The sequence below is a fragment of the Homarus americanus genome, unplaced genomic scaffold (assembly GCF_018991925.1).
Source record: "Homarus americanus isolate GMGI-L3 unplaced genomic scaffold, GMGI_Hamer_2.0 scaffold40416, whole genome shotgun sequence".
NCBI classification, from domain to species: domain Eukaryota; kingdom Metazoa; phylum Arthropoda; class Malacostraca; order Decapoda; family Nephropidae; genus Homarus; species Homarus americanus.
This window is the reverse complement of record NW_024722914.1, coordinates 22,620-94,708: the sequence shown is the minus strand read 5'-3', so window position 1 is coordinate 94,708 and position 72,089 is coordinate 22,620.

Below are 72,089 nucleotides of genomic sequence, written 5' to 3'. Positions count from 1 at the left end.
TGTTAGGCAGTGTTAGTGTGTTAGTGTGTTAGTGTGTTAGGCAGTGTGTTAGTGTGTTAGGCAGTGTGTTAGTGTGTTAGGCAGTGTGTTAGTGTTAGGCAGTGTGTTAATGTGTTATGCAGTGTGTTAGTGTGTTAGGGAGTGTGTTAGTGTGCTAGGCAGTGTGTTAGTGTGTTAGGCAGTGTGTTATGCAGTGTGTTAATGTGTTATGCTTTCGTTTGTGAAAGATTATCTATAATATAATACTAATCATATAGTTTTTCCTAAACAGTTTCCACCTCAAACTCGATGCCAATTTTATATTTTTTTCTGCCATATCCCATAATTTCATTGCCCATTTCATTGTTTTCTTCTCACTGTGTTCCGTTATGATTCACTACACATTTACTCATTGTTTACCTCTGAATGTTGATACCAATTTGAATGTTTTTCGTACCCTGTATTCCTTTCAAATTCGTCACTAAATTATGTGAATAGTAAAAAAAAGCAGCAGTAATAATAATAACAACAACAACAACAACAACAACAACAACAACTACAACTACTACTACTACTACTACTACTACTACTACTACTACTTTTTTTTTTTTTTTTTTTTTTTTTTAACGTGGCCTCCAGCCTCCCCCAATAGCCACACCTTCGCCACCATTTATTTACCTTAATATTAACTATCCTAATACATAAGCAACTATCCTATCTGTGTTAAATTAGTTGAGCCGCAGATCGATGCGGCATTCGGTGACTGTAGCCTCATAGTCGATATCTGCAGCAGTTGACGGAGTAGGGGCAGAAGCTCTCGTTCCCCTGAGGCAGAGCAAAGCCGACCGAAGGAGAGAGAAGGACAGTCGACATCTCATCCAGGCTGTGACATAACTTCTGGGCTGCTGCTTCTGTTCGGAGATCAGCTCCGCGAGTCTGGCGTAGAAACATCTTGCGCTTGGGCCCATCCCACCAGAGGTTGTGAACACTAGCGGAGTGAAGCTGCCTTGATCGACATTTTGAATTCTCTCCCCATATGCCCTTCTCTTGTCGTTCTCGTTCCTCCTATGTGCAGCATCGAGAGCTAGGTTACGGTGACAAACGGCCATGGGATCAAAAATCCTGATGTCGAAGAAGGCTCGCTGTCCCCGCGTCCAGAATCCTCGAGCACTGACGTCCACACGGGCTTCGTTAGATGTGTTTGAAGTCCTGTGTTGGAGGATCTCGCCATCCAGTGGAAGGAGGGTCGGTTCTACCATGACGTCCCGGCAGGTTTCCTTCAACATATTTGCTGTGAGATCCCTTACCTCGTCATGCCTCATGCATATGAAGCCCCCCTTCTTGCAAACCATGGCGTGATCGCCATCATAGGAATAGCCACACACGCATTGGGAGGGCAAACCATCTACTGGCCAACCGTACCTTAGAGCAATGGCATCTGTAAATTCTTGCTTGTTAAGGCTGAAACCATTTGCCCTTATCGGTAACGTAGTTAACCAGTTCGAGGCGCCCACCTCCTGCGCTATAGCTACTTTTTTTGTCAGATTTTCTGGAACCTGCAGCAATAATTGCTGCAACATGTCATTTTGGCAGTGCTGCCGATCTGTTGTAATGGATCTACGGATCTTATTAACTTCGCTGGTGTCCACTTCCCCTGTTGCATTCTGGGCTATTATGTGGTCAGTGAGGGCTGCCGTGAGCTTAAGTGAATTTTGATGTTCAGAGTCAGCAATCTCCTCTGGATTAGTTAGTCCCATCCCTCCCAGTCTTGGTGGAAGTGCAAGAAGTGTTCTTTCTACTGGGGTTAAGTCGTGGTGTTTCACTAGTTTGGGAATGAACTTGACACTGATTGCTTCTTCCAAAGGGTGGAGGAGGGGTCGGATCTCAGGGATGGTACGCATCAGGTAGTTCCAACGATGCTTGACTCCATGTGTGAATGCTGCAAAGGCCGCATGTGGCTCTGTGTTAGCAATCTCCGATAGAGCATGGATTTCGCTAACCCACTCGTTCACCTTTCCCCCTACGTACTGGGTCTTGAAGTCCGTAGTGCCAATTACTGCGCCTAGATGTCTTTGGCCGTCCTTAGTTATTTTGACCTCACTTTCGCCGAAAACCTCCACAGCCCGATCATAATGATCTGGCTTCACGATGAGGAAGGATTTGCTGGCGTTTGGGTGGTACCCTATTTGTGGACCTCGCGATGTTACCAGGTCCCACCACTTTTTGATGTCCTCCACTTTTCCTGCTCCTGTGAGGTCATCAGCATATGCCACTTGTTTGACCCCAGTTGTTTCATACTTTATTTCTTGTTGGAGCACTGATAGGCCTATTGCATACATTGCCATTGCAACGGGGTCTCCCTGTGTTGTTCCCTCGGTCGACTGTAGGATGGTATCACCTCGTAGAGCCTTGTTGTTTACTACGTAGAGGTCTGAAGGATTCCTATACGAATTTTCAACATACATCGCAAAGCTAGGACACTTGATCTTGATGTTGTGCAGTGCCGCCTTGCGGTTAAGTATGTTGAATGCGTTTGAAGCATCCACCAGGAGAACGGCCTCACAATCACGCTGCTCAAATATCAATCTCATGGCGTGAATGGCCGCCTCCCCACCAGCCTGGTGGCCAGCACACACTTGTAGGTTCCCTGCTGCTGCCCTGACATCATCCTTTACCACCTCCATTATACACTTTCCGATGATCCGCCTCAGCACTTCCCCCACCCCTATAGGTCTACATCCTGGTTTCTTTTCCAGAGGAATAAGGCGGCAGGCCGTCAGAGCCTGGAGGTGATGGCAGCAAGAGGATGCAAGCTTTCTTGCAAGGGTGGCAATGGCAGTGCAGAGATCGCTTGCTACAGGGCCAAACTTGTTTGTGCTGAGGATGACTCTCCAACCGTTTGCATCCAGACCTGAAGGGCCGGCTCCGCCTCGAGTCTTCAGTGCCTTTTTCCACACCATCTCTCCTGTTATTTTCTCGAACAGGACAGCGTTTGGTGGGATATAAGCACCCTGGAGCCTGATGCATACTACTACTACTACTACACGCCATCAAGTATTCCAGTATTTTGAATATTAAACATTTTCCCCTTCAACAAAAAAAGTCCCCGAATATCGTAACAAATTTGGGGTTCTTTCCCTGCAGGCTTATTTAAGTCCCGCTGTGGCTATCAGGCAGCTCACGCGGGGATAATGAGTCGGCCGAATTAATGTTATGGCCAAACTTGAACAAACTTGTGGCCGTCGGGCTCACGCTCACCAAAATGAACTGTATATTATCCTATTACGAGTTAGTAACGCACCTCTCACGTCTCCGATGTTTACATGACTCGGCAGACGAAGCTAGTCTTCATAAATCCACGAACGACCTGATGCTAGTATTGTTTACACGGAACTACGAATACTGCACTGTATTTCTAGGTAAGGTTATGTGGATATACTAACCATATGACTGTTAAAATTTATACATATCTACACGCTACTGACATTAGCAATCTCTAAACGAATTCCACATCATAGTGTTCGGTGAGTCCGTAGTCCGATCCTGACTATCAGAGACCTTTCAGCTGGGTCTAGGGTCAAGCACGTCAGGTCAGCCGGGTGTAAGGTGTCTGGGGGGGGGTGAGGTACTATTGTGGCCACAGTACAGACAGTATGGGGGGGGGGCGAGATAGATACCTACCAATGGTGTCTCTCTCTCTCTCTCTCTCTGGTTTCTGACGGTTTCTACTTATTTACTCATATTTGTGTCTTCGTCTTATCACTTCCTTTCACTCATTTCTATAAACATGTACATGATTCACACACACATTGATAAGTCATATCATGCAGTTCAGTATCCATGCTGGCGACTGTAAGCACAAAAAAATATACATGACAAAGCACAATATATAGTAAACCCTTATTGGGCATTACAGGTGGGAGGTGGTGGTGGCGCCTGGCTCACTCCATTCTTGTTTTCAATCGCCATTCACAACGTCACACCTTGGCCACACCCTTAAGGTAGTACTGGTATATTCCTGAGTCAAGCAGCATTGCACTCGGTGTTAAAGACGCAGTTAATATTTGGTTGGCCGGGAGACATAAGACAAATTTAGTATAAATCGTTATCTGCATTTTGTAGATTTTTCAAGAGTGGTGATAGGTGTTGTTATGGTGTGATTATATTGTTAATTAAGAGATAATCTTACACACACACACACACACATTCACCTTATTACTGTTCTGTGTATAGTCTCGTAATCCTCCTCAAAACTTAGTTGCCCAAACTGCTCCTATTCAGACTAGACTAACATAAAGCTAACTTGATATTTTCTTGATATTAATGCATACATAGATTAAGAAAATGCTCTTTGCCTGTCTTAACTTTGTACAATTAAGTACAAGTAAATACTGTAGTTTAGTGTCGTGGTGTGAACATTGTCTCATTTAGTCCAGTTATACAAATGATCACCAGGAGTACCAGGGGGGGGGGGGGCAGGACAAGCTGAGATGGTGACACCACAGTTACCTGCAGCTGCTCCTGCATCACGGCCAACAAGGACGAGTTTTTCACTTATGTATCATGACCAAGAAGTTGAAACATTTACTTACCACATAAACCTGTAATAATATGATCAGACTATTGGTAGATATAAACACACACACACACACACACACACACACACACACACACAGACCCAAACATCTAAGTGGAAATTCTGGGTTTCCAGCTACACGTTATTCTGTTGTGTGTTGACCTACATCTGTAGCCGCAGTCTTCACCTTTCCAGTCTCACATAACGTGACTAAACCTAACGCAACCTAATCTAGCCTAACAGTCTAGCTGATTAAACCCAACCCAACCTGTTATCGCCGCTGGCTTCAGCTACAGTGCTGGCGTGTGCTGCCATTAAATCTTTCGACCTGTAACCTCGCCAGATGAAGAAATGTTTACAGATAAGTCTTGGTTCTGCTGAGTGGACTGTCTTCGGCGGGTGGCGGTGCTGCCCGCCCCGTCATGAGGCAGATCGCCCTCTCTAGTGAAGCTGTGAAGGCCAGCCTTCTGCTCGCACTGGTGAACACCGACTCACAATCCTGTCCGAGAACTTGTGCTGGGGCAATTTATGCAGTACTGTTGTCTTTTGGAACACCATACTAATCTGCATTGACCCGCACTTGTAAGTACAGCCTAAGTGATGACATACCCCTTGGTACTGAAATATTGTTGATTAATTACGCCTACTCGTTTCTGCCTAACCTGGAGTAATAAGACAATGCAGAGTGAAGCAAAGCTAAGATTAATAGAGTTATGAACTTTGTGTTATGTCACTATGTTTAATAAATTGTAATTAAGATAAAATTGTGTGAGACTAACCAATTATGTATCAGATGGATCACCTTGTAATTTTATGAACATATCTTCTGCAGGTTTTGACCACATCAATAAATATTGAATGCATCAGAAGGCGGGTTCCAATCATTTTCTTCGACTTGCTCGTCACCTGAACGTCTTAACCAAGGTGTTTACACAACTCAACCCAACCTTAACGTTGTTCTACTTAATTTATTCAGCCCGGAGTTAATTAATGGTGGACCACTTGACCCTATACACTCTGGTATCCATCCATCTGTTACTGGGGGACCCCTTTTAGTTTAATGTATTAATTAGGAAGGGAAATGGAAAGAGATATCTTCCAAGTTGAATTTATTAAGCAAAGACGTGATATGAAGTTATATGTGTTCGTCCTATTTATAATTCGAGATACCCGGGGGACTCACTGTACACTCATACAACTACAAAAAAACCCACATTAAATACACGTTACCACTCCTCAGTACGATACGTCACGACCCATCCAGAAACTGCCACACTATATCACACCCAATGCTAAACTGCCTGTATTTCCAACACTGCTCACCAGCTGAGTGTCCAATCAGAGCCCATTTTTTTCAAAGATTCTCCTGGGGTCCTTTTCTTCTGATTGGTTAGTTCACGATATGGGAGTAGTCAGGTCGATTGCTGGAGTTATCCTCATGACACCTGATACAGGCCTACATCTGTTTTTCTTTGAGAGGGTGACGAATTGGGTCATCTGGTCTGAAGGAACTATCAACATCCCGATCAGTTCTCATGGGTGTAGGCATGTGTGGACATCCCTTTTATTACCTCTTCGTGGATGTAGGCGTGTGTGAGCGCCCCTTTTATTACAACACAACTGTCTTCTCTCTAGGATAACATTTGAAAGATTCGAATTAGTTGAGGTTCGTATATAGTTAAGATATGTGTTGTTAACTTAAACTTACTCGGTTGGGCAATTTGGCTCAATAAGTCTGATTCCGGCCTCAGTGTGAAAGGACCCGAACGCTACTTGAGTTCGCTTAGGTTAGGTGAGGTTAGGTTAGGTTTGGTTTGGTTAGGGTGGGATAAGTTATCCTAGTTTAGGTTAGGGTAGGGTAGGGTAGGTTAAGTTAGATTAATTTAGGGTAGGTTAAGTTAGTTCATGTTAGGATGGTTAATCTTCAGGTGTAATAAGCTGGGGCAGATCTTTAGGTGATCCTAAACCAACTCTCTTATACCTGTATTGAAGGAGCTGATGTCTGTCAGATCACTGGTCTTGGATACACAATTCTCGAAAGTTTATTTCGAGGAAGAAGAACTAACACCGAACATATAACCAAAACAAAGACGTCTGTGTACTTTTAACATAGTTTGCCTCTGGGGCTCCTTTGTTGTACAGTTTTATCGGTTTTCATCTAATTTTGTCATTGTGTCTATCAGGAATTATTACAGGCATCGGCAGCCATAATAATAATAATAATAATAATAATAATAATAATAATAATAATAATTTTTCGGACTCGCCATTGAAGTTCCCACAATGCAACTCCCGCCATTTGTGTTGTTCGCACTTCAATCTGATTTTTCTCATTTTAATCCATTTTTAGTTTGTGTGTGTGATCCTCTTGCCGCGCTCTGTGTGCTGGAGGTCATCGTGTTGCAGGATAAGCCTGTAAGCTGCGGCAATGAAGACTTTCTTTAGACTAATTCTCTCCCGTTCAAATTGTGCTCGCTGGAGGACACCATCAACATTTGTACTTTTTTGAAGATTTTTTTATGACTTGCGAGAAGACAAGAAAATAGAGCTTAGTTATTTGGAGTTAATCTAGACTTTCATAAAGGATTGTGGTATTAGTTTGAACACGAGTAAATTTGTTAGTTCGACCACTGCAAAAAAAAAAAATAAAGAGAAAAATTGATGAACACGTATTTTCAGGCCTTTACTTGGAGCAGTCCTGCTGGTCACGTTTGTTTACTCCGGCGTGTCAACACTGTGGACGTGATAACCTCAACAAATAGTGTTGGTCTCTACTGAAACTTGGTAACGGATATTTTCGGAATAAATTCGAACCAAACAATAATTTCCATGTATTTCTAATTTTCCTCCCAAATATCGAACTGATGTGTGCATAGGAGTAATGATACTCATGATACAAACTATGCAGTATTTGAGCAGTAGGCTATTGATCTTATTTAACAAAGAGCCTCTGAAATTAAATAGTTTCTTTTACCACATGTCTACTAATTTTCAAGAATCTTTTTTTTTTACGGGAATTAGCCCACCCGGGCACAGGTCAAACGACCCACAACGGGGCCCACATATAACAGATAATTAGAAAAAAAATTATGGTACTATAATATTGTCCCCTAATTTGTTCCAAGTTAATGTATGCTATTGGGTAGAATCTCACTTCTAATGGTAACTGTTCTTAGTCATCGTGCTTTAGGTGAAGGCAATCATTGAGGTACAATCTTAATCTACAGTTAGTAGGGAGACTCATCTGACGGTCCCTTGAGAAACTGGCCTCTCGGGTTGTAAGAGGCTAGGTGATCTACAACCAGGCCGAGGTCATACAAGGTTCTCGGGGAGTTATCTAGGTTTCTAGTTTATGTTGTGGTTGTAGTTTTAGTTTAGTTACATTTTACAACCGCTGAAGACCAAGGTTTATATTCCTCCATGTTGTGATACAATATACTCGAGAATAATTACTAATGGAGCAGATGTTGGTGCAGTATTTTTTGTAAGCCTTGAAGTTAATTGGATAATTTCATATGTGATCTTATTCCGAATTGTAGTCTAGTTGAGTTTATATTCTTGAAATATGTATATTTGGGAATCGTCCAAGATGGGATGTAACTAGGGATGGGCTGGCAATTTCTTAACAACCAGTTCTGATTAAGGTCGAAATTCAGATGGTGTAAATCGGTGAGCGCCAGAAGTGAGTCATGACGCTAGGAGTGTAGGACAAAAGACCCGCGGACAAATAATAATAAGAATTTTTATATAATTATTTATATATTTTATTATTATTTACAGTTTACAGTGTATTAACCTAACCTAACCCAACCTAACCTAACCTACCCTATTTTGCATTTTTCCTGAGGGGCTTATGTCCAGGGGGCTATTGTCTGGGGGCTTTTGCCCTAGGGGGCTTTTGTCCGGACCCCTTACGCCAGGGGGTCTGGGACGGAGCCCCGGAAGCCAACTGATTTTAGCCTTTCCGTAGAACATTTTGTACCATAGTGACAAGTTACTTTACATATCCTTTGTTCTCACTAATGACATAATTACATTTCCTTACAGTAAAAAAAAAATAATAAAAAACCCTAGATATTGCAACGACCACTACTTATGATACTACATTCATTTTGATTATAATTCATTAGGGAACAGTATTTCCATGCGCATTATATTAACGTATTTACTGTGTTTTAAATGCTAGAAATGGTGAACTGTACGAAATAATTACTGACCGTCTCAGCTGATCAGCAGAAGGTCACTATGCGTCAACAACACGACCAGTTCGACCTTGAGGTCAACACTAGTGACACTCACTGCATCCTGGACGACTACCGTCCAAGTGAGTCCATTGGCTATCTGAGCATATATGAAAAATATTAATTTAAACAACTTCGTTTTTAAGATTTTAATTTTCAAGTTTTCAACATTACATAAATTGGGTGGCAACAGTTTTTTTTTACTTGCCAGGTACTATGGTGGACAAAAGTCCCTTCCTTCAGCCCTCCCTCTCTTTCCCCTTTTGACCCCCATCCCCTTTTGGTCCCCATCCCCTTTTGGTCCCCATCATCCTTTTGGCCCCTATCCCCCATCCCTTTTGGCCCCTATCCTTTTGGTCCCTATATCCCCTTTGGCCCCTATCCTTTTGGTCCCCATCCCTTGGCTCCCATCCCTTGGCCCTTATCCCTTTTTGGTCCCTATCCTTTTCCCTTGGCCCCCATCCCCTTTTGGTCCCTATCCCCTTTTGGCCCCCATCCCGTTTTGGTCCCCATCCCCTTTTGGCCCCCATCCCCTTTTGGCCCCTATCCCCTTTTGGCCCTCATCCTCCGCCATGCGCACTACACAGTGCGCCATCTGTAGGCCGGTTACAGCACTTTCCTCAGTTGCTTCGTTATTCGAACCTCAGGTGATTCAGTCACATTGTGGCTGACTGAGGGAAGGAACTTTTGTCCACCAGAGTACAGTGTAAATTTCAGTCATTTTAAATACGATTGTGATTATAATTTCTTATTGTTGTATGTGAAACATGATTGAATATCGTCATGTGGATCTCAAATTTTTATTCGTAATTAATGACGACATATATATATTTGGTTAACTAGTAACAGTCAGGTGGGTGTTGGCAGTTGTCGAAGTGGGCTTCATGAACGAATTGTTTTGGAATGTATTGCAGAAGCTTCCTATAGAAACTACTTCGGAAAATAGACACATTTCAGTGGTTTTATTTAAAATATAACGCTCTTATGGAACAAAAAACTGTGTAAACATTGTGTCCAAGTTATTCTATGTTACATCAGTATAAACTCGCTCTAATTGTGTAACATACTGTATAGTACTTAAGAGTAAGGGAAATATTTTCTTGTCCATTTCTAGATAAATTTATTTTGACTGCTAACAATTTGTAGTGAATTCAACAAACGGTTTGGGTGAACTGGATGGAACCGGCCCCAGCACACCCCTCTTGGCCCCAGCACACCCCTCTTGGCCCCAGCACACCCCTCTTGGCCCCAGCACACCCCTCTTGGCCCCAGCACACCCTCCTGGCCCCAGCACACCCTCCTGGCCCCAGCACACCCTCTTGGCCCCAGCACACCCTCTGGCCCCAGCACACCTTGGCCCCAGCACACCCCTCTGGCCGCAGCACACCCTCCTGACCCCAGCACACCCCTCCTGGCCCCAGCACACCCCTCTTGGCCCCAGCACACCCCCTTGGCCCCAGCACACCCCCCTGGCCCCAGCACACCCCTCCTGGCCCCAGCACACCCCCTCTTGGCCCCCAGCACACCCCTCTTGGCCCCAGCACACCCTCCTGGCCCCAGCACACCCCTCCTGACCCCAGCACACCCTCCTGACCCCAGCACACCCTCCTGGCCCCAGCACACCCCCCTGGCCCCAGCACAACCCCCTGGCCCCAGCACACCCCTGGCCCCAGCACAGCCCTCCTGGGCCCAGCACACCCCTCCTGACCCCAGCACACCCCTCCTGACCCCAGCACACCCCTCCTCCCCTGCACACCCCCCTCCCCCCCACCCCAGCACACCCCCTGGCCCCAGCACACCCCTCCCCCTGGCCCCAGCACCCCCTGGCCCCAGGCCCCAGCACACCCTGGCCCCAGCACAACCCCTGGCCCCAGCACACCCCCTGGCCCCCACCCCCCTGGCCCCCCAGCACACCCTGGCCCCAGCACACCCCTTGGCTGGCCCTGCAAGAGCACACCCTCTTGGCCCCAGCACCCCCTGGCCCCAGCACACCCCTCTGGCCCCAGCACACCCCCTCCACCCCCCTTGCCCCAGCACACCCCTTGGCCCCAGCACCCCTCCTGGCCCCAGCACACCCCTCCTGGCCCCAGCACACCCTCCTGGCCCCAGCACACCCCTCCTGGCCCCAGCACACCCCCTGGCCCCAGCACCCCCTCTGGCCCCAGCACCCCCCCTCTGGCCCCAGCACACCCCTCCTGGCCCCAGCACACCCCACCCCTCCTGGCCCAGCACACCCCCTGGCCCCAGCACACCCCCCCTGCCCCCAGCACCCCCTCTGGCCCCAGCACACCCCTGGGCCCCAGCACACCCTCCTGGCCCCAGGCCCCAGCACACCCCTCCTGGCCCCAGCACACCCCCCTTGGCCCGGGATGTAACCCCTTCTTGTGGATAGTGAAAGTCCATTTCTTTAAGAGAGAGAGAGAGTGTAAAAATAATATCAGACATGGGAGAGAGAGTTATGCAAGTGATAAGAAGATAAATATATTGCTACTTTGTTGATCCCTCACCCCTGGCACCCTCTACCCCCTCTCCCCCACCTTCCCTTCTTCTATCCTGGGTGGGCGGAAGAATACGACCAGGTATACAGAACGGGAAGACATAAATAGATTATATCGATGCTGAAATCTGGGCCCCGTAGCCTTACCTTGAGAGGCACGGATGTTGTTATCAAGGTGTGTGTGTGTGTGTGTGTGTGTGTGTGTGTGTGTGTGTGTGTGTGTGTGTGTGTGTGTGTGTGTGTGTGTGTGTGTGTGTGTGTGTGTGTGTGTGTGTGTGTGTGTGTGTGTGTTAAAATGTTTATTTTATATAACTATTATAAAAATCTCAAGCTCTATAATTCCTCACCATCCACATCTACTAGTGCGGGTGTGAAAATTTTGCGGTAAAGATGTAAGTGAACCTCAGATGCTCGCTACTGTATGGTTACAAAATTATCGGACTCGAGAAGGACATGAGATGGGACTTACGAGGGTTTTATGAAAGCATTCGATCAAGGTCCCACAACCACAGGACGAAGTAAGATGCTGCGTACAGTTGTAGAGCTCAGAGATAATTAATTACCTGTAGTTGTTCAGCAAGTGGATGAAGGTCTGAACAAACGTCTGACTGTACAAAAAAGAAGAAGAAAGCAACTGTTTCAATATTAATATAAAAATAAATCAATAGAAGAGTGAAAAAATTTAAATCCAATAACAAAGCATTATGATAACCGCATCAACATTCTAGTATGTAGGCCTACATTATTTATTTACACTATGGAACATTGTTGTATTCCGCATATTTAAGCATTGATAGTGAACCAGTTTAGTTAGCCAGAAAACTATAGATACAAAGTGAATAATTACAACAATGTTGGCAAGTGAGAACCTGAGCACTCTTAGTGGCGTCTGATAGATACTAAATGTTATACGATAATTCTTTTAGATAAATGGCACAGTGTTTTTCAGGTCCACGAGGAGTGTCCCGGCTCTCACTTTTGGCTATGGTGGAGAGGTATAGCTCTTGCCTCGCAAGCAAGATGTCACGGGTTCGATTCCCAGGCCGGCGGAAGTTGTTTGGACACTCTTCCTAGCCCCCTTGGTCCCTGTTCACCTAGCAGCACAGTAGGTACCTGCTGTAAATCGAAAGTTGCGAATTCGTATTCAGGGACAAGTTGTTGGAGCTTCCAATAACTTCCAACAATCTGTTAATTCAACAGATATTTTATGTAAAAATATATACAGAATCTCTGTAAATTATACAGAAACTGTTTGGCAACAATATAACCAGTGAATTTTCTGTAAATTTTACGAGATTTTTTTTGCAGTGTAGGATACAGATACATCTGGCAGGTTAGTAACGCTGTACCCATACCGGAACACTCAGCATGTAAACTTTGTGATAAACCTTTAAAGCATACACTTGAACACTATACTATTGAATGTGAGACTGTCAAAGACTTCAGGCCACCTGGCTTATTGCATCATGAACTTTGTAGTTACTACATTGAATCGGGGGTGCTTGAGGACATTCTTGCTGTTTATCCCAAATTTGCTAGCCCACATTGATTAGTCTTCAATTAGAATATGACGTCCAATGTATATGAACCACTGTCTTGCATGACAGCGAACAGTGACTTCACCCACATGACTCTGACCTATATATACTGCTAATGAATATGATGCATTTCTTTGTATATGAACCTCTGACCTGCATGACAGTGAGTAGTGACATCACCCACATGAATCTGACCTATATATACTGTTAATGAATATGATGTATTTCTTTGTGTATGAACCTCTGTCCTGCGTGGCAGTGGGAAGTGATACCACCCTCAGTTTTTTTAGTTTTTTTATTGGGCACTCCCCTACATCCTTGTGTAAGGTGAAGCGCAGAAGCGTTTACAGTGCCCAACAGGGAAGCATGCTAAGTTCATGCTTGCCTATATGTCTCATGAGTTAAGGGCATAGAAGCCTGAAGAGTCAAGGGCATAGAAGCCTGAAGAGTCAATGGTTTAAGTCATCAAGTTATTGGAAGCTCCAACAACCTATCCTTGAATACGAATTCGCAACTTTCGATTTACACCAGGTACCTACTTTACTGCTAGGGGAACAGGAACTAATGGGGGCTAGGAAGTATGTCCAAACAACTTCCACCGGCCCGGGAATCGAACCCGTGACATCTCGCTTGCGAAGGCAAGAGCGGTACCACTCTACCATCAGCACCCCCACCACCCTCAGTGTCAAGACGTGACTGAATTACTCAGAATAGGCAAACTGTACTCCAAGCTTTGTCAATAAATTTGTTAAACTAAAAAAAAAAAATATTGTTGTTTTTGTTCACTTTGTATCTGTAAATATCTGGCTACATATAAACTGTTTCAGTGTCAGTATATCAATATCACTGGGCATAGATTATTGAAGGTCATCCTTGGTTGAGGTGACTCCCTGTTGACCACGGTGTGTACGCCTACACCGCCTCTCTACATGCCTGAACCCATGTAAGACGATTATACCGCCTGAGTGCCAGTCGTGAGGGTCGTCTCCAGGAGGTGGTCCTCGCTGCACCGCCTTCTCCTCCCCCTCCTCTTTCTCTCTTTATTTCATTTACTTTATCCTGATTTTCATTATTTTGACTGTTCCTTCTTTCACATCCCCTCCCCATTTCGCCCTTTATCCACTCTTTCCCCTCTTATCATTCCCCCCTCCATTCTCCTTCTCTTTTATCCTCCACTCTTCTTTTCCTTTCCCTCCATCTTTCTCTTTAACCTTTCTCTCCCCATCATCCACCCCTTTCCTCCCCTCTTCTAACTCCCTCCTCTCAACTTACTTCCCCTCCCCTGGACCTGAGATGCAGTGTGACAAGATTGACATCGTGAACCTCCTCCTCCCCGTCCTTCCCTCCCCTACCCTTCCCTCCCCTACCCTTCCCTCCCCCTACCCTTCCCTCCCCTACCTTCCCTCCCCTTCTCCCCTCCTCCTTCTCCACTTCCCTCCATTCTTTCATCTCAGCTCTCCCCTCACCGACTCCCCAGGTGCCCATGACCAGCTGACAGGATAGGGTGGGAGATGATGGGAGGTGAGGTGATGGGAGGTGAGGAAGATGATGTAGAGGTGAGGTGATGGGAGGTGATGGTGAGGAGATGATGGGAGGTGAGGAGATGATGGGAGGTGAGATGATGGGAGGTGAGGGAATATGATGGGAGGTGAGGAGATGATGGGGTGAGGAGGTGATGGGAGGTGAGGGGAGATGATGGGGGTGAGGAAGATGATGGGAGGTGTGAGAATATGATGGGAGGTGAGGGAGATGATGGGGAGGTGAGGAGATGATGGGAGGTGAGGGAGATGATGGGAGGTGAGGAATATGATGGGGTGAGGGAGATGATGGGAGGTGAGGGGAGATGATGGGAGGTGAGGGAATATGATGGGGAGGTGAGATGATGGTGAGGGAGATGATGATGGGAGGTAGGGAGATGATGGGGTGAGGAGATGATGGGGAGGTGAGGAAATGATGGGGAGGTGAGGAGATGATGGGGTGAGGGAATATGATGGGGTGAGATGATGGGAGGTGAGATGATGATGGGAGGTGAGCGAATATGAAGGGTGGTGAGGAGATGATGGGAGGTGAGGGGAGATGATGGGAGGTGAGGGGATGATGGGGAGGTGAGGAGATGATGGGGAGGTGAGGGGATGATGGGAGGTGAGGAATATGAAGGTGGTGAGGAATATGAAGGGGTGGTGAGGAGATGATGGGAGGTGAGGGAGATGATGGGAGGTGAGGAGATGATGGGAGGTGAGGGAGATGATGGGAGGTGAGGAGATGATGGGAGGTGTGGGAATATGATGGGAGGTGAAATCATAGGGGGGCTTTTGGGAAGTAAAGAAAGAAACATGGAGATGCGAAGAGGAGACGAGGGGAAGGGGGGGGGGGTAGAGGGGAGTCCACAGGAAATGGCTGTAGACGGTGAGGGTCACAGGGGAGAGGCTGAGGGTGAGTGAGAGAGAGAAGGGGACAGAGTGACAGAAAGAAGTGAGCTTTTCCCTTTACAACTCTCCTTCCCTCCGCCCCCAACACCCCCACCCCACCCCCTCATGCCGCTCACACCCACGCCCCCTCTTAGACTTCAAGCCGCCCCTCACCCCGTCCTTACCCCGCCTCGGTGTGAAGGGCGTGCCTCAGCCGGGGCGTCGCGGCTCTATAAAACCTTACAATCACAACACTAATGCCTGGTAGAATGTGTTAAGTCGTGTAGGGTCTCGTGCTGATGTGGTGGTGTCCTCCTGGTGGTGGTGTCCTGATGGTGGTGGTGTCTCCCTGGTGGTGGTGTCCTCCCGGTGGTGGTGTCCTCCTGGTGGTGGTGTCCTCCCAGTGGTGGTGTCTTCCTTCCTGAGGTGGTGGTGTCCTTCTGGTGGTGGTGTTTTCCTGATGGTGGTGTCCTGGTGGTGGTGTCCTGATGGTGGTGTCCTCTTGGTGGTGGTGGTGTCTTCCTGGTGGTGGTGTCCTCCTGATGACGGTGTCTTCGTGGTGGTGGTGTCCTCCTCTCCTCCTGTTGGTGGTGTCCTCGTGGTGGTGGTGTCCTCCTGATGGTGGTGTCCTCCTGATGACGGTGTCCTCGTGGTGGTGATGTCCTCGTGGTGGTGGTGGTGTCCTCGTGATGGTGGTGTCCTCCTCATGGTGGTGTCCTCCTCATGGTGTTCCTCCTGGTGGTGGTGTCCTCCTGGTGGTGGTGTCTTCCTGGTGGTGGTGTCCTCCTGGTGGTGGTGTCCTGATGGTGGTGTCTCTTGGTGGTGGTGGTGTCTTCCTGGTGGTGGTGTCCTCCTGATGACGGTGTCCTCGTGGTGGTGGTGTCCTCCTCTCCTCCTGTTGGTGGTGTCCTCGTGGTGGTGGTGTCCTCCTGATGGTGGTGTCCTCCTGATGACGGTGTCCTCGTGGTGGTGATGTCCTCGTGGTGGTGGTGGTGTCCTCGTGATGGTGGTCTCCTTCTGTTGGTGGTGTCCTCGTGGTGGTGTCCTCCGCCCTGATGACTCTTACCTTCGTAATCTAACACAAAAAGTTGAAATTTGTGAACCTTCTTCACAGCGTCCGTCTCACAGGTAGTAGGCACTATCAAACGGGGAGTACTACCGCCTGGGAAGATATTGAGCATAATGTGTTGTCTAATGGTAGACCCTGCTGCCATGACCAAGTCCCAGGTTGCTGATCTGACTTTCTGCCTCATTTACACAATTGCAGGGTCTCAATTGTTTCTCTTACCTGACAACACAACAAACATATATTGTTTGCTCTTTATCTTGTTTTTGTATTTCTTTATTATTATTATTATTGTGTATTATTATTATTATTATTATTATTATTATTATTATTATTATTGTTATTATTATTATTATTATTATTATTTTATTATGGTTGTTGTTGTTGTTGTTACATTTTAGCCCCCAGGCCCCGATGTGGGTCATTGACCTGTGCCTGGCTGGGTTAATCCCGTTGAAAAAACAAAAACAAAACAAAAACAAACATAGTTTTATTATCGTCCGCCAGTGTACGTGTACTGCGCGCGCGCGCCGTGTGTGTGTGTGCGCGCGCGCGTGTGTGTGCGCGTGCATGTGTGCGTGTGGTGCTGTGTGTGAGAGTGGGTCGCTTGGTCGCTTCTTAACTTCTGTGTCGTTAATTACTTGGGATCACCTGTAGAGTCTCCCTCCCAATTATATCAACTTAACCTAACTATACCAGGGGTTGGGTTAGGTTTGTTTGTGTTAGAATATTTAATCATCAACTGAAATAAGCTGGAGAGAGAATATTCAGGAATCCATTACATTATTTTATCTCTTCTCCCCTCTACCCTCTTCTCCTCCTCTACCCTCTTCTCCTCCTCTACCCTCTCCTCCCCTCTCCCCTCTCCTCCCCCTCTACCTCTTCTCCCCCTCTACCCTCTTCTCCCCTCTCCCCTCTTCTCCTCCTCCTACCCTCTTCTCCTCTCCCCCCTCTCTACCTCCCTCCCCCTCCACCCTCTTCTCCCCCCTCTACCCTCTTCTCCTCCTCTACCCTCTTCTCCCCTCTACCCTCTCTTCTCCCCCCTCCCCCTCTTCTCCCCCTCTCCCTCTTCTCCTCTTTCCCCTCTTCTCTCCCTCTACCCCCTCTTCCTCCCCTCTCCCTCTTCTCCCCTCTACCCTCTTCTCCCCTCTACCCTCTTCTCCTCCTCTACCCTCTTCTCCTCCTCCCCTCTTCTCCTCTACCCTCTTCTCCTCCTACCCCTCTTCTCCCCCCTCTACCCTCTTCTCCCCCTCTACCTCTTCTCCCCCTCTACCCTCTTCTCCTCCTCTACCCTCTTCTCCTCTACCCTCTTCTCCTCTACCCTCTTCTCCCCCTCCTACCCCTCTTCTCCTCCTCTACCCTCCCTCTGCCTCTTCTCTACCCTCTTCTCCCTCCTCTTCTCCCCCTCTACCCTCTTCTCCCCCTCTACCCTCTTCTCCTCCTCTACCCTCTTCCCCTCTACCCCTTCTCCTCCTCTACCTCTTCCTCACCCTTTCTACCCCTCCTCTACCTCTTCTCCCCCTCTACCCTCTTCTCCTCCTCTACCCTCTTCTCCCCTCCCTCTTCTCTACCTCCTCCCCACCTCTTCTCCTCCTCTACCTCCTCCTCCCCCTCCCCTCCCCTCTTCTACCTCTTCTCCTCCTCTACCCTCTTCTCCCCCTCCCTACCTCTTCTCCCCCCCTCTACCCTCTTCTCCCCCTCTACCCCTCTTCTCCCCCTCTACCCTCTTCTCCTCCTCCCCCTCTTCTCTCCTCTACCCTCTTCCCCCTCTTCTCCCCCTCTTCTCCTCCTCTACCCTCTTCTCCCCTCTACCCTCTTCTCCTCCTCTACCCTCCTTCCCCCTCTACCCTCTTCCCTCTACCCTCTTCTCCCCTCTACCCTCTTCTCCCCTCCCCCCTCTTCTCCCCCTCTACCCTCTTCTCCTCCTCTTCCCCCTCTCCTCCTCCCCTCCCCTCTTCTCCTCCTCCTACCTCTTCTCCTCCTACCCCTCTCCCCCTCCCCTCCTTTCCCCCTCTACCCTCTTCTCCTCCCTCTACCCTCTTCTCCCCCTCTACCTCTTCTCCTCCTCTACCCTCTTCTCCTCCTCTACCCTCTTCTCCTCCTCTACCCTCTTCTCCCCTCTACCCTCTTCTCCCCTCTACCCTCTTCTCCCCCTCTACCTCTTCTCCCCTCTACCCTCTTCTCCCTCTACCCTCTTCTCCCCCCTCTCCCTCCTTCCTCCTCTACCCTCTTCTCCCCCTCTACCCTCTTCTCCCTCCACCCTCCTTCCCCTCCCTACCTCTTCTCCCCTCTACCTCTTCTCCTCCTCTACCCTCTTCTCCCCCTCTACCCTCTTCCCCCTCTACCCTCTTCTCCCCCTCTACCCTCTTCTCCCCTCTACCCTCTTCTCCCCTCTACCTCTTCCTCCCCCCTCTCCCTCTTCTCCCCTCCCTCCCCCTCTTCTCCCCTCTACCCTCTTCCCCTCCCTCCCCACCTCTTCTCCCCCTCTACCCCTCTTCCCCCCTCTACCCTCTTCTCCCCTCTACCCTCCTTCCCTCTACCCTCTTCTCCCCCTCCCTCTTCTCCCCCCCTCCCCACCCCTCTTCTTCTCCCCTCTACCCTCTTCCCCCTCTACCCTCTTCTCCTCTCTACCCTCTTCTCCCCTCCTCTACCCTCTTCTCCTCCTCTACCCTCTTCTCCTCCTCCCCCCTCTTCTCCCCTCTACCCTCTTCTCCCCTCCTCTACCCTCTTCTCCTCCTCTACCCTCTTCTCCTCCTCTACCCTCTTCTCCCCCTCTACCTCTTCTCCCTCTCTACCCTTTCTCTCCTCCCTCTACCCCTCTTCTCTCCTCTACCCTCTTCTCCCCCCTCTTCTCCCCTCTACCCTCTTCTCCTCCTCTACCCTCTTCTCCCCTCTACCCTCTTTCCCCCTCTACCCCTCTTCTCCTCCTCCTCTACCCCTCTCCCCCCTCTTTCCCCCTCTACCCTCTTCTCCCCTCCCCCTCTTCTCCCCCTCTACCCTCTTCTCCCCTCACCCTCTTCTCCTCCCTCTACCCTCTTCTCCCCCTCTACCCTCTTCTCCTCCTCCCCACCCCTCTTCTCCCCCTCTACCCTCTTCTCCCCCTCTACCCTCTTCTCCTCCTCTACCCTCTTCTCCTCCTCCTCTGTTTTTTATGTATTTTATTTTTCTCCACACAGCGGCTGGTCCACACTCGTCGGTATTATTAGCTCAGTGGAGCACGAGCGTTCAAGAGGGTGTGTAGAGTGAGGCGCACACGACCTTGGTGAAGTGGGAGGGGTGGGTGGCGGGAGGGGATATTTCGTTGTTCCCCTTCCCCCTCCCCCCCGCTCGGTATGTAGTAAGAGGAGCATATAGCGTTCTTGTGGTAGCTCATCCATTTGCTTTGTCCGTTCGTTCGTAGAGAAGAAACACCAGATATTAACTTTTTTATATCGTTTTATTTTCCCAAGTTAGGAGTTTAACTGTGGAAGTCGTGAGGATATTTAGATCATGTGAAGATTTACCACAAATGGTGATGACACACCGTAACGCGACCTGGGAGTTAGGTTAGGTTTATGTTAGCTTTGGTTAGGTTAGTGTGTTTATTGATCATATGGGACGATACTTCCGGTGACTACTGAGGTCCACAGTGACTTGTTATTATGTAAACACACACAAGCTTCCTGTCATTCAGTCAGAGTCAGGGCAGTAGACCATGACTCTTAATACTCGTACCATCCAGACTATTGGGCTGTGTGAGGATCCCTTCCTAGTTATTAATTTTCTCAAACAACTTGGTCCTTTAAAACGAATTGTAAGAATGGCCACAATCAAATGAACTGGAAGAAATGCTCCAAATATAAGAACTACTACTACTACTTTTTTTTAACATGGCCTCCAGCCTCCCCCAATAGCCACACCTTCGCCGGCATTTTATTGCCTTAAAATTAAATATCCTAACACAAAAGTAGCTACCCTAGCTGTGTTGAGTTAGTTGAGCCACAGGTCTATGTGGTATTCAGTGACTGTTGCCTCATAGTCAATATCTACGACCGTTGTCGGCTTTGGGGTTAACGATCTCGTTCCCCCGAGGCAAAGCAATGCAGACCTAAGCAGAGAGAAGGACAGTCGACATCTCAACCAGGCTGTAACGTGGCTTCTAGGCTGCTGCTTCTGCTCAGACAACACCTCCACCAGTCTTGTGTAGAAGTGTCTTGCACTTGGTCCCCTCCCACCAGAGGTTGTGAACACCAGAGGAGTGAAGCTGTCCCGATCCACATTCTGAATACTCTGCGCTACGCTCTCATCTTGTCGTTCTCGTTCCTCTTGTGTGCAGCCTCAAGAGACAAGTTATGGTGACATGCTGCCATGGGGTCGAATATCCTGACATCAAAGAAGGCTTGCTGTCCCTGTGTCCAGAATCCTCGAGCACTGATGTCCACACGGACTTCGTCATATGTGTTGGAAGCCCTGTATGAAGGTTCTCACCATCCAATGGAAGGAGGGTCGGTTCCACCATAACGTCGTGGCAGATTTCCTTCAGTAAATTTTCTGAGATCCCTTACTTCGTCATGCCTCATACATAAAAAGCCCCCTTTCTTTCACACCATGGTGTTGTCAATGTCCCAGAGCCCCACACACACATTGGGAGGTCAAACCTTCTACTGGCCAACCATACCTTAGAGCAATGGCATTTGTGAGTTCTTGTTTATTAAGGCTGAAACAGTTTGCTCCTATCGGTAACGTTGTTAGCCATTTCTAGGCGCCCATCTCCTGAGCTATAGCTGAGTTTTTTTCCAAGTTGTCTTGCATTCTGAGCTATTATGTGCTCAGTGAGGGCTGCCGTGAGCTTGACAGAGTTCTGATGTTCGGTGGCAGCAAACTCCTCTGGACTGGTCAATCCCATTCCTCCCAGTCTCGGTGGTAGTGCAAGGAGTGACCTTTCTGCTGGGATTAAGTGAAGGTGTTTCACTAAGCTTGGAATAAAAATGACGCTGATGGCTACTACTACTACTATTTTTTTTTTTTTTTTTTAAATGGCCTCCAGCCTCCCCCAATAGCCACACCTTCGCCACCATTTATTTACCTTAATATTAAATATCCTAATACATAAGTAGCTATCCTATCTGTGTTAAATTAGTTGAGCCGCAGATCTATGCTGCATTCAGTGACTGTAGCCTCATAGTCAATATCTGCAGCAGTTGTCGGAATTGGGGCAGAAGCTCTCGTTCCCCTGAGGCAGAGCAAAGCCGACCGAAGGAGAGAGAAAGACAGTCGACATCTCATCCAGGCTGTAACATAACTTCTGGGCTGTTGCTTCTGTTCGGAGATCACCTCCGCGAGTCTGGCGTAGAAACATCTTGCACTTGGGCCCATCCCACCACTACTACTACTAATACTACTACTACTACTTTTTTATTCGAACGTGGCCTCCAGCCTCCCCAATAGCTACACCTTCGCCACCATTTATTTACTCTAATATTAAATATCCTACTACTACTACTACTACTACTACTACTACTACTACTACTACTACTACTACTACTACTACTACTACTACTACTAGTAGTACTACTAGTACTACAATAATAATAATAAATTTGCTATGACAATACCTCATTTTATAAGTAAATATTTTTCCTCTCATCTGGTTTATTTAAATGTAACACTGTAACACTGTATTATATTCTTACTATCACTGTACCACATTCACTGTATTACTATCATACTCTCACTATCACAGCCACTGCAACACTGTACCACACTATCACTAACATGCTCTGTACTACTGTATCATGCTCTCACTGTAACACTGTATCACACTCACTGTATCACACTCACTGTATCACACTCACCTGTGACCTCTACCTGTGACCTTTATCTGTGATCCTTAACTTAAGATTTTCATATGATTTTAAGTTAAATGCTTACCTTAACTGTTTATGTGACAAATTATCATATAACTCTCCATACTGACTGATTGTATCGTTCACATTGCTCTAAGACTATCGTAAGGAGATGAGATTTTTCTTTCCCCTGAGATACGATAGAAAATGAGTCGTGTACGATTTTTTTTATTTGAGAATCTGGTCCTCCTGTGTTATCGTGTCTCCCTTGTACCAAACGCCATTAAGTCTTAAAAATCAAACCTCCATTGGTGCAAAATTTAGTCGAGCAGGTTGAGAAATTATTCAAGTAATTCATGGGTACATTTGAAGGCTTTAGGCTATAGTCATCTGCCTTGATTACTATGTATACGTAATCCTGCTAATGAAGGTACAGGTCGGACGGCAGCACGTATCTTGTTGAGGTCGAGTCGCACTAAGTTTAATATCATTTTAGTCGTAATACTGGTGGTGGTGTTCAAGGCAGCCATTAGGAGAGTTCTCAGACATCTCCAGATAAGAAGGAGATTTATCGTACGAACCCTTGAGAATCTCCGAACCTTCAGGGAAGTGAGAGTGAAATATGGATGTGAGATGAATTCAATTTTTGGATATATTGATCTGTAGAGTGACTTGTCTTGTTCCCATTCCTTGTGTCACCCCCCCTTCCCTTGTGTCTTCTGTCACCCCCCTTCCCTTGTCTCCTGTCACTCTGTCTTTAGTTGGAAGAGGAGCGGAGGGGGAGATGGTGTGATGGGAAGGGGTTGATGGGTGAGGTGTGTTCTGAGAGTGATGGGGTGGGGGGGTGGGTGGGATGGATGGTGATGGTGGGATGGATGGTGAGGGTGGGATGGATGGTGAGGGTGGGATGGATGGCGAAGGTAGGATGAGTAGTGAGGGTGGGGTGAGTGTTGAGGGTGAATGGATGATGGTGGTGAGGGTGGTGTGGATGGTGAGTGTTGGGATGGATGGTGAGGGTGCGGTGAGTAGTGAAAGTGGTGTTGGTGGTGAGGGTGGAATGGGTTTTTTTTGTAGAGAAAGAGGGAGCTAACGAAGATTAGAGGAAGGAAAGGATAATAGTTAGGAAATTAAAGAAGTTGGGGAAGGAGGCAGTAATTGGGTAAGTAATTGTAAGTAATTTAGTGATGTTTGTCTGGTTGGCTGCCCACTTCATCGTCACTGGCACTAGACAGCCTACCCTATACCATATACGGGTGTTTTTAGGCCATTTTTCGTTTTCCGCTGACCTGGTTAACGGCTAGAGAGGCCTTCTATTGCCTGGCCGTAAAGATCAGGGTTAGTGATGTACTCCTTGAGATTTGTTAACTTTTGGGGAACCATGTAAAGTGTTAGTCATTCTCTGGTTTTGAGTCCTTGCTGGGATTACTGCTCGAATCGTTTACTTTTCTTTTCTTTTTGTCAGATTTCTCTGGCCAAGGTGTATAGCTGCTGGTTGATAGATCTTACTCCCACGTCTCTGTATTTTGGCTGTGGTTCACTTATAGGGTCATTTTCTCCTTTGACGAATTTCAGGGCTTCGTTCTGGGTCAACTATTGGGTGGTGCTCTATGTGTGAAGAGGAACTGCTGGGTAGTTTCTGAGGGAACGAGTGTAGTGACATGTGTAGGATCCTTCCGTTTTTCTTGATTAATTTGTCAAGGTTGTCAAGGGATATTTTGAATCCTAGTACTGTTTTGGATTCTACAGCTTCAGCTGGAAGACTATTCCATTGGACTACTACCCTTTGTTTGAGGAAGTATTTTCTTCTATTCGTCTTGCATGGCGGCATTTTGGCAGACTTGAAGATATATTCCCCCTCATGTAGGTGGCGCGTCACACCAAGAAAAGATGTCATTGGTTCCCGTTTTTTATCCCTTTCAAGGCTTTTAATGTCTTTATGAGATCTGCTCTATTGCGTCTTGTTTGTAGTGTTGTTAGTCCTAGTGCTCTCAGTCTTTCTGGAGGTAAGGTTTCAATGCCTATATACAATAATCCAGACTGAGACGTAAGCCAGACTTATAAAGTAGAAGGAATATTTTCTTATCTCTGCATTTTAAGGAACAACTTATATTTCTTAAATATCAGTTGGCTTTTTGTACTGCCTCAGTCACTAACCTATCACAACAGCTATCTTGTTCTCCTTGTCAACAGTATCTAGAAAAGTGTTATCAGAATAGTTGTGTTTTGTTTATTGTATTCTACGTGTAATCCTACAAATCTTACATTTTCAAATGTTAAAAAGCATTTGCCATGCAGTCTTGTAACCATATGAACAGTTGTTGAACATCTTTTTGCATGTTTGCGTCATCGGTTTGACTTGCCACCTTCCCAAATGACTGTGTTATCCGTAAACTTGACAATGTGGCTCGATATATTTTCATCGATGTAGTTAATGTGGATCACAAACAGGATGGGTCCAAGGGCAGATCCTTGTGATGTTCCACTGAGAACCTTTTTCGATTCTGAATGTACTCCATTTAGGTTATTTCTTTTTTGCCTGTCTTCGAGCCAGTTGATAATCCACTTGAATATTTTGCTTGTGATGCCATGTACAGTCAGGGTCAAAAGTTTGCTCCCTCCGAAAATGAAACAGTATCGACTCCAAACGAGAAACAGCACAACCGCACCAGACGACAATCAGGGGACGTAAGTTCGGAGACTAATTCCCGTGACTCAGTTTCATCACGGGATGCAAAATTTTGTCTGCAACTGTACAGTACCTGGATCTTAGAGGCTAGCCGAGTACCCACGCATGTGTGACTTTATCAAACACTTTAGAAAAATCCATGTACAACACACCCACTGGTAAACCCTGGTTCACGTAGTCTGTTACCATTCTAAGGAACGTGAGTAAGTCTGTCAAACAGGATTTTCTCTCTGAAACCATTTTGTGCAGCGCTGTTCAAGGTCAGGTGTTGGTAGATTAATTCTTTGTTTAACATCTTTATTGACAAAACATGAAGTACAATTTGCCTATTCTGAGCAGTTCTGTCAGGTCTTGACACTGAGGGTGCTATTACTGTTCACTGCCACGCAGGACAGAGGTTCATACTCAAAGGAGATAATAATATAGATCATCTTCATCAGTGTTATATTCCATTTGAGGACTAATCAGTGAAGACTAGCAAATTTAGGATAGACTGCAAGAATGTCCTCAAGCACTCCTGATTTAATGTAGTAATTACATAGTTCATGATACGATAAGCCAGGTGGCATGAAGTCTTCGACAGTGTCACATTCAATAATATAATGTTCAAGTGTATGCTTTAAAGGTTTATCACAAAGTTCACATGCTGAGTGTTTCGGTATGGGTACAGCGCCACTAACTTGCCAGGTGAGTCTATATCCTAGCCTAATTCTGCCGTTCCTCAAAATTTTCTCAGTTTTCATATGTGACATAAGGCTGATTGGCTTATAGTTTTCTGCTGCACTTTTTTCTACCCTCTTTGTAAACTGGGCTTTGATTTCTTTCAAGCTTCAGTAGCTATTTTCTATTAGATGATATCGTCTGTAATTGTTATCTCTCTTAATTCATTTTCCACCTCAGAAGTATGTATTCTCCTTGATACTGGCGGCTATACATCGTCTCTTGTGTGAATACTGACGCAAAGTAATCATTAGGACATCTGCTGTCTGGCTGTCATCTTCCAGTAACTTGGGATCTCTCTCAATCTTTTGGGTTAATTTCATCTCAAGTGCCTTTTAGTTAATAAGATTTCCTGATTGGTCACATTTATGGTTCTTTTGTATACTCCATAATCCGGATAATGTTTTGTACTGTGGTAAGTCTTCCACAAGTGGTATTTTCTTTTGATGTCTTTCCTGGATTTGTGATTCATCCACCTGATCTTATTTAGTTCTTCTCTTCCTTCCTTGTAGTTTGTTCCTCATGAGTTGGTAAACCTTCATTGGTGAAGTCATAATATTCCTCCTCAACTACTGTCCTCTCTCCGAAGTTCAAAGACTGTCGTCCATCTTAGTGTGTAGTGGTCGCTGGTCGGAGTGAATTTTCTCCCGTCATATAATGAATGATTTAACAAGACGAATTGTACTGTAGTTTTTTCATCTCTCCTTCTGCAGTTTTCTCTCAGGTGTGGACATAGTGGGAATAGAGAAGAATGCCTCTGCTCTTAGGGTGAGTGTGAGGTGGTGGGAGGAGAAGGTGGCGTGTGTAGGAAGGGTGTGAGGTGGTGGGTGGAGAGGGCGGCGTGTGTAGGAAGGGTGTGAGGTGGTGGGTGGAGAAGGCGGCGTGTGTAGGAAGGGTGTGAGGTGGTGGAGAGAGCGACGTGTGTGGGAAGGGTGTGAGGTGGGTGGGAGCCAGTGTTCCCTCACAGTTTTACACTCCACCCCCCCCCACTGTGACCTTCATCTCCACGTTAAAGTGGAGAGGTGAAGGGGTCGTGATGATCTCTCTCTCTCTCTCTCTCTCTCTCTCTCTCTCCCTTCTCTCTCTCTCCCTTTTCTCTCTCTCTCTCTCCACTTTTCTCTCTCTCTCTCATTCTTCTTCTTCTTCTTCTTCTTCTTCTTCTTCTTCTTCTTCTTCTTCTTCTTCTTCTTCTTCTTCTTCTTCTTCTTCTTCTTCTTCTTCTTCTTCTTCTTCTTCTTCTTCTTCTTCTTCTTCTTCTTCTTCTTCTTCTTCTTCTTCTTCTTCTTCTTCTTCTTCTTCTTCTTCTTCTTCTTCTTCTTCTTCTTCTTCTTTCTTCTTCTTCTTCTTCTTCTTCTTCTTCTTCTTCTTCCTTCTTCTTCTTCTTCTTCTTCTTCTTCTTCTTCTTCTTCTTCTTCTTCTTCTTCTTCTTCTTCTTCTTCTTCTTCTTCTTCTTCTTCTTCTTCTTCTTCTTCTTCTTCTTCTTCTTCTTCTTCTTCTTCTTCTTCTTCTTCTTCTTCTTCTTCTTCTTCTTCTTCTTCTTCTTCTTCTTCTTCTTCTTCTTCTTCTTCTTCTTCTTCTTCTTCTTCTTCTTCTTCTTCTTCTTCTTCTTCTTCTTCTTCTTCTTCTTCTTCTTCTTCTTCTTCTTCTTCTTCTTCTTCTTCTTCTTCTTCTTCTTCTTCTTCTTCTTCTTCTTCTTCTTCAACCTTCTTCTTCTTCTTCTTCTTCTTCTTCTTCTTCTTCTTCTTCTTCTTCTTCTTCTTCAACTTCTTCTTCTTCTTCTTCTTCTTCTTCTTCTTCTTCTTCTTCTTCTTCTTCTTCTTCTTCTTCTTCTTCTTCTTCTTCTTCTTCTTCTTCTTCTTCTTCTTCTTCTTCTTCTTCTTCTTCTTCTTCTTCCTTCTTCTTCTTCTTCTTCTTCTTCTTCTTCTTCTTCTTCTTCTATTTCTTCTTCTTCTTCTTCTTCTCCAACACATTTTTCTTCTTCTTCTTCTTCAGCTACTTCTTCTTCTTCTTCTTCTTCTTCTTCTTCTTCTTCTTCTTCTTCTTCTTCTTCTTCTTCTTCTTCTTCTTCTTCTTCTTCTTCTACTTCTACTTCTTCTTCTTCTTCTTCTTCTTCTTCTTCTTCTTCTTCTTCTAACCCTTCTTCTTTCTTCTTCTTCTTCTTCTTCTTCTTCTTCTTCTTCTTCTTTCTTCTTCTTCAACTTCTTCTTCTTCTTCTTCTTCTTCTTCTTCTTCTTCTTCTTCCCTTCTTCTTCTTCTTCTTCTTCTTCTTCTTCTTCTTCTTCTTCTTCTTCTTCTTCTTCTTCTTCTTCTTCTTCTTCCCTTCTTCTTCTTCTTCTTCTTCTTCTTCTTCTTCTTCTTCTTCTTCTTCTTCTTCTTTACTTCTTCTTCTTCTTCTTCTTCTTCTTCTTCTTCTTCTTCTTCTTCTTCTTGCGTCCTTTAAATTCTTTCTGTTTCCACTATTTTCCCTCCTTCCTTCCTTCCTTCCTTCCTTCCCTCTCACACACCACACACCAACTGTGGTATTTCCTGATGGGTGAGTCACGTGATCCGTCCCTAAGTTGTTTTTTCTCTTCTCTTCTCTCCCCTATCTCCTCCTTTATTACTCTACAGCATACAGAGCTTCACAGTATACAGAGCTCTACAGTATACAGAGCTTCACAGTATACAGAGCTCTACAGTATACAGAGCTCTACGCTTCGAGGCTCTACACATACAAGCTACAGTATACAGAGCTCTACAGTATACAGAAACTCACAGTATACAGAGCTCTACAGTATCTGAAGCTCTACAGTATACAGAGAGCTCTGGTATAGAGCTCTACAGTATACAGAAACTCTACGTCAACTCACAATACTCTACAGTAACAGACTCAACAGATAGACTCTACAGTATACAAACTTCACATATACAAACTCTACAGTATAGGCTCTTAAAGCTCTACATATACAGAGCTCTACAGTATACACAGAGCTCTACAGTATACAGGCTCTACAGTATACAAACTACAGTATCAGACTCTACAATATACAACTCTACAGTATCAAACTCCACAGTATACAGACACCACTACAGTATACAGAGCTCTACAGTATACAGAGCTCTACAGTATACAAACTCTACAGTATACAGAGCTCTACAGTATATAGATCTCTACAGTATACAGCGCCTCTCATTCTGTAGGAACTGTCACAAACTAATGGTGTTAGAGACGATGTCCTTAAAATTATCTGATTTAAGTTGAAATGTAATATAAATTTAGTAAAAAAAATTTGAATGAGAAATAAATTTCTACACTCTTTATATAGTGGAAAGCAACGATAATATATGATTAAAATTTATATGGTGGCATTTTATTGATAGACTATAGATTTTACAAGACTTTACTGAAAGTTCCAAGGATGTGGGAGTTAATCCTGTAGGTGGTTACAGCGTCAGCAGCGCCGCTTGATTGCAAGGGGAAATTTGTGGAGTCAACGATCAAGTCCGTGTTTTCGTGAGCGTGATTCTTCTTTTTTTTTACGCGTGACGTAAAAATAAATACATGGATACTTGAGGTGCAGATTTGCTATTTATATAAGGAAAGAATGTTATATTTAGGTGTTGTAGCAAGTTTGATTATTTAATAACAAAGTCCTCCGAATAAATTAATGGACTAGAAAGAGCCGAGTCGGTAATTTTGTTGGTGATATCATCATTGACAGCGTTACGTAGGAGTGTAAGCCAGAGATTAATTCATAAATTCTTAATTGCAACAAGACCAAGAGCTTGGTGTAGACTCTAAAAATAGTCTGGTACAGGAGCGGTGGTATCAAGGTCGTGCTTGTTGGAGGAGGTCGTCATGAAACTTCAATTCGTCTGCGGAAATTTTCCTCAACAGCAGTTTCGGCCACCATACTGACGCCACTGTTTGGTGCTACCCGAAGGTTAGGCGCCTTAGCTTATTATCCACATGGTTGCTGAGCTAACCTAAGCTAACCTAACCTAAGCTAACGTATAATCACACTTATTCCTCTGTACGAAGATAGAATATCTCTCCCTTCGTCTTCCTCTTCCCTTTGTTCTTCCTCTTCACCTCCCTTGTTCTTCCTCTTCACCTCCCTTGTTCCTCCCCCTCCTCCCTTTTCCCTTGTTCTTCCTCTTCACCTCCCTTGTTCTTCCCTCTTCACCTCCCTTGTTCCTCCCTCTTCACCTCCCTTGTTCCTCCCTTCCCTCCTTGTTCTTCTCCTCTTCCCCTCCCTTGTTCTTCCTCTTCACCTCCCTTGTTCTTCCTTCCCTCCCTTGTTCTTTCTTCACCTCCTCTGTTCCTCCCCTCCCCTTTGTTCTTCCTCTTCACCTCCCTTGTTCGTCCTCTTCACCTCCCTTGTTCTTCCTCTTCACCTCCCTTGTTCTTCCTCTTCACCTCCCCTTGTTCTTCCTCTTCACCTCCTTGTTCTTCCTCTTCACCTCCCTTGTTCGTCCTTCACCTCCCTTTGTCCGTCCCTTCACCTCCTTCTTCCCTCTTCCTCCCTTCTTCCTCCTCTTCACCTCCCTTGTTCCTCCCCTTCACCTCCCTTGTTCTTCCTCTTCACCTCCCTTGTTCTTCCTCTTCACCTCCCTTGTTCTTCCTCTTCACCTCCCTTCTTCCTCCTCTTCACCTCCCTTGTTCCTCCTCTTCCCCTCCCTTCTTCTTCCTCTTCATCCCTATTCAGTAGTTTACAGAATGTTGGAGTACAGTTTTGTTAAGTACGAGTCAATATGTTACGTGTTTGTTATAAATAAATCGTTGTTTATCTTAAGTGTAGACAGTGGTAAACGTGTTGACCAAATGTTACATGACAACAAACAGAAGAAGAGAAGAGAAATAATAATAGTGAAGAATAGAGGAAAAATTAAGTAAAAACCAAAGAAATAAGGAAATGCAAGATAATAAAACAAGTGAGGCCAGACAGACAGTCATAGAAACAGTCAATTATTGAGTAAGTGGACGACCCTCTGAGTGAGTGTTGACGTTTACTACAACCTACTTATAACAGCATACACAGAGCTCCTCTTTACGGGTAGCTGCGTTAGGCATCCACTTCCCCTCCTCACTGACTTACTAACACCGTTTTTACCTGCGTGAGGGAGTATTTTTTTTTTCAGGTATTGGAGAAAAAGTTGAAGAATGTTAATAAAGAACTGAAATGTAACCTTATTTTTTTGGTGGGGGGTTGGGGGGGAGGGGGGGGATCACCTGGAGATTATAGTCAACCCTCGCTTATTTCACTTTAGGTTAGGTTATGTTAGGTTAGGTTAGGTTAGGTTAGCATTAGTCTGGTTAGCCTTCAGGTGAAATAAGCGAGAGTGTCTTGTCTTCAGGTGACTCGTTCTCTTTTGTTTGCTTATTTTTTTTGTATCTATTTGAATATCTTTCCTGACTGACTGAACCACTGAGAGACCTTCTCCGCCCTTTGTGACGCTGCTGCCGGGTGTACGAGCAGCCAGCCCCTCACTAACATAAGCTAGATGTAGCAGGTAGGCCAGATCAGAATCCCCGTTCATTGCCACATCCCTCAAGATTCGTTACCAAATTAATTAAACAAAAACAGTTAAGCATCCTTGATCATATATACAAAAGGGAATGATCACTTACCTTCTAATTTAAGTAACATGGCGATCACTTTATCCACGTTGAAGAAGCAGTTTAATCATGTGGTGCAGTCAATTCTCCATCGCCATCCTCCACTTCCACTTCGTACGTGTTGGCCGAGATTTAATACCAGGTAATATTGTTTCATCACCAAACGCATTTTTTCATTACCAAATTTGGCCCAATTTGATAATGAAAAATACTAAATGGCAACACTAAGATGTAGCTTTTGAACCCCTTATGTTTTGCATTATATACCCTCAACATGGCGTCTCTCTATTTCCTGAAGTAGGCAGCTATCAAACAGGGAGGTACTACTGCCTGGGAAGATATTGGAAGCATAATGTGTTGTCTAATGGTAGACCCTGCTGCCATATGTGACCAAGTCCCAGGTTGCTGATCTGACTTCCTGCCTCATTTACACACAATTGCAGGGTCTCAATTGTTTCTCTTACATTGACAACACAACATACATATATTGTTTCTCACTATTGATCTTGTTTTAATTTTTTTTGTATTTCTTTATTATTATTATTATTATTATTATTATTATTATTATTTATTATTATTTATTATTAATTATTATTATTATTATTAATTATTATTATTATTATTATTATTATTATTATTATTATTATTATTATTATTATTATTATTATTATTATTATTATTATTATTTCGTTCTGGTGTCCTGATGTGGGTGAGTGACCTGTGCCTGGGCTAATACCCGTAAAAAAAAAAAAAAAAACTCAGAAAGGTTAATATACTGTCTACTCAGAGAGCTTAATTTACTTATAGAACACAACTCACTAACCAGTCACAGAACATAACTTACTAGCCATTGACAGAGTATAACTTACAATTACTGTATTTAGGGTAAAACATTATGTACAGTTGCCTCAAAGAGTTCCTTTACCCCCTGTGATGACTGGCAGCGTCGTAATACTGGAGTAAACTTATGAGTGAATCCGTAGTAGTCTTGTAACGATGGAGCTGATTGGTGGACGAGATTCCTATAGACGTAGTTTCGCTTGGTAATACTTTGTAAAGATAAATAGGTGTTGGAATATACCCTCCACGTAAACAATATACACACACATAGATGTTTCTAATAAGGAATAATACCACTAGGAGTGATAAGAGTTTACAAATAAAACGCATTCGAGGAAATCTGTGTAATTCATGATATCACACACCAGGAAGCTTCTTCACACAGGGACTCTGGCGCCTTGGTAAATCACACAATGGATCATAAAATGGTTCAGAGTAAACCTTCAGAATTCATAATATGTGGAGATTGATCCTTGTATGATGCATATAATAATAATGTAACAGAGACAGAAATAATATATTATAGAAACATGAATGTAAGGGCCCAGAGGACGCTTAGCATAGTTCAGTTGAGTCAGTCACCCCACGCCAATCGACCCCCCCCCTCTCCCCATCACCCCAACCTCTCTAAATGACTTACCTGTTGGGTGTCTCAGAGGTGATAGTTTTCGTGGGAACTAAATAATTTTCTTTTAATGATATGAAGTGTTGTATAATTATTACTATGAACGTTTGTGATTCTTTTATCCGTATAAATATGGCAATTGGTTTAAATCGTTTTCTAATATTTGTAACACACCTTTTAAATCGGGACGCAGATATTCTCCTATTACCGTGGATATATATAAATATCTTGTGTGTCCATATATATTTTTATTATACAATATAAGAGATAAAATATAGATAACCTTAATAAGAGAGTTAACCTCTTAGGGGGCAGAGACCCTTCCTAAGCTGAATAAAATCGTCTGGCTTTTGCCATAATACACTATCAAAAGTGCACTTGCCCGCAGAAGAGTTGAGGTAGTTTAATAATTTTCTTCAACTCAACGTCCAACACTTCGACCTTATTCCCCGACTCCCGATCTGTACACAACTTCAGCATGAATCCTCAAGAGGAAAGCCTCTGTATAAGAGGAGGAACTTTCGGCATGAGGCAGTCTGGTCTTTCTATCACTGGCATAGCTAAGGAACTTGGAGTTTCCAAGCTCACGGTCCGACGTTGGTGCCGGAGATGGGAAGAGTCAGGGAATCTTCGAGACCAACCAAGATGTGGTGGGTCCAGGAAGATTACCCCGGCTGATGACAGGCGACTCCTGGAGGCAGCTAGACGTTCCCCAATTACAAATGCAAGAGACTAAATACAACTGGATGTTTCACCTGGAACAATTTGTAAAACAGGCTGTAAGAGGCAAGGGTTCACCACAGGACTCCGGCAAAAACAGAAAAATTAGAAGATCGTCATCGACGGTAATTCTTGAATTTGCACAACAACAACGTGAGAATGGGGGTCTTGATTAGTGGGCCGGGTTATGTTCACGGAGGAAAAAACATTTGTGTCTACCACCCCTGGTCGTCTCCACTGTTGGTGACCAAATAACACACGAGGTGAACACCAAAACATCGTGTAAACAATATTTTCAAATAACAAACAAGAATATATGGCTAAGAAAATAACAGAAGCCTTAACATTTGTTGGTCCTGTTTGAGGATAACCTGAACTAATTACTTAAGTGTAACATTGGGCCCTAAATGGTTAGTCTTAAGCGCTCATATTTGGCAATAAACTTCCTCTCTCTACCTTGAGTTATGTGTATGTAATAACAATACTTTCTAGAAGAACATAACCGAAATACAATAGGCAAAAGGGGACCACCTTGTAAACATTCGAAATAGGTCATGGATTATGAGCTTGCCTAATTACTTTTTTCAATACTTTTTATTTTTACGCAGCACTAAAAACACTATTGTTAACAAATATCAGTACTAAATAACTTCAATTTACGCCATCCGCCATACGTCAACTGAGAGAAACTGGTGGAATATACGCCGGTTTGGGTTTGGTAGAAGACATACACCAATGACATCACACAACAGTCTTTGATGAAACATTGCTCATCTGTTTTGACCGCTCTACCCTCTCCCCACCACTTAGCCTAAACCAATATAAAATGTATATGCGAGTGAGCGTCACAAATTCATACAAGACACTAAATTAATATGACGTGCGACACATGTAGGTAGTAGGCAGCTATCAAACATTTAAATATTTCATAGCCTCTCCATTTCTGGTGCGTCGCCTCTCACTGTACCCATATACTCGTGGAAATGGTGGATAATGATACGAACTGCTGTTACCTTGAAGCAGGACCTCACAAAACAATACCTCGGGTGCACGTAGTTTATGGGAAGGGATTCATTTCTTTCCACTGAGTATAATCCATTACCTATTTAAAATTTCATCTGATTTAAAGGTATAGTAACTTGTCGGGCTTATGAGAACTCTTACCTAAGACAACTTGTACCCACTTGGAAGAAAAATGTTATCCAAAGAACATAATTTTATAAATTAATTGTGTCATATGAATCAAATGAATATATCGAGGGATACTTAGTGAACTGTATTAAACTAAAATAAAAACCGGAGCCAACACTTTTAGAGACTGTGTGGTGGAGCTAAGTAATAGTTGTTGTTGTTCGTCTTCAGATCACCAGAATAACAAGTGGTAAAGATTTATACCTATGCTTCTAGTTCTTGAGACGTTGGTAAAGAATGTAACCTTTAACTTTACAAACTTATTCTGGTTAGATAATTATCACTACCTGAGCCTCAGGTCCAGTCATTAATGGTCAACTACAAAGTTGATGTCAAAAGAATTAATATAAACCACATAACAGAGCAGATAGGAGGCAATAATGTTATATTTGGTATTCTGAATGTTTGCTTCAGCCAAATAGGAACTATCAGCATTCACAGATTGAGGACGATTACTTACTAAGAGCATGACGGTAGGGCAGACCTCATCCTTACCACCCCCCCCCCCCATGTCAAACCACCACCAACCCAAAGCACAATTTTTACAATTTCCTCCTCAAGGGGGCTGCTTTATTGGGCACCCCCTTGCATCCTGTGCAAGGCTAAGCCCAGAAGCGTTTTCAGCTCCCAACAAGACCCCATATGAACTGTGATGGGTTAAGAACTTGTGATTCGCTAGTACCCTTACCGTTGCAACTCAAATGCTTGTCTTGTTCAAACCTTCGTTGAATTTCAAAAACTTAGACTTTCAATCAACATTCATAAATGTCATAGTTTGGGAAATTAATGGCTTATAAGCTGATTAGCTGTCCGATCCACCACGTATGGTAAGGCGGTGGTGGTGGTGGCGAGGTGAGGTAGCGTGGAGACGAATTCTTGCTCTGTGAAGAATGGAGTGTGTCTACTGAGTCATGAGGGCTGACTCCTGCAGAGAGAAGTAATCTTATCAACTTTATGCTGGGCAAACAGAACGATGAGTGTGATGTTCCTTATACTGAGTGGGAGCTTGACACTGTCCTCGCCACAGGTAGGTCTACAGCCCCTGGTGAGGACGGAGTCACCTACAATATCGTTAGACTACCAAGGCGTGTGCCGGGCAATCCATTATTGGCATTGTACAATATGAGTCATGTTGAAGGCCAACTACCCACATCATGGACCAACAGTATTGTTGTACCAATACTAAAGCCGGGACAACTTATGCCTTCCGTCCCATATCACTTTGAGAGGATGGTTCTTGGCAGACTCTATAAGAACAGAGAACACATGTCCCTAACTTAAATGGCTTCACCCATGGTAAAGGTGTCCATAATTGGATTACCATATTCCTAACTGTGCATGGGGATGAAAGGCACAGATACACCACATTTCTTGACCTAAAAGCTGCATTTGATATTGCCAATAGACATTATATTGTACGAACTAGCCAAAATGGATATAGGAGGTCAGCTATTACACTGGATAAGTGGTTACCTGCTGCATTGTTTCAGGGTTACAAAAGTGAAGTTAAAGATATGCAACTTGGCACCCCTCAAGGTGGATTACTTAGTCCCACTTTGTTCAATGTTCTTATGAACACATTATTAAAGACAATCCCAGACAGCCCCAGCAATATTATTGTTAGCTCTGTTGATGACATTCTTATACATACTAAAACTCATCGTGAAATGTAAACCACCCTGACCCATGTACAGTACAGTCAGCCTGTGAGAACCTTGGTCTCATCATCTCCACTGAGAAAACTAAGGTATTCAACAAACAAGCTGGTAACCGCAAACGTGGACCATCAAAGCTTAAGATAGGTAACAACACTATTGACTATGTCTCTTCTTTTAAATATCTCGGTGTCCCTATCCCCCGTACCTCACCTGCCATACAACAGCTAACTATCCCCCGTACCTCACCTGCCATACAACAGCTAACTATCCCCCGTACCTCACCTGCCATACAACAGCTAACTATCCCCGTACCTCACCTGCCATACAACAGCTAACTATCCCCTTCGTACCACCCGCCATACAACAGCTAACTATCCCCTGCACCACCTGCCATACAACAGCTAACTATCTCTGCACCACCTGTCATACAACAGCTAACTATCCCCTGCACCTCACCCGCCATACAACAGCCACCATCCTGCACCCTCACCTGCCATACAACAGCCAACTATCCCCCTGTACTCACCTGCCATACAACAGCCAACTATCCCCTGCACCTCACCTGCTATACAACAGCTAACTATCCTGTACCTCACCTGCCATACAACAGCTAACTATCCTCTGCACTCACCTGCCATACAACAGCTAACTATCCCCGTACCACACCTGCCATACAACAGCTAACCATCTCTGCACCTCACCTCATACAACAGCTAACTATCCTCGTACCTCACCCGCTATACAACAGCTAATCTGATCCCCCTGCACCTCACCTGCCATACAAACAGCTAACTATCTCTGCACCTCACCTGCTATACATACAACAGCTAACTATCCTCGTACCTCACCCGCTATACAACAGCTAACTATCCCTCGTACCTCACCTGCCATACAACAGCTAACTATCCCCTGCACCTCACCCGCTATACAACAGCTTAACTATCCCCCCGTACCTCACCTGCCATACAACAGCTAACTATCCTCGCGCTCACTCATAATACAACAGCCAACTATCCCCCTGCACCTCACCTGCCATACAACAGCTTAACTATCCCCGTACCTCACCTGCCATACAACAGCTAACTATCCCCGTACCTCACCTGCCATACAACAGCTAACTATCCCCCTGCACCTCACCTGCCATACAACAGCTAACTATCCCCCGTACCTCACCTGCCATACAACAGCTAACTATCCCCCGTACCTCACCTGCCATACAACAGCTAACTATCCCCCGTACCTCACCTGCCATACAACAGCTAACTATCCCCTGTACCTCACCTGCCATACAACAGCTAACTATCCCCCGTACCTCACCTGCCATACAACAGCTAACTATCCCCCGTACCTCACCTGCCATACAACAGCTAACTCGCCAATGTACTGATAGGTTAAAACCCCTTATTTGTGTAGCGGGGTACACACAGTAAAAAAAAATATCGCGCAGGGGGGTAGAGGGTCTGCTGGCTTCTGTAATGATCCATACATCACCTGATGATCCGGCAGGGTTGATATGCATATTCCACCATCGTACTGTGGTGTCAAACTGTTTCGCACATAATCCGTGCGGTACTTTTTTTTACTGTGTACAACCTACATTATCAAAACAATGTACCTGGGCTACATAAGATCTCTGATAGATTACCACGCACCAGCCCTGGTCCTTCGTGACAGGAAAGGCGTTGATAAGCTCGAGAAAATGCAAAATAAAGCCCTCAGAATTATTTTAGGCTGTCCCATGAGCACTAAAGTACTTAATATGAGGAAAGAACTAGGTATACCCAGAGTCAAAGATAACATAAGAACATAAGAACATAAGAATGGAGGAAACTGCAGCGGGCCTATTGGCCCATACTGGGCAGTCCCGTTTACACCCAACCCCTATTGCTCATATGAGCATCCAACCTATTTTTGAAGCAATTCAGCGTATTCGAGTTAATGATGATATTTGGTAACTTGTTCCATTCATCCACTACTCTGTTTCCAAACCAGTGTTTACCTATTTCACGCCTAAATCTAAATTTGTCTAATTTAAAACCATTGTTACGAGTTCGCACCTGGTTGGATAATTTGAGTACCTTTGTAATGTCCCCTTTGTTTAGCCCTGTCTTCCACTTATACACCTCTATCAGGTCGCCCCTCGCTCTACGTCTCTCGAGGGAGTGCAAATTAAGATGTTGTAACCTGTCTCTATACTCAAGGTTCCTAATGCCCGGGATTAGTCTTGTCATTCTCCTCTGAATTCTTTCCAATGATTCTATATCCATTCTGTAATACGGTGACAAGAACTGAACTGCGTAATCCAGGTGTGGTCTCACAAGAGCAAGATACAGTTTTAGGATGACCTCGCTAGTCTTGTAACTAACACTCCTCTGTATGAACCCAAGTACTTTATTAGCCTTGTTACGAACAAAAACACATTGTTTACTTGGCTTAAGGTTCCTACTTATCATTACTCCTAAATCTCTCTCGCAGTCGGATTTCTCTATGGCATCGTTGTTCATCTGGTATCTGGTTTCCCTGTTTATATCTCCTATACTGAGTACTTTACATTTGTCCACATTGAATTTCATCTGCCATTTTTCAGACCATTCGAATTTATTTTTTAGATCATCCTGTAGTTTTGCGGAGTCCTCGTCAGATTTAATTACACACCCTATTTTAGTGTCATCAGCAAATTTACTTATATTGCTGTCTATGCCGATATTTATGTCGTTTATGTATATAATGAATAATAATGCTCCAAGTACTGAGCCTTGGGGAACTCCACTAGTGACGTTATCAGCAATGGGACTTAGTGCCGTTAATGCTCACTCGCTGTTTCCTGTCCTGTAACCGCCTTCCTAATCCATTTAAGGATGTATCACCTTTGATGCCATCAACGCTTCTACCTTTCCTAATTAGTCTTTCGTGGGGACTCTGTCGAAGGCTTTGCTAAAGTCGAGATATACCACATCATAATTGTGCCCCTCGTCCACTGATTCGAAAACGATAAAAAGAATGTTAATAGATTAGTTAGGCAAGAACGTCCGCTTGTGAAGCCATGCTGGGAATCATTGATCAATCGGTGCTTCTCCAGGTGATTTCGAATAGAGTTTGAAATGATTGCTTCCAGTAATTTGCCTACTATTGATGTTAGACTGATTGGGCGGTAGTTAGAGGATAGTGATCTATCCCCCTTCTTGAAAATCGGTATTACATTCGCTATCCTCCAGGATTCTGGTACTACACCTGTTTTTAAGGACATGTTAAACAACTTTGCTAAGGGCATACTAAGCTCTTCCTTGCATTCCTTTAATACTCTGGCAAATATCTCATCGGGACCAGGTGACTTATTAGGCTTTAGTTTGTCTATTTGCTTACTAACATCGTTACTAGTCACTACTATCTCACTTAATTTGTTTTCTTCACTATCTCTGAATAGAGTCGGTGCCTCGGGTATCATGTTTAGATTTTCGGTGGTGAAAACTGTTGAAAAATATTTATTCAAATTATTGCTCATTTCTCCGTCGTTATCAGTGAGCTCGCCGGAGTCTGACCGTATTGGTCCAATCTTTTCTCGTGTTTTAGTTTGATACATTTGGTAGAATCCTTTGGGGTTTGTCTTCGCCTCCCTTGCTATCCTTACCTCATTATTCCTCTTTGCTTTCCTTATCTCGGTTTTAACTCTACTCGCCAATACCCTATAATAGTCCCGGAGGTGAATTTCGCCACGATTTATCCTTCTACCTATAGCCTTCCTTTGGCCAATGATGTTCTTTAAATAATTATTTATCCATTTAGGGTCATTGTTGTCTGATCTGAGTTTTTTGTATGGTATGTTCTGCCTTTGTGCATTAAGTAACTCACTATTTAAATTATCGTGGAACTCGGCAATCTCAGATCTCGTTATCAGGTCGGTGTCATCTGTCAGGTTCACGGCCAAGCGCGACACCCCCTCTCTCAGCTGCCTCTTTAAACTGTCAAAGTTTGCCCTTCTGAAATCTGGTACTTTTGTGGAATTTTCCTTACGTCTGCCCTGAAAATCTAACTGGAATCGAATTTCTTTGTGATCGCTGTTTGCAAGTTCGTTCCCTACCTCGACATTGCTAATGAGGTTTTCTCTGTTCGTCAGAACTAAATCCAGTATATTATTACCCCGTGTGGGTTCGGTTATATGTTGACTTAGGAAACAGTCCTGGATCGTCTCGAGAAAATCCTCTGATTCTGAGTTACCCGTAAGGACAGTCCAATCTATTTGGCCAAGGTTAAAGTCGCCTACTATACAGACTTTGTTGTGTATGGAAGCCCTGCGCATTTCATCCCAGATAAGTCGCTCATTGACGCTATCAAGATTGGGGGGTCTATATATTACCCCTGTGATTAATTTTTCCCGACCGTCGCTTAATTCTATCCAAATTGTTTCTGTATTCCTCTCAGTTTTTATTTCCTTATTTATTTCACACTTCAGATTATCCCTAACATAGATTGCTACTCCGCCTCCTTTCCTGGTCTGCCTATCGGTATGGAACAGTTTGTAACCCGCAATTTGGTATTCGACTGGTAATTCACGTGTGTCTAGGTTGATCCATGTTTCAGTGAATGCAATTATATCGATTTCTTCGGTACATACCAAGGCCTTAATATCATCCATTTTGTTTCTCATACTTCTACTGTTCGCGTAGTATACATTTAAGTTAGTCGTGTTCTGAGTCCTTCCCTTACCGCGTTTAGTTTTAAACTCCCTGTCTAATTTAGTTTTGTCATCATTCCTAACACTATTTCCCTGTAATCTTTCGCCTTGTTTACCCGCTCCCACTGCAGTCTCCTCCACCCCCGTGCTCCTATGTTCTCTTAGCAGTTTAAAGACTTCGATATCTTTTGAACTGCCCCCTCTAGAGCCCCAGCCAGGGTTGCTACTCCATCCCTAGACAGGTGCACCCCATCCCTAGCATAAAGGTCCCTTCTGCCATAGAAGTTGTCCCAGTTGTCAATGAATGGGACTGATATTGACTTGCAATATCTGTCAAGACGGTCGTTAACACCAACTGCCCTTGACAACCATTCACTGCCAACTCTCCTTCTAGGCAGGACACCGCATATGATAGGGATCCCTCCCTTAGTCCTAATACGATCTATGGCTGCCTTGAACTTATCAAGAAGTTCCTCGCTCCTACACCGGCCAATATCATTGCCTCCTGCACTGAGGCAGATAATGGGTTTGTTCCCATTACCAGACAAGATATTGTCCATCCTGTCAATTATATCCCCCACCCCAGCTCCTGGCAAACACACCCTCATCCTATTTTTGTTTTTACCACAAAAGGCCCTGTCCATGTACCTTACCTGTGAGTCACCAACAATTAAAGTTTTTATACCTTCCTTGTCATCCCTGCCCCTGACTGTACTAACGTCCAATTCGTCTATCAAGGGACTGAACGGGTTGGTACACTTAGCTGTTGTTGTCGTTGTTGTCGTATCCTTCGAGTGCTTCTTGACCACCAGCTTGGTCCTGCCACTACTCACGACTTTCCACTCGTTTGATTTTTCGTCAGACACTGGCTTTACTCGTCCAGCCTCTCCTTTTAACTTCGCCAGCTCTTTCCTTAATTTCAGGTTCTCCAACGTGGCCCTCTCAATTTCTAACTTGGCCCTCGCCAATTGAAGTCAACCTCATGATAGCCTTTGAGGCTTTTGCGTGATCCAGATAACATTGTTTCTAAGAAACTTCTAGAATATATGAGTCATGAAACTGGTGAATCTAAATGGATCTAAACTACAGCTACACATACGAGAATGTTTGGACTAGACCACCTGTACAATGATAAGACACAACAGCGCTTACTGCCACCCTGGCGGACAGTTCCCTTCGACATCACAATACCCACCTAAACGACTGACCACACATAATTCTTATCTCCAACACACTGCCAAAGTGAAGCTCTTGACCACATACATAACATGCAGACTGAAAATGACATCACACAGACCATCTACACTGACGGCTTTCTTAACACTGTCTGTAGGAGGGCTGTAAGTGCTGTCATTGTTACTCAGCCCAACGGTAATATAATAGAGAAATGAGCTACAATTAGTAACTGGTCATCCACTCTACAAAGTGAACTATTTGCCATACTCACAGCCCTGAAACTTGTTGAAGACACTGCCACTGACAGTCTCATCATCACTAACTCCTTATCCTCACTACTTGCTCTTGATACCCTAAACTCAGATTGTCACCCGCTTGTCTCTGAAGCCAGACACAAGCACATGTGTCTTGTTGACTGGGGTATCAGGATCAAGCTGTTGTGGATCCCCTCTCAATAGGCATTAGTGAACATGATAGAGTTGATGTCTTAGGCATACTCGTGTCCAACAATGACAATGTTGAGTACAATCTTGAACTCTTAAATAGAACCTTAAAAACTGTAATCAGAAAAGAGTTTCTGGTGAATTTTAAGCCAGTAGACAAGTACAAACAGCCACTAGCCAATCCACTGTTTACCATGATGAGATGTATCCAGTAAAACATGTGTATGAAGCAAGTAACAAGATTACTAGATTACAAGATGTTCTACCCGCTAGACTAAGGTTAGGATGTAAGTACCTCTGGCAGTATGTTCCTCAAGCAGATGTGAACAAACCTAAATGTAAAATGTGTGGCCAGACATATGGCCACACACTCCAACACTATGTCTTAGATTGTGACAAAATAGAACCGTATATTGATAGATCCAAGCACACTGTGCATGCAATGGCACCGCACTTTATCTCTGATGGCATGATAGCTGATATACTAAGGCTGTATTCACACTTTGCATCTAGTACATAATCATAATTCTATGTACCAACTTAAACAAACAAGGTACCGGAAATACTCTGTAACAATTAATTTCTATAATATCAAAATCACTGGGGTCCGATAAACTGCCTTTGTGGCCTCTACTCTGTAATCCTTTTTGGGCTACCACTCACAGGATAAGTATGGGGTGCACAATAAACTAGCTGCTGTCCGCGGTAAAATTAAAACACAAATCAAAATTCACTACCACACTGACACCAACTGAATAAGGGACTATCAATGGTGTTATACAGTGCAACCGGCAAGCATAGTATACAGATCAAAAGAGGCAATAAATATAAATGCAAATGCTGATAGTGAGGTGTGTCGTGTGGTGAGTGAGGTGTTGTGGTCGTGGTGGAGATCATCTTCACAGGTGTGCTCAGAGTCGTCATAAAATATCAAAACAGGATTGAGGAGGATTTTAACACGATAGTATGACGGGAGAGTAGCCCTCACAGTTTACCTATGGGGCAGGGAACCCCCAACCCCCGTCTCCTGACGTCCAGCACCCGAACTTGTCATCCAATCAGCTTCATCGTTACAAAACTACTACCCAGTCATTCATAAATTTGGCATTGCGACGGTGTCACAGCAGTAAAGGAACTCTTTAAGGTAACTGTACCATTTTACACTTACCATATTTTCACTTTACCACAACCACCACAGCAGCAGCAGGGACAACAACTCCACCAGCAGCAGCAGCAGGGACAACAACTCCACCAGCAGCAGCAGCAGCAGCAGCAGGGACAACAACTCCACCAGCAGCAGCAGCAGCAGCAGCAGGACAACAACCCAGCAGCAGCAGCAGCAGCAGCAGCAGCAGCAGCAGCAGCAGCAGCCCCACCAGCAGCAGCAGCAGCAGGGACAACAACCCAGCAGCAGCAGCAGCAGCAGGGACAACAACCCACCAGCAGCAGCAGCAGGGACAACAACTCCACAGCAGCAGCAGCAGCAGGGACAACAACTCCACCAGCAGCAGCAGCAGGGACAACAACTCCACCAGCAGCAGCAGCAGGACAACAACTCCACCAGCAGCAGCAGCAGCAGCAGCAGCAGGCACAACAACCCACAGCAGCAGCAGCAGCAGCAGCAGCAGCAGCAGCAGCAGGGACAACAACTCCACCAGCAGCAGCAGCAGCAGGGACAACAACTCCACAGCAGCAGCAGCAGCAGCAGCAGCAGGGACAACAACTCCACCAGCAGCAGCAGCAGGGACAACAACTCCACCAGCAGCAGCAGCAGCAGGACACAACAACCCACCAGCAGCAGCAGCAGGGACAACAACTCACAGCAGCAGCAGCAGCAGGGACAACACTCCACCAGCAGCAGCAGCAGGGACAACAACTCAGCAGCAGCAGCAGCAGCAGCAGCAGCAGGGACAACAACTCCACCAGCAGCAGCAGCAGGGACAACAACTCCACCAGCAGCAGCAGCAGCAGGGACAACAACTCAGCAGCAGCAGGCAGCAGCAGCAGCAGGGACAACAACTCCACCAGCAGCAGCAGCAGCAGGACAACAACTCCACCAGCAGCAGCAGCAGGGACAACAACTCCACCAGCAGCAGCAGCAGCAGGGACAACAACTCCACCAGCAGCAGCAGCAGGGCGCCGGAAACATTTCATCATTGAAGGACAATAAGCAGTCTATGACGGTGGTGTAGTGAGTAGCTGCCTCAGTGGTGGCCAGGCGGGGGAGTCCAGGGCTGGCAGATAGTGTTACACCCTCACTCCCGGGGCTCTCCACCCTCACCACACCACCACATGATAGATAGATACATAGATACATAGATAGATAGATACATAGATAGATAGTTAGATTCAGAATAATTGTTATACAAGTTCACACACTACCATAAGATAGATAGATTGAAACTCTCCCTGACAGTAACCACGTCGACGAGATCTCAGAACTCTCCTTAATTTGTCCCTCTGATAAAAGTTGAGAGAATCGTTGTTATGAAGTCTAAAAGGGTGAGGAAACTTGCTCACGAGTTAGATGGGATCACATGAAGATTAGCCCCACTAAGTTTATTTCACCTGATGACAACCTTACGCTACCTGGAGGAAAAGTTTTGTTGGATTAGGTGAAGTTAGGTTAGGTGAAGTTAGGTTAGGGCGGCTACTCTCAAGGTGATCTGTTAGTTAGTTTTTAATTTTCTTTTTGAGTTTTTCTCTACCGTTGATTTATGTTACGACTTAAATACAGGAAAGTGGTTTTCTTACCGTAGAATTCAGATACCTTCACACTGGTTACCCACCCAGGAGATTATGGTGTAACACTACGTAGAATTTCACTCTGCTTCCGGCATTCAATGCGTTGTGTACTTGTTATTCCAGTGGGATTTGGAAGAACCCCTTGGTCAGATCAAGTTTGGTAAATAACTTGGAACCATCTAGTTTTGAAAAAATAGTTTTCTGATCACACATAGGTTCAGCATCCACCTGGGTAATGGCATTTACTCGCCTATAATCCCCACAGATCCTGACACCCCCATCTTTTTTGTGGACGACTACCATAGGACTACAGTATGGAGACGATGATTTCTCGATGATTCCTACTGCTTCCATTTCCTCAATTTCTTGTTTGACAGTGTCCAGTAGTCGCATAGGTATAGGATAGGGCTTTACCCGAACAGGTGTAGGGCTGGTCAGTTCAATAGTGTGACAGTCGACCCGGGCAACTCCTGGCTTATCAGAGAAGATGTCCTTGTAGCGATGCAACAGAGAGCCGATGGCATCTCGTTCCTCTGCTGATAGATTTCCGTTCACCTCAACGTCCGTGAAAGTCTCACTCTGGCGGGAGCGTGCAGTGACAGGCCCATCCTCCTCATCACTGTCAGAGATCACTGTGGCAGCACAAGTTACCCCTGAATCACACTGGGAAGGCTCGTCCCTGTCTTCCTCAGTGGAGACTGTACCCCCGATCGGTGACTGGAAGTACTTCTTCAGCATGTTGATGTGGAACTTCTTTCGTCGAGATCCCACCTGGACGATGTAAGTCAGATCCGAGACACGCTCTGCAATGTCGAATGGACCTTTCCACTGAGCCAGTAACTTATTGCGCATCGTCGGCAACAGAACCAGGCACTGATCACCTGGCTGGAAACAACGAAGCATGGCCTTCTTGTCATAGTAAGTCTTCTGGACCTCTTGAGCCTTTATCAGCTCTTGCTTTACCAGTTGACAGGCTTCTTGGAGACGATCAGCTAAGTTAATGACGTATGTATAAGTGGTCTTGACTTCTGGATCTGATTCCTCATCATCCCACAGTTCCCGAAGAACCTGTAGTGGTCCCCGGACGGACCTGCCGTACATAAGCTCGAAGGGAGACACCTTGAGTGAGCTCTGTGGCACCTCCCGGTACGCGAACAGAAGTGGGGCAATGTAGTGCGGCCACTCCTTAGGTTGTTCGGCTGCCATCCTCCTGAGCATTTTCTTCAGCGTCCCATTAAACCTCTCACAGGGTCCGTTGCACATAGGGTGATTGGGTGTTGTTTTTAGCCCCTTTACCGATAACAACCGCATCAACTCCTCCATCATGGCAGAAGTAGACTGGGCCCCCCTGTCACTGAGGACTTGTTTGGGAATACCGACCCGACAGAAGATTTCCAACAAGGCTTCTGCAACAGTCGTGGCCTCAATGTTTCTCAAGGGCACAGCCTCAGGCCACCTCGTGCTAAAGTCCACTAAGGTGAGAATATACTTTTCCCCATCGCTCGCCCTTGGGTTTACCACCCTCTCAAAGGGTTCAGAGATCAGTGGGAGGGGCCGTAGCGGTACAGGTGGAACTCGCCCTCCATCACTGGTTTTCTGGCAAACATCACAAGAGCGGACTAGTCTGGTGATCTCCTGGCCCATCCTTGGCCGGAAGAACGCCTCACTGATGTGATCAAAGGTCTTCTTCTTACTCACATGATCGCCAAGAGCAGTGCAATGACCTAGCTTAAACACAGCCAGGCGGTACTTGGAAGGAACCACGAACTGCAGTCGTGTTTCACCCAGAGACGTCCCAGTCTCTCGGTAGAGACGGTTCCTCTTCTTTATGAACCTCGTTCGATTCCCAAATGTCTCCTTGATGGTCCCAACCATCAAATTCTTGTGTACCGAAGTGAGCGTGCTGTCATGCTCTTGCTCTTGGACGACATCCTGACTATTGATGAGATCAGACGATGTGGCAATAGCCAATGGGGTGACTCGAGGTTTTGTTCGAGCCATACTCCGTGTGACTTCAGCAGCATTAACTTGGGTCAAAGCGGCAGCATCAGTTTGGGTTGCAGCATCCACTGCACAACTGTTTCTTGCTCCCTTGATATTCCCAATGATGAGATCGTATATAGGTTCCCTCATGGCTGCTGCAGCGACCCAACCTGAGAAGAAGGGAGTGTCCACCTCAACCTTGGCCACTGGAACCGTTTGTATGTAACTATTGGCCAATTTAACACTTACTTGTGCTCCGGTTTATTGATGTGGCTTCACCAATTCCTTTCTGACAATACAGCCTGCTGCCCCACTATCTTGCATGGCAGTCACTGGAACTCCTCCAACAAGAAAGGTGGAGTGACCCCTCGAGGAGAGGGTGGAGGCGGCAGTTAGTCAGGAGGTGTGGTGGGGTAGACCTGATCCGGTATGATCCCCTGCTTCAGATTGCATGACGATCTGCCCTGCTGGAAGGTCAGGACACTCCCCGTCCACAGTTTGAACATCTGCTGCTTCCTGCTGCTGGTCTCTTCGTGGACTATTATTGCTGGCACCTTGGCCTACGAATTGAGCCGCAGCAGCTTCCTGCCGCCGGTCCCATCGTGGATTGTTACCTGGGCGCCAACTGTCCTGATACTTCGGGTGGCCTTGGTACTGCTTCTGCTGCTGTTTCTGTTGCTGTCTTTGCGGTTGTGGTTGCTGGTTATTTCCTTGTTGCCTGGGTGGGTTCGGTGGCTGTTTCTGTGGAGGTTGTTGACTTTTTTGGGTACCTGCCGACTCCCTGTTCGACCACCTCCTCCGAGTGTGGTACCCAAAAGCGCTGAAATGTGAGTCTGATATGCTTGCCATTTTCTTCGACGTCCTAACTCCATTGACCCTCATTTGAGCCACAAGTTCAGGAGGAAAAGACCTTTCAAACTGCGTGTGCACCATTAAGTCCATAACCCCTTCCATGGACTTGGGGGTTTCATCCTTACTCATCCACTGGGCCACGTAGTCCCTTAAACGTTCCCGGAACTGTGCAGCCGTTTCATTTTCTTCCAACATTGCCCTGTTGAACTGATGCCTGGCCTGCTCAGTAGTCACCCCATATGCCCGCAGCAGTGCAGACTTCATGTCAGGGAATTTATTTTCAGGACGCTCTAGTCGTCGAAGAATCCCTAAAGCTTTCCCATCAAATAGGCTCGGTTGAAACTCCCGTTTCCTCTGTCTCTCTTCTCGTTCCCTTTGTTTCTCTTCTCGTTCCAGCTGTCTCTCTTCACGTTCCCATTCGTTTTGTTTCTCTTCTAGTTTCTTTTCTTCCTTCTGAAAGTCTAGCTGGGCGATGAGTTGTTCATGCTGACGTTGCTTGTCTTTTCTCTCCTCAGCCTTCTCCATGTATGCAACCGCCTCAGCCCCCTCCAGCCCGAGGTCACGTGCTTCCTCAAAAGCCGCTGTACGAGCTGACATGGTGTAGGTGTGGGCGATAGAATTGTGCAATTATCCACGGTCTGGGTCCCTGTTCGGGCGCCAATTGTTACAATTTAAATGCAGGAAAGTGGTTTTCTTACCGTAGAATTCAGATACCTTCACACTGGTTACTCACACAGGAGATTTATGGTGTATCACTACGTAGAATTTCACTCCGCTTCCGGCATTCAATGCGTTGTGTACTTGATAAATGATTATTTAATGAATTCCATTAATTTCCAACATCCATCTAAGTTATTGATTATACTTTGTCATAACCAATCAGTCATTTCCTTTGGTAATAATAAGATAGGGATCACAGATACGGGCAGATAATTGCACTTACGTTTATTTGGCACAGTTCCATACACTGCACTTATAATTTCCATGGATAGGCCAGTCACTCACATTCACACCACAGAAACGTAAATTTATAAGGGAGAGTTTGTCAACCTGGAGAATTAATCGTTTAGATCTATTAGGCCGGCCTGAAGTGCTCTTGTAGCAACAGGCACTCACCATTGATCACTTCCTTTACAGTATGTGTTAACTGGTCGCTAGACTTAACAACAATCTTGGGGATTTGCACACACAGACTCGTAGCACTGGTAGGACTGTATGACTCCTGTTCTTAAATCCGCGGAGCAGGAGGTCTTTTCTAACCCAAGGTCTAAAGCCCACTGACTAACATGTGGTTTTGGTTGTGAGACACGATGAACAATACACCACTGTCTCAATCGCCCCCTCCTCCTCCTCCCATAGACTAGCTCACATACTCACTAATGAAATATTGATGACAGAATCGCGGCTCACCTGGTCCCTTAACTACCGTAAACAAACACTTGGGACGGGTTGCGCAGGGTAGACCAAACGCAACCCATGACAATTTATATTACCGCGGCCTCATTAGCCAAAGGTGAGGCGGGTTGCTGGGTAAAGTCTATGGTATGTATATAATACTGATTCTTAAATAAACCTGTTTGTACTGTACCGGTCTTGGCTAATGACATGACTTCTTGTATTCCATTGCGACATTTGCACTCTTAAGTAAGTTGTGTAATAGTCTGATAAAGCAGTGCAGGATAGTATACAATGCCAGGTTATATCGTATGACTCACACTGGAAAATGTAATGTGGACAAATGCTCTAAACATGGAAAGTGAATTAACATGATATTTATTAATGAGAAGTCTGGTGAAATATTATTTGACAAACATTCCACAAATTAAGGAATGTTTAGTATAAGGGTTTCTTGAATTAATCTATATTTCATTATTTTTATTAATCGGCAATAATCAATTTATCAAGTTTTCTTCTCGACCACCACAGCAGCTGGCCAGGTGTCTTGTTCAGGGTCCCTCCGTTGCTGCCCAGTCCCCTTAAAGGTTACCACTGGTCTTGTTTCCACAACTTCACCAGGTACAATATTCCACCTGTCTGTTTCTCTGTCACGGGAAGTAAACGATTACTCCACACTCTACAATTTAGCATCATGTTGATATATCATTACCCACCTGGAGTAGGGGGAGGAGGTGGTGGTTGTCGTCGGGGTTTCCGTCTTGCTCGTTATCTCAAGTCAGTGTGAGATCTTGCTTTGTCACGCTGTGTTTGAGAAATTGTCACCCTTAAATCCCTCAAGCTATTTGGACAGTATATTCATCCGGTGGTGAATTTTTTTTCCACGTGTGTAATGTGTTCTGCAGGCGTGGTGTGTGTGTGTGTTGGAGTGATCATTTTCTCGACCTTGTATTCAAAGGTGCTGCAAGAGTCTCGAAGGACCTGCTAAGTTTTTTTCCCCCCCACATGATCTACATATTACATTCACTCTCACATGTTAGGCAATTCTCACCGTCATCACTTGAAGATTACCCTCCAGCTTATTTCACATGATGATATACCACCCCTAGGCTAACTTTAACTACCCTTACCCCACAGGTAGCGATAGAGTGTTTAACCATCATGTGAAATAAGTTAAGACTAATAATCTTCGGGTAATACGTTAAAAATAAGGCTTCACGTATTACTAGGTACGCTCGCAGTGATGTACTCAGAAAATAAACAACAATATATCTTGAGGACCATGGGATTGTGATGTGACGCAGTGTGGACACATTGTACACATTCCTCTTTGTCTCTAGCGCTTTAGTGTGGCCTTGCCGGGTTCCTCTCCTCTCCTGTGCTGTGTTGATCGCGTGTTTATTAGGCTGCTGTACCCCGTGACAGGCCTCTCGGACACACTGTATTTTTTTTATCGTTGTAGCCTTGTGTATTTGTGTTATTTAATCGCTGTATTATTGTATTGTTTCTGTATTATTGTATTTTATTTAATCGCTGTATTATTGCATCTCACTGTTATCATAGTATCGTAGTGTTACTGTATTCACTGTATCCTTGAGGTTATCTTTCGCTGTGGGTGAGTGTGTGGGTGGAGGGGAGGTTACAGTACCCATTGACCACTTTCCAACTTTGACACTGTCGACCGTGACCAACTAAGGATACTCCCGGGGACTGTCCTCGTGAAGGTGAACGGAATAATTTAATTCGATAGTAACTCTAGTATATCGCTTATAAATCGGATATTTATCATATATTAGTGTTTTTGTATGTTTAAAATAAATGATTAAATTTTATATCTCAAATGTCTCTCTCTCTCTCTTGTTTATTGACTCATAAATAATGGTTTTATTTGCCAAACTCATAGGATACTAGCGAGTCTCTCACCTTGTAACTTGTGATGACTCAAGTACTGTCCTGGTGGAGGTGTAGCTTGTGATGACTCAAGTACTGTCCTGGTGAAGGTGTAGCTTGTGATGACTCAAGTACTGTCCTGGTGGAGGTGTAGCTTGTGATGACTCAAGTACTGTCCTGGAGGAGGTGTACGTAGTGATGACTCAGGTACTGTCCTGGTAGAGGTGTAGCTTGTGATGACTCAAGTACTGTCTGGTGGAGGTGTACGTAGTGATGACTCAGGTACTGTCTGGTAGAGGTGTAGCATGATGACTCAATTACTGAGGTGGAGGTGAAGCTTGTGATGACTCAGGTACTGTCCTGGTGGAGGTGAAGCTTGTGATGACTCAAGTACAGTCCTGGTGGAGGTGTACGTAGTAATGACTCAGGTACTGCCCTGGTGGAGGTGAAGCTTGTGATGACTCAAGTACTGTCCTGGTGGAGGTGAAGCTTGTGATGACTCAAGTACTGTCCTGGTGGAGGTGTACGTAGTAATGACTCAGGTACTGTCCTGGTGGAGGTGAAGCTTGTGATGACTCAAGTACTGTCCTGGTGGAAGTGAAGCTTGTGATGACTCGAGTACTGTCCTAGTGGAGGTGAAGCTTGTGATGGCTCAAGTACTGTCTAGTGGAGGTGAAGCTTGTGATGACTCAGTACTGTCCTGGTGGAGGTGAAGCTTGTGATGACTCAAGTACTGTCCAGGTGGAGGTGAAGCTTGTGATGACTCAGGTACTGTCCTGGTGGAGGTGAAGCTTGTGATGACTCAAGTACTGTCCTGGTGGAGGTGAAGCTTGTGATGACTCAAGTACTGTCCAGGTGGAGGTGAAGCTTGTAATGACTCAGGTACTGTCCTGGTGGAGGTGAAGCTTGTGATGACTCAAGTACTGTCCTGGTGGAGGTGAAGCTTGTGATGACTCAAGTACTGTCCTGGTGGAGGTGAAGCTTGTGATGACTCAGGTACTGTCCTGGTGGAGGTGAAGCTTGTGATGACTCAAGTACAGTCCTGGTGGAGGTGTACGTAGTATTGACTCAGGTACTGCCCTGGTGGAGGTGAAGCTTGTGATGACTCAAGTACTGTCCTGGTGGAGGTGTACGTAGTAATGACTCAGGTACTGTCCAGGTGGATGTGAAGCTTGTGATGACTCAAGTACTGTCCTGGTGGAGGTGAAGCTTGTGATGACTCAAGTACTGCCCAGGTGGAGGTGAAGCTTGTGATGACTCAGGTACTGTCCTGGTGGAGGTGAAGCTTTGATGACTCAAGTACTGTCTGGAGGTGTGTACAGTGTGCTCGGGTACTGTCCTGGTGGAGTGAACTGCTTCCTGGTGGAGGTGAAACATGATGACTCAACTACTGTCCTCGTGGAGGTGAGGCTTGTGATGACTCAGGTACTGTCCTTCTGAGGTGTAACTGTGGTGACTCAGGTACTGTCCTGGTGGAGGTGAAGCTTGTGATGACTCAAGTACTGTCCTGGTGGAGGTGAAGCTTGTGATGACTCAAGTACTTCCAGGTGGTGGAGGTGAAGCTTGTGATGACTCAAGTACTGTCCTGGTGGAGGTGAAGCTTGTGATGACTCAAGTACTTCCTGGTGGAGGTGAAGCTTGTGATGACTCAGGTATTGTCCTGGTAGAGGTGAAGCTTGTGATGACTCAAGTACTGTCCTGGTGGAGGTGAAGCTTGTGATGACTCAAGTACTGTCCTTTTGGAGGTGTAGCTTGTGATGACTCAAGTACTGTCCTGGTGAAGGTGTACGTAGTAATGACTCAAGTACTGTCCCTGTTTCAGGCGTTTGTCGTGTAGCTTGAGTCATTCTCATTTTTAAGATACGAAGTGAACCTGTAGTGTGTCGATCATCCAGTCACCGTGTCTGTATGATTAAGTAATTTAACACTAATTGAAGGGGTTAGGTTAGGTTAAGGTGGTTAATGTTCAGGTGACGCACTCCTCTATTTTAGGGGGGGGTCTTAACTCCCAGACGTGTAGGACGGCCCCTGTCAGCCAGTCTTCCAGTGTCCTTCATGACCAACTTTGCTCCGCGTCATTGGAATGTTAACACGTCTGACCTTCTTTCACTTCAGATCAGCACAGTTAAAGCTCCTCGTTGTTGGATAGTGTTTAAGGTTAACACATGTCAGTAAAATAAAGCTAAACATTCGATTTTGTGATAGACGGATGAGAGAAACACACATACACACTACTACTATTACTTTGCTGTCACTCATCGAGTATGACGATCATCCAGCTATGATACAATGATATGAGTTATTAGGGATGTCACCTACTGTAGGTTAGTGAGTTTTGAGGTGACTACAGAGGCCGATACGGGACCCGCAGCGTCGTCCACATTCGTTGCACATGTGGAGGGCTCCATCTACTGTGGGAGGGACGGTGGCAGCGTCTTTCAGACGTTGGCGCTTTTCTGCCTCGGTTTGAAGTCGGGTTAACTCGAAAGTATTGACACCTTCTTGTGTGGTTCTTCTCCAAGCGTTACGATGTGGAGTAATCGACTCCCAGGTGAGGGGGTCGATTTGGCACCTTTTCAGGTATGTCCTAAGACTATCCTTATACCTTTTCAATTGCCCGTCGGCGTTACGTTTACCATTCGTTAGGTGACTGTAAAGTAGCTGCTTTGGCAGTCTACTGTCGTCCATACGGGTAACATGGCCAGTCCAACGTAGTTGTTCATGTATAATGGTAGCCTCGATGCTCCTACAGTTGGTGTCAGCATGAATACTGGCATTTGTTCTCTTGTCTTCCCAGCGAACTCGGAGGATGGAATGTAGATACGTTGGTGAAAGTTTTCAAGTGCCTAGAGGTGACTCCTGTATGTGACCCATGTCTCACTGCCATATAGTAGGGTGGGCAAGACCACTGCTCGATATACGTGCATCTTTGTGGATAATTTCAGCTCCCTACAGCCGAAGACACGATTTCGGAGTCCGCCCAAGGATTGAGATGCACATTTGATCCGATGATGAATCTCTTCATCGATGTTTTCGGTGGTGGACAGGTTGGAGCCGAGATACCGAAAGTGGTCAACATTAGAGAGAGTAGTACCGTTAAGCTTGATGGATGGTGGGGATGTGTCTGAACCAGAGGCAGGTTGAAAGAGAATCTAAGTCTTACTTACTTTCACCTCAAGGCCGAAGTGTGCATATGAGTCTGCATGGGTGTTTAGGATCTCCTGTAGGTCGTGTTCAGTGTGAGCAACAAGGGTGAGGTCGTCTGCATACTGAAGCTCAGTAATGAAAGCTGCCGACACCTTTGTTCTTGCCTGGAATCGTCTTATGTTGAAAAGACCCATTCACCTGGAACTCTATGTTCACCCTGCTGACTAAATTGGCACTGGCACGAGTGAGGAAGGCAGCCAAGAAGATGGAAAAGAGATTTGGTGCCAGTACACACCCTTGTTTAATCCCTGTTTGGATGGGAAAAAACTCTGACTGGGTGCCGTTGTGCAGGACACTGCCGGTCATGCCTTCGTGGAGTTGCCTCACAATAGCGATGAATTTTGGTGGGCCGCCAAAATGGCTGAGGGTCCGCCAGAGGGCTTCCCTGTTGACCGAGCCGAAGGCCTTGGTTAGGTCGATGAAAGCCATGTACAGGTCACGACGCTGTTCTCTGCACTTTTCCTGTATCTGGCGGGCAGAAAAGATCATGTCAGTGGTGCTACTTGATGATCTAAAACCACATTTAGATTCTGGGAGGAAGCTTTCCGCCTCAGGAAGAAGTCTGTTTAGGAGGACTCGGGCGATAATCTTGTCAGCTACGGAGACCAGTGAGATCCCACGGTAGTTGTCACAGTCTGACCGGTCCCCCTTGTTCTTATAAATATTGACAATGGAGGCGTCTTTAAGAGCTTGGGGGGGATTTCCTCCTTTTCACATATATTCTCCAAGAGAGACTGGAGACGGCTGGTAAGCAAAGGTCCTCCTGCTTTATGCACCTCGGCTGGGATTCCATCAGGCCCTGAGGCTTTGTTATTTTTCATCTATTTAATGGCGGTAGCTACCTCATCCATGGATGGAGGATAACTGAGGTGGGTCACGTCTGGATGTTGAGGGACCTGCTGGGTAGTCAGGACACCCACATCGGTGTTTCTGTTGAGCAATGAATGGTAGTGCTCTTTTCAGCGCTGAAGGAGGCCTTCATCGTCTTTAATTATGTGGTTACCGTCAGATGAGCGAAGGGGGGTTGCATCACGAGTGATTGGCTCATAAAATGTTTTAGTGGAAATGAAAAATTCGCACATCTTGTGCTGATCTGCAAGTTTTTGTGCTTCACATGCTTTATATTTAGGCCAGTCGTTCTTTTGATTGCGAAGTTCCCGCTGGGCTGCCTGCTTTCTTCTTGCGGAAGGTATCAGCTTTGGTCCGAGACTGAATGTTGTTTTGCCATTCAGTAAAAGCAACACGTTTATCATCGATGAGTACTTTGATTGCCGGGTCATTTCCATCAAACTAGTCATAATGTATTCTTTTGGTCTGACCGAGGGTGTCTCTCCAGGTCATTGTCATAACAGTATTAAGAGTATCCCATTCGGCACTGGGATATACGTTGTTTGCTGCTGGGTTGTTTATAAGCCCATGTTCGAGTTGCTCTCTGAAAGCATATGCTTCCACTGGATCCTCCAGACGCTTAGTATTAAAAACCTCTTCTGTAGGCTTGCTGCCTTCGCCGCTTTGGGGCAACTTGAAGTGAGAGCTTGGATCTGACAAGTCGATGATCAGTTTCACAGTGGTCTGAACCACGCATGGCACGGGTGATGAGGACATCTCGGCGATCTCTTTCTCTGACAATGATGTAATCAATGAGATGCTAGTGTTTGGATCGTGGGTGTTGCCACGATCCCTTGAACTTGTCGGCCTGCCTAAACAAGGTATTAGTGACAGTGAGGTTATGAGCAGCACACTTGCTGAGAAGGAGTAGGCCATTGGGATTACACTTGCCTAATCCATTTCTCCCTATGGTTCCCTGCCAAATGTTAGCATCTCTGCCAACTCTGGCATTGAAGCTGCCAAGGAGCACAACCTTGTTTTCTCTGGGGATAGAGGTTAGCACTCTGTCAAGGTCGGCATAAAAGGCGTCCTTGATGTCATCCTCTGCAACCAATGTTGGGACATATGCACTGATGAAGAAGGCATGGCGTGAGTGATTCAGTGGGACTCGAAGCGTCATAAGGTGCTCTTTGATCCCAATAGGCATTTCAGTTAGCCTGTGTAGGATGCATTGGCAGATGGCAAAGCCAACTCCATAAATGCAGTTTCTCTCCGCAGCAGGCTTACCCTTCCAGAAGAAGGTGTAGCCATACCCCCGTTCTGTGAGTTGGCCCTCATCTGGGAGCTGGGACTCACTGATGGCTGTTATGTCGATATTATACCAAGCCAGCTCTTTTGCCACAAGGGCAGTTCTTCTTTCAGGACGTGCATTTGTGCCAGTATCCAGAAGGGTCCTGACATTCCATGCAGCGACCATAAGAAGTTGTATGGTTTATTTTTGTCTGGACTTGTGATTTTGATTGTGTTTTCGACCGCATAAGGATGACCTTACTGGGTGCGGTTGCCCAGTGAGGTTGGGTTTTAGGCAGATTATGCTTAGGGCACCTTTTCTAGCCCCCTCCCCGTGTGGGGTGAGCATAGTGGCTCCTCATAAGGGATGCTCAGTCACACAGACAGGACCGGATTGCACTGCTGCCTAGATCCCAGTGCATAAACAACCATCTTATCTGTACCGCTCATGTGCAGAGTTGTTACTAGAGACTCCCGGCAGTTGTCTCTGCCTCTCCGTGTCATCACTCGTCCATCGCCATAGGACTTTTGTGGGGTATAAGCGGTTTTGATGATGATGAGAGGTATGGTGAGCTGGGTGATGGCTGTGTGCGAGTTGATTTATGTGGTGAGGCAGGAGCGCAGGTTGCAACCACATCTCTTGGCTCTTCCTTTTCCTGATCCAATGGTGCAAGTGTTGCAACGTCTTGGGAGAGGGAGAGTTGCAATGGACTGCCGATAGCCCAGTTTGTTGGGTTTCGCCCTAGTAGCCTGTCCATCAGGCATTGCCTTCGTCCGTCGGTGTAGTCGTTGGGTTTCCATGGTGGTCACCTAATCCACCTACACTACTGTTGGGGTCTTGTTGGAGCTCTGTAAGCATGTCTGCCTGATGTGGGGCTCCACCGCAGATTTTTCGTTTGGGGTTTACTCCCGTAGCCTTATTATACTTGCCAAGGTTAATCCGCAAGGCAGCGGGGCGGTGGTTGGTAGGCGCCAGGACGTGTCCACATGCCAGTGAACCTATGTTCCATCCCTCTGGGGCCCACTGCTACTCCAAGATCCCCTGCTGATCTAGCCTGGGCCCACGAGGCACCCACTTACTGTTTGTTGCCACGAGGAGGCACAGCAGGAGTCTTGATGGTGAGGAGGCTGTGTACTGGCAGGGGAAGACTTGTGTAAGTTGCTTCCCTGTTCGCCACGAGGGCTAGCCAGCGGCGGTAGCTGATAGCGAGAGGAAGCAAGCAGTGCTTGCACCTTAACACTAACATAATGCTGCCACACTAGACGCATTTCACCACCCTGTGTAGTGTGTGTTTGTGTGTGCACACACACACAAACACGTACATACACAACCTATCTTGACCACCGACCACCGACGAGTGAAGAGGGGTCAGACCCACCTGGCGCTGCTCAGCAGCAGCCACGTCAACTGTTATGTTGGCCCATACCAACTCCCTCCCCTGAACCCTCCTCCCCACTGGAGGAATATCAACAAGTTCTCGCCGGAAGTTACTATTTCATTTGGGAAAGGAATGGAACCAGTGTTGAATAGTGGTGAACAGTGCTTAAGTCAGTGAAAAACAACTCGGCTGTTGAGTCTTACCCAAGCTAACCTTCACACAGTGAGGTCCCAGGTACCCAGTGATAATTCCCCTGAGACTCCACGATAGAGAAGCCTGGGACCACACCTCACCCACTTGAGTGAGTGAAGTCCTGTGACAACTGACCACGTGGTGTCCCCATGATGCTATGACACCACATAGTGAATGAGATGCTACAGCATCATGTGAAGTTCCTCATAACACCATCTGTGAGGGAATTACTACACCACGTGATGCCCCTCATAACACCATCTGTGAGGGAATTACTGCGCCTTGTGATGCCCCTCATAACACCATCTGTGAGGGAGTTACTACACCACATCAGGCCCCTCATACACCATCTATGAGGGAATTACTACACCACATTAGGCCCCTCATAACACCATCTGTGTGGGAATTACTACACCACATCAGACCCCTCATAACACCATCTGTGAGGTAATTACTACATCATCAGGCCCCTCGTAACACCATCTGTGATGGAATTACTACACCACGTCAAGCCCCTCATAACACCACCTGTGAGGGAACCAGTACTCCACGTGATGCCCCTCATAACGCCATCTGTGAGGGAGTTACTACACTACGTGTCTGCTGTTCAACACCTCAGCTCACATGATCTACGTGTGTAAACATTAATCTGTATGTTCACTGTATGTTCCTTCACCTTTCTCTAATGAAGGATTTTGTTAAACCACCAATGTATATAATAAGTCATTTATGTCCAATGTATATTTTCAGCCTTCGGGCTGCAAACTTTTTCAATAAACCGTTTATTATCATTATTATTATTATTATTATTATTATTATTATTATTATTATTATTATTATTATTATTATTATTATTATTATTATTATTATTATTATTATTATTATTATTATTATTATTATTACACACGTACATATACACACACACGTACAAAAATACACATAAATACACACACAAATACACACACATGTAAATAAGCCCATACATACATAGACACACACACACAAGCACACACATACACACACACACACACACACACAGACTTATACACACGCACACACACGCATATGCATGTAAACACATACACATACAAATACACACACACACAAATACACACACACACACACACACACACACACACGCACACGCACACGCACACACACACACACGACAAAATAAGTGACAGTAGTCTGTGTCATTAAGGATAGTTAACTGTAGGAAAAAACAAATTCTTGTGACTAATACTTGTAAATAAGACTAAATAACTGTGTATAGTGTTGGTAGCGAGGCCTCCCCCACCACCATGATAACAAGAACAAGTACATGTCTGTGGCCTGGCCGTGGCCGCCACCAGTGCAGGAAATTCTTGCTGATTAGTGGCGCTTTACTTGTTGCTCTTGTTGTTGGTGTCTGCAGCCCTTACCACTCTCACCCACTGTTGTTGTTGGTGTCTGCAGCCCTTACCACTCTCACCCACTGTTGTTGTTGTTGTAGTCTACAGCCCTTACCACTCTCACCCACTGTTGTTGTTGTTGTTGTCTGCAGCCCTTACCACTCTCACTGTTGTTGTTGTTGGTGTCTGCAGCCCTTACCACTCTCACCCACTGTTGTTGTTGTTGTAGTCTACAGCCCTTACCACTCTCACCCACTGTTGTTGTTGTTGTTGTCTGCAGCCCTTACCACTCTCACTGTTGTTGTTGTTGGTGTCTGCAGCCCTTACCACTCTCACCCCACTGTTGTTGTCTGCAGCCCTTACCACTCTCACCCACTGTTGTTGTTGTTGTCTGCAGCCCTTACCACTCTCACCCACTGTTGTTGTTGTTGTTGTTGTCTGCAGCCCTTACCACTCTCACCCACTGTTGTTGTTGGTGTCTGCAGCTCTTACCACTCTCACCCACTGTTCTTGTTGTCTACAGCCCTTACCACTCTCACCCACTGCTGTTGTTGGTGTCTGCAGCCCTTACCACTCTCACTGTTGTTGTTGTTGTTGTTTACAGCCCCACCACTCTCACTGTTGTTGTTGTTGTTGTTGTCTGCAGCCCTTACCACTCTCACCCACTGTTGTTGTGTTGGTGTCTGCAGCCCTCTCACCACTCTCACCACTGTTGTGGTGTCTGCATACCATTCTCACTGTTGTTGTTGTTGTCTGCAGCCCTTACCACTCTCACCCACTGTTGTTGTTGTCTGCAGCCCTACCACTCACCCACTGTTGTTGTTGTTGGTGTCTGCAGCCCTACCACTCTCACTGTTGTTGTTGTTGTTGTTTACAGCCCTACCACTTCACTCACTGTTGTTGGTGTCTGCAGCCCCTACCATTCTCACTGTTGTTGTTGTTGTCTGCAGCCCTTACCATTCTCACCCACTGTTGTTGTTGTTGTCTACAGCCCTTACCATTCTCACTCTGTTGTTGTTGTCTGCAGCTCTACCACTCTCACCCACTGTTCTTGTTGTCTACAGCCTACCACCTCACCCACTGTTGTTGTTGGTGTCTGCAGCCCTTACCACTCTCACTGTTGTTGTTGTTGTTGTTTACAGCCCTTACCACTCTCACTGTTGTTGTTGTTGTCTGCAGCCCCCACTCTCACCCACTGTTGTTGTTGTTGGTGTCTGCAGCCCTTACCACTCACCCACTGTTGTTGTTGTTGTTGTCTACAGCCCTTACCACTCTCACCCACTGTTGTTGTTGTCTGCAGCCCTTACCACTCTCACTGTTGTTGTTGTTGTTGTCTGCAACCCTACCACTCTCACTGTTGTTGTTGTTGTTGTCTGCAGCCTTGCCACTCTCACTGTTGTTGTTGTTGTTGTCACAGCCCTACCACTCTCACTGTTGTTGTTGTTGTTGTGCCCTCTCACTGTTGTTGTTGTTGTTGTCTCACAGCCCTTACCACCTCACTGTTGTTGTTGTTGTTGTCTGCAGCCCTTACCACTCTCACTGTTGTTGTTGTTGTTGTTTACCACTCTCACTCATTCGCTCTTAGTTAGGACTTGGTTTACATTTTATGAAGGAGTTGTAGGTTGTAAGTACTTATCAATAGTCTGCATTTGTACTCATAACACCCAAAGAGTCCACGTTTGTCTTTATCATACACCCGTACCACAACACTTGTACTCAGCATACACTTAAACCACAACAATTGTACTCAACATGCACTCAGACCTGTACTCAGATCAAAACACCCAGACACACACACACCAATACAGGCTAAGTGCAGTATCGTCTGACTGACTTAACACTGAATACATAAACAACGTTGGAAATTACTGAGCAAACAGGTTAGTGTAACATGGACGTCAATGATCGCGGATAGATGAGAGAGAGATGTCTTTCACTATAACACTCTAGCTCTAGCCTACTGTAAACCCTCAAACAGTCACCTCTTGCAATCTGGGCAGTCGATTTTTCACGTAGCTACTTCTATAGTTTATCTAGGGGAGGGAAGAGGAGGTTGTGGTCTACTTGAAGATGTCCTTGACTCACTGTTGACCTGTCCTTCACTCAGTTTGGTCAGCCCACAGCCACTTGGAGTTCCTTTACCCTTTTAAGATTAGTCCTTGTAAAGAAAGAGACGACCCCACCCTTGCTTTTACTTCTGGCTCTTCTTGGTGTGATTGACGTGTGTCTGTTTGGGCTTCTCTGGGTCGATTGTGGTTTCTGTGTTAGTTTATTTTTGTGCCTTTAATCTCATTACCTTATAGCCAGTAGTTATAGTAAGCAGAAGTTATGTTTGTAATACCACATGATTCATAACATTGAACTCTTACTGTCTTAGCTTCTCGGACTGGAAGATTTCAGTGATAGAGAAATATTGATTTTTGGATCCATTTCAATGTGATTCAACTTTTAGTAATGTCTGTTTGATGTTCAGTAGTTTATATCGACTGATTTTAATATATATGTATACCATTACTTTTTTAATACTATTTTTATTTATCTTATCGGATGGATAAACCACTCGAGAAATAATACGGGCCTGAATTTTGTTTTTGTTTTCGATTCCCGCCATAAGTTTGTTTCATTCAGCTTCTGTATTTGCATATTTTTGGGTTTGGTGGAATATTTTCATATGTTTAACAAAATAATGATTTATCTCGACTAAGTTATCCTTAAAGCTGTTTGTTACTTCACAGATATTTTATTATTAACATCCTTCAAACCTAACCTAACCTAATCTAACCTAACTCACTGTACCATGTCCCGACCCACTGCACCATCTCCCGACCCACTGTACCATGTCTCGACCCACTGTACCATCTCCCGACCACTGTGCCATGTCCCGACCCACTGTACCATGTCCCGACTCACTGTACCATCTCCCGGCCCACTGTACCATGTCCCGACCCACTGTACCATCTCCCGAACCACTGTACCATGTCCCGACCCACTGTACCATGTCTCGACCCACTGTACCATCTCCCGACCCACTGTACCATCTCCCGAACCACTGTACCATGTCCCGAACCACTGTACCATGTCCGGACCCACTGTACCATCTCCCGAACCACTGTACCATATATTAGCCCCTATCTAACAGATAGTAATACTTATATAAATATGACTTACATACATTAAGTTAATATAATTACATCACCTACGGTAATTTTCCTATGAGCCGTCAGTAGTCATCAACTGGACACTGTTCCCTCACAACTTGACCACAGAGTCATGTTCTGCCGCCAGATCTACTCCCGTCTCTGAGCCACCCAGACGTGTGCTCTACGAAGCTAGATATACCAAGAGCTTCGTCCATTATTCACTCTCACAGCTCATAGTTTTAATTACGGTGATATCCCAGTTATTGTGCAATAGTTTATTTTCTTAATAAATGGAGAAAAGATCATTTGGGTTTGAAAACTTAACCCAATAACATTTGTGAATGTTGCTTCCAGTTCACCTCTAATTAGTGATTCTGCAGGTAGTAGGCAGTTATCAAACAGGGAGGTACTACCGCCTGGGAAGATATTGGAAGCATAATGTGTTGTCTAATGGTAGACCCTGCTGCCATATGGCATCACAAAAATTGTGACCAAGTCCCAGGTTGCTGATCTGACTTCCTGCCTCATTTACACACAATTGCAGGGTCTCAATTGTTTCTCTTACTATTGACAACACATCAAACATATATTGTTTCTCACTATTGATCTTTTATTCATTTTTGTGTTTCTTTATAGTTCTTTACTATTATTATTATTGTTGTTGTTGTTGTTGTTGTTACATTTTTCTGCCCCCAGGCCCCAATGTGGGTCAGTGACCTGTGCCTGGGTGGGCATAATCCCCGTTAAGAAAAAAAAAATGGGACCTGTAATAACCATCTCCAGATCCAACGTACCATGTCCCAACCCACCGTACCATATCCCAACCCACCGTACCATATTCCGACCCACCGTACCATATCCCGACCCACCGTACCATATCCCAACCCACCGTACCATATTCCGACCCACCGTATTATATCCCGACCCACCGTACCATATCCCGACCCACCGTACCATATCCCGACCCACCGTACCATATCCCGACCCACCGTACCATATCCCGACCCACCGTACCATATCCCGACCCACCGTATCATATCCTGACGCTCTATACCACGTAATAAATTTTAAAATAAGGAAAATGTCGGGTTTTTATAGATTCGACGTAACAGACAGACAGACAGACAGACAGGGGAAAGAGTGACAGGTGTATATATATATAACGCGACGCAAGATATGACAGACAGGCGTGGCCAGCCAGAGAGACAGAGATAGCTAGTTAGACCTGCTTGTTAAGTTACGTCAACATAAATTGCCTTGTTATCATTAGTAGGTGTGGGTAGTGCCATTTACCTACTCGACTGTGATTGGTTGTTGGAGACGGTGTTGTTGGAGACGGTGTTGTTGGAGACGGTGTTGTTGGAGATGGTGCTGTTGGAGATGGTGTTGTTGGAGATGGTGTTGTTGGAGACGGTGTTGTTGGAGATGGTGCTGTTGGAGATGGTGTTGTTGGAGATGGTGCTGTTGGAGATGGTGCTGTTGGAGATGTTGTTGGAGATGGTGTTGTTGGATGTTGTTATGGTGTTGGAGATGGTGTTGTTGGAGATGGTGCTGTTGGAGACGGTGTTGTTGGAGATGATGGAGATGGTGCTGTTGAGATGGTGTTGTTGGAGATGGTGTTGTTGGAGATGGTGTTGTTGGAGATGTTGCTGTTGTTGAGACGGTGTTGTTGGAATGTTGTTGGAGATGGTGCTGTTGGAGATGTGCTGTTGAGATGGTGTTGTTGGAGATGGTGTTGTTGGAGACGGTGTTGTTGGAGATGGTGTTGTTGGAGACGGTGCTGTTGGAGACCGTGTTGGAGACGGTGTTGGAGACGGTGTTGTTGGAGAAGACTGGAGATGGTGCTGTTGGAGATGGTGTTGTTGGAGATGGAGACGGTGTTGTTGGAGACGGTGTTGTTGGAGACGGTGTTGTGGAGACGACTGGAGACGGTGTTGTTGGAGACCGTGTTGTTGGAGATGGTGTTGTTGGAGACGGTGTTGTTGGAGATGGTGTTGTTGGAGACGGTGTTGTTGGAGATGGTGTTGTTGAGAACGGTGTTGTTGGAGATGGTGTTGTTGGAGACGGTGTTGTTGGAGATGGTGTTGTTGGAGACGGTGTTGTTGGAGACAGTGTAGATGGTCGTAGGCGTGTTGAAGATTGGTGGAGGAATGAATTGGGAAGACAACCATCTCTTCCTTCCTTCTTCCTTCCTTCCTTCCTTCCTTCTCCTCCTTCCTTCCTTCCTTCCTTCCTTCCTTCTTCCTTCCTTCCTTCCTTCCTTCCTTCCTTCCTTCCTTCCTTCCTTCCTTCCTTCCTTCGTCCTTCTTCCTTCCTTCCTTCCTTCCTTCCTTCCTTCCTTCCTTCGTCCTCAAATTCCTTCCCTCCTTCTCCTCCTCCTCCTTCACTCACAAGGACCACACACACACACCCTCGAGGAACACACCGGAGTACGACATTTACTCATCAGCCACTTGAAGGAGTGTGAGAGACTGCCGGGTTAATATGAGGCAACGTTTGAGAGTATGAGTCAGTGTGAGGTAGTGTGAGGTCTAGTGTTAGGTAGTGTGAATTAATGTGAGTCAGTGTGGAGTAGTGTGAGTCGGTGAGAAGTAGTGTGATTTTATATGAAGTAGTGTGAGTCAGTGTGAAGTAGTGTGAGTCAGTGTGAGATAGTGTGAGACAATGTGGATTAATGTGAGGTAGTGTAAGTGTGAGTCAGTATGAATTAGTGTGAGTCAGTGTGAAGTAGTGTGAGTCAGTGTGAAGTAGTGTGAGTCAGTGTGAAGTAGTGTGAGTCAGTGTGAAGTAGTGTGAGTCAGTGTAAAGTAGTGTGAGTCAGTGTAAAGTAGTGTGAGTCAATGAGAAATAGTGTGAGTCAATGAGAAATAGTGTGATCTAATGTGAAGTAGTGTGAGTCAGTGTGAAGTAGTGTGAGACAGTATGAAGTAGTGTGAGTCATTGTGAAGTAGTGTGAGTCAGTATGAAGTGGCGTGAGTCAGTGTGAAGTAGTGTGAGTCAGTGTGAAGTAGTGTGAGACAGTATGAAGTAGTGTGAGTCATTGTGAAGTAGTGTGAGTCAGTATGAAGTGGCGTGAGTCAGTGTGAGTGCATCGTGTAAACAAAACACCCCAGTGATAAACAGGTCCTAGATACACAATATACTGTACAAGGACTCTGGCTTCTCTGGTAGTTAAGAATACAACAGTGTGTAAGTTATCTGGTATATGAAAGGTATAAGTTATTTCTCTGTTCTGGGTAAAGACATCAAGGAAATAGGTAGGCATACTCTGAAGAATGTCGTGTTTTTGTTCCAGACTCTTTGCGGATGACTCTCTGAAGGGTTGTGTTGGAGGGACCAAATCTCATAGTCAACTTTCACTATAAAGGTAGAGTTAGGCTACTGGCCCACGTGTCGTGTGACCCATAGTGATATCATCTTGATTCCCTTCCTCAGTATATAGGTATATCTGTATCTGTCCTCACACACCTTCAGATTACTTAACTTTGGAGGGAACTGGGAGACATGAGGGATGAGAGAGAGAGAGAGTCATTTACCATCAGTGTTTCTGTATCAGAAACTCTCACACACTTGAGATCCTTGAGTGTGCTGAAAGTAAAAAGTTCACTTTGTAAGGCAGTTGTTTACTCTGGTACACCTCTCAGTGCCGGAGCCGGAGCCCTGTACTACACGTACACTTCCCGCTCTCCCACGTGAGTGATCTTCAGTGATATCAAAGATGGTTCAAGAGCAGCAATTCTAGCAGTCAGTTTTTTTTTATATATTTATCTTTCATTTATTTCTTTGACAGGGGAAGGGAGTCCTTGGGTTGTTTAATCATCTCATTGTTCCTGGTGGGGTCTGGCCTTCATCAATCATGGGCCCAGTGTTAGTACAGGAGGAAACCGGAGCACCCAGAGAATACCTGCGATATTCAGTAGGGTCGCTCAGCATAACGCCTCTCTAACGCCAGACCCGGGATCGAACCCTGGGCAAGAAGATGGGAATGAAACACCTGGGTTGTCTCACCCTCACACCGTGTTGAAGGACATGATAAACAAGAAAATCACAGCAACAGTCGTTTACTGTAGAAATTTACATTTTCTGACAGATTGTTAATGTTCTGGTGTGAGAGCCACTAGGGTCCACCACTCTACCTTGTCGTTCGTTCTAGTGGCTGATATTGATGAGTCATTAATTAAGTCAGTGACCGAGTGTACAGTAACAATGTGTGAGCGAGAGAGAAAGCGAATTAATTACCGAAAACCCCCTTTGACGTTCTGTTGTAACCAAGTACATTAGTCATTCTCTCGGTGCTAAAACCTGAAAAATATACACGAAGGAAACTTTGCTCCTCTATTATAAATGTGATAACATAAAGTGAACTTGAGTGTTGGAAGAGGTGACAGTAAAGTTTCTCTGGCTGACTGAGTATGTGAGGGCCACCCGCTCCCGCCTCACAATGACGTGATTGTGGTGGCCGTGTGTTATGGTCGAGTTAAAGCGGTGTCTCTGGTCTGGGGGAACATTGCTTGATGATCACAGCCCTGAAGGTGTGTCATTGATGGCTAGAGAAAGTAAATGCTTCATATTACCTTCGTTACTGAGAGGTGACCGGAGAATAATATACTGTAGATGTGTTACTTGTTGTCTTCGTTAGCGAGAGTTGAGGAAAATCTTATTACAAGCGCTTCATATTACCTTCGTTAGTGAGACTTGGAGAGTTTAGTGTTTACTCGTTCACGCCTCTTTAATTTTGCCGAAGTAAAACGAGAAAAGTCCAATAAAAAGTACTTTGTATTTCGTTTGCTTGTTGTGAAGAGTATGTTGTTGAGTGTAAGGACCCTCGAGTATGTGGCCCGTGTTGCCAGCCAGAGACCGTGAGAGTTACAACACACAAGAAATAAATGGTCGCTACCGAGTAAACAAAGTGCTGGAGTCCGGGTTTGTTTGTCTTGAGTGCTCCGAGGCGTCTGGTCCTCCTCCCCTCAAACTAGAAATCTCACCTAATCGCTACTTCCTCAGCAGCAACACCACCATGTCTTATTAATTAGTTTATACAAAACAACCAATCTGGATCGTAATTCGGATTAAAGGTAAGTTACAACTCGGGGTTAAGAGGTCAGCGAGCGCTCCCGAGAGTGTCGTAAAACAGAGAGTGGCGGCATCTTTGCGACCCCGTGACCCCTCCACACACTCCCTCCCTCACTCCTCACGCGACCCCGACAACCCTGCACACCATCACCACACCCTCTCACACGCCATCAGCCCAAGTAAACAACCCAATTTGTACGATTCTGGAGAGTGGAAGCAATCTCTCTAACGACTAGAGGTGTTGTGAGTCAAAAAGGGAGTCACAACAGGAGAGGGAGGCGATGCAATCCAGCGAGTATTCATCCCGCCTCAGAGGCCATGAAGAGGTGATTCATGAACCATCGTGAGTAATCAAACGCCGCCGCCGACACGACAGCTGCCGGGGCCACTCACTGTTGAGGGCCGCTAGAGGGAAGAGGGACTGGAGGAGAGAGGGAGGGGGAGGGGGTGCTAGAGGGAAGGGGGAAGGGAGTGAAAGAGAGAGGAAGGAAGGAAGAAGGGAGAAAGGGAATTGAAAGGAGGAATGGAGGAGGTGGAAGGAGACAAGAGATGGAGAGATAAATGACGGAAGGAGACGAAGTGGGAGTGGAGGAAGAGCGAAACAGATTGACTGACTTACTAGCTGACAGACTGCACGTGTACAATTACATACAATGCCTGACTTAACCAACGTAGCGCGAGATCCGTGCGGTGGCTGCCTCAACGCTATAATCCACAACTCGGTCACCTCTCCTGGGACTCACGCAACTAATTACCTCGCTAATATTAATTCTCAGTTTGGCATCATGAATATATAAGTAGGTTGAGGCGAACAGCGTTTATATTTGGCTCAACGCTTGAGGACATCTTCACTATATTATCAGTTTATTCCTCTTTTGCATATCCGTTCTCATCAGTTCCTTTAATTTCTCACTTCGTCTCTCGCTTACTTCTTATTCTCGTCTTCTACTCTATTATTTTGTGGTCACTTTTGAGCTTTTGAAATGATTAAGACGTTACGTGAAAATGAAGTTCCTGTGAATAACCGGAATGTTAGATCGCCTCAACTTATTTCACCTTAAGATTAACTTTCCTAACCTAACCTAACCTAACCTAACCTAACCTAACCTAACCGAACCGAACCGAACCGAACCCCAGGTAGCGCTTGGATGTTTAATCATCAGGTAAAATAAGCTGGGAGCTTGGGGAAATGAATGTGATCGAGTACAGTGCCAGCCATGCTGCCTCCTTGTACCGAAGGAGGCAGCATGGCTGGTACCTAACGGGCGAGTCATGCCATGGGACCCGCTTTCACTTTTCACTATCGAGCTTATAAGTTCAACAAACGAACATGATATAAAAAACAAAATATAATAAACCAAAAGAACTCAATAAACATGTGTGATATAACACGAAGAAATTGAGAGAAAATGTCGAGCTCATTACGCGGTCGATCAGCTGCCGTGTGTGAGTCAGTCGTAGAGAGAGAAGGAATTTCGTCAGATTCTTTTAGATCGTTTAACAAGCTGTGACAAAGACACACTGTACACCAAACAAAACAAAACAATAACAGTGACTAACTACAAGTGAATACGTTTGTGTGTTGGTAATGATGACAATAAAAAACATAATGATGATAATGATGATCATAATAATAATTGACGGTTTATTAACAAATACAAAACCATGAGCTGAAAATATACAAACGACATAAGTGGTACAGATATAACACAGAGTGACAAGGGGGAAGAGGGTCATTTAACGAGGAATTTCAGTGCAGTTACAGTACAAAATTAAGACTGGCAGGGAGTGAACACATTCTGCATACGTGTGTGTATGTGTGTGTGTGTGCGCGCGCACACTTTTCTCCACAGTGTGGTGTAATGCGTCTAGTGTTGCAGCATTATGTTAGTCATTGATATTAATATTGCAACAGTTTATTTAGCAAGAAGAACACAGATGCAGAGTCGATAAAAATCATAATATCAACATGGATGAGCCAGATGAGAGCCTGAACTCTATTGAGGGCGCCTGATATATACTGTACATTTATCTCAAGGAATACCAAATTGCAGGTTACAAATTATTCCATAACGATAGGCAGATTAGGAAAGGAGGCGGAGTAGCAATCCATGTCAGGGATAATCTGAAGTGTGAAATAAATAAGGAAATAAAAACTGAGCGGAATACAGAAACAATTTGGATACAATTAATCGACGGTCGGGAAAAATGAATCACAGGAGTAATATATAGACCTCCCAATCTTGATAGAGTCAATGAGCGACTGATTTGGGATGAAATGCGCAGGGCTCAATGTTGCTTCACTCTCTCTCTTTTACAGGTACTTTAACGGGCAATGTTCGGTGGACTTGGCATCCTGTGTACCGCCGGCAAGGCCTTGAGTTCGCAACACACGTCTTGCCCGCGGTGCCCACCGTTCCTCTGTGGATGTCGGTCACACGAGAATAACCCGTTTCAGTACCTCCTTCTTTCCTCACACAGCCAAACTGTGGAATGCTCTGCCTTCTTCTGTGTTTCCATGCTCTTACAATCGGTCTCACTTTAAAAAGCTGGTTCTCCGGCATCTTCGTGGTGTAGATTAACACAGTATAACCTTTTTTTTTCTATATTCACTATTTCTTTCCGTTCTTTTTTTTCTTTTTTTCGCCCCCCAGGCTCCGTTGTGGGTCGTTTGACCTGTGCCCGGGTGGGCTAATTCCCATAAAAAAATAAAAACAATAACAGCAGAGTCTGTACAGTAGGCGACTTTAACTTTAGCTAGATAGATTGGATTGACCTTACGGGTAACTCAGAATCAGAGGATTTTCTTGAAACGATCCAGGACTGTTTCCTAAGTCAACATATAACCGAACCCACCCGGGGTAATAATATACTCGATTTAGTTCTGTCGAACAGAGAAAACCTCATTAGTAATGTCGAGGTAGGGAACGAATGTGTAAACAGCGATCACAAAGAAATTAGATTCCAGTTAGATTTTCAGGGCAGCCGTAAGGAAAATTCCACAAAAGTCCCAGATTTCAGGAGGGCAAACTTTGATAGTTTGAAGAGGCAGCTGAGAGAAGAGGTATCACACTTGGGGGTGAACTACACCGACCTCGCCCCACCCATGGACCCTGACGGTTGAGACTGACCTGATAACGAGATCTAAGGCTGCCGAGTTGCACGACAATTTAAATAATGAGTTACTGAATGCACAGAGGCAGAACATACCATACAAAAAACTTAGATCAAACAACAATGACCCTAAATGGATAAATAATTATTTAAAGAACATTATTGGTCAAAGGAAGGATATAGGTAGGAGGATAAATCGTGGCGAAATTTACCTCCGAGATTATTATAAGGTATTGGCCGGTCGGGTTAAGACCGAGATAAGAGAAGCAAAGAGGAATAATGAGCTGAGGATAGCAAGGGAGGCGAAGTCAAACCCCAAGGGATTCTATCAAATGTATCAAACTAAAACACGAGAAAAAATTGGACCAATACAGTCAGATACCAGCGAGCTAACTGATAACGACAGAGAAATGAGCAATAATCTGAATAAATATTTTTCAACAGTTTTCACCACCGAAAATTTAAACATGATACCCGAGGCACCGACTCTATTCAGAGACAGTGAAGAAAACAAATTAAACGAGATAGTAGTGACTAGTAACGATGTTAGTTAGCAAATAGACAAACTAAAATCTCAAAAGTCACCTGGTCCCGATGAGATATTTGCCAGAGTATTAAAGGAATGTAAGTGTAATGAGACAAAACTCACCAGAAGAGGATATGACATATAGGTAGAATATTTATAGCAGGAGGATGTAAAGACAGGAAGTTTGGTAGCGTGACTCGAGGGTGTGGGGGGTGACTACGTATATTAACCCAGGGTCAGTACAAGTGTAGTATAGGGGGAATTGATGGGGGGGATTCGTACACAGGGTATGATAGACTATGATATGTTCGTTTAACTTCACAAGTCGAATGGGCACTTCACTAAGTCGATCGTTGGAAGGTTCTGGATCACTGCACTTCTACCGCCTACACAGCCAGCACTTAATGTTCTACGTTGAATTGACAGCACTCCATCGATGGGCCCGGCGGAGACCTCGTTTCCTTTAGTGACGGACTTCTTTTATGAGCGGGACAGGGGACGTGGTTGCTGGCCCTCCTTGGTTATCAGACTCTGTCTCGTGAGAGGAGCTCCAGCCCCTATATATTGGAGGAGCCGGAGGGTGACATCTCCTGCTTAAGTGGGTGTGTCTTGACAGAGTTGTTG